General features: G+C 39.7%; 7 protein-coding genes, 1 long non-coding RNA gene and 1 pseudogene across 13 annotated transcripts; 3 read left to right on the top strand and 6 right to left on the bottom strand.

Moving 5' to 3' along the window:
* Positions 1–16,882: 16,882 nt before the first annotated feature.
* On the bottom strand, positions 16,883–18,602 carry LOC147478265 (uncharacterized). Its single transcript, XR_015208053.1, has 2 exons — positions 17,606–18,602; positions 16,883–17,176 (listed from the first exon to the last, which is right to left on the bottom strand). It is a non-coding gene; the product is annotated as an uncharacterized LOC147478265 (long non-coding RNA).
* Positions 18,603–20,801: 2,199 nt separating this feature from the next.
* LOC147478264 (uncharacterized) lies at positions 20,802–25,214 on the bottom strand. Of its 3 annotated transcripts, none has more exons than XR_015209074.1 (11): positions 24,872–25,162; positions 24,627–24,749; positions 24,396–24,465; positions 23,616–23,740; positions 23,064–23,279; positions 22,819–22,905; positions 22,105–22,536; positions 21,838–21,947; positions 21,643–21,748; positions 21,218–21,423; positions 20,802–21,122 (listed from the first exon to the last, which is right to left on the bottom strand). XR_015209074.1 is itself a non-coding variant. In XM_086584459.1 (11 exons), the coding sequence occupies exons 1-11, from the start codon at positions 25,019–25,021 to the stop codon at positions 20,997–20,999; spliced, it is 1,800 nt and encodes a 599-aa protein (XP_086440585.1). In that variant the 5' UTR covers positions 25,022–25,214; the 3' UTR covers positions 20,802–20,996. The 3 variants fall into 3 exon arrangements, 1 of the variants encoding a protein (XP_086440585.1); XM_086584459.1 differs by having other exon boundaries at positions 21,218–21,472; positions 24,872–25,214; XR_015209073.1 differs by having other exon boundaries at positions 20,853–21,122; positions 21,218–21,482.
* Positions 25,215–39,471: 14,257 nt separating this feature from the next.
* LOC147478263 (serine/threonine-protein kinase PEPKR2 pseudogene) lies at positions 39,472–40,739 on the top strand (annotated as a pseudogene).
* LOC147478262 (uncharacterized) lies at positions 40,651–43,125 on the bottom strand. The gene is made up of 5 exons (XM_086584463.1): positions 42,869–43,125; positions 42,619–42,741; positions 42,388–42,457; positions 41,589–41,713; positions 40,651–41,252 (listed from the first exon to the last, which is right to left on the bottom strand). The coding sequence occupies exons 1-5, from the start codon at positions 43,016–43,018 to the stop codon at positions 40,782–40,784; spliced, it is 939 nt and encodes a 312-aa protein (XP_086440589.1). The 5' UTR covers positions 43,019–43,125; the 3' UTR covers positions 40,651–40,781.
* Positions 43,126–44,589: 1,464 nt separating this feature from the next.
* Positions 44,590–46,528, bottom strand: LOC147478261 (protein GRAVITROPIC IN THE LIGHT 1-like). Its single transcript, XM_086584461.1, has 2 exons — positions 45,615–46,528; positions 44,590–45,524 (listed from the first exon to the last, which is right to left on the bottom strand). The coding sequence occupies exons 1-2, from the start codon at positions 46,379–46,381 to the stop codon at positions 45,344–45,346; spliced, it is 948 nt and encodes a 315-aa protein (XP_086440587.1). The 5' UTR covers positions 46,382–46,528; the 3' UTR covers positions 44,590–45,343.
* Positions 46,529–48,583: 2,055 nt separating this feature from the next.
* Positions 48,584–52,655, bottom strand: WIN1 (HOPW1-1-interacting 1). Its single transcript, XM_086584460.1, has 4 exons — positions 51,929–52,655; positions 50,898–51,332; positions 48,890–49,460; positions 48,584–48,789 (listed from the first exon to the last, which is right to left on the bottom strand). Exons 1-3 carry the CDS (start codon positions 52,337–52,339, stop codon positions 48,921–48,923), a joined length of 1,386 nt encoding a protein of 461 aa, XP_086440586.1. The 5' UTR covers positions 52,340–52,655; the 3' UTR covers positions 48,584–48,789; positions 48,890–48,920.
* A 2,361-nt stretch (positions 52,656–55,016) lies between these two features.
* Positions 55,017–59,150, bottom strand: SCI1 (splicing regulatory glutamine/lysine-rich-like protein). The gene is made up of 4 exons (XM_086583662.1): positions 58,900–59,150; positions 58,680–58,814; positions 58,455–58,510; positions 55,017–55,598 (listed from the first exon to the last, which is right to left on the bottom strand). Exons 1-4 carry the CDS (start codon positions 58,961–58,963, stop codon positions 55,368–55,370), a joined length of 486 nt encoding a protein of 161 aa, XP_086439788.1. The 5' UTR covers positions 58,964–59,150; the 3' UTR covers positions 55,017–55,367.
* Positions 59,151–59,405: 255 nt separating this feature from the next.
* Positions 59,406–64,950, top strand: LOC147478258 (putative E3 ubiquitin-protein ligase RING1a). Of its 4 annotated transcripts, none has more exons than XM_086583990.1 (5): positions 59,406–59,512; positions 63,036–63,117; positions 63,845–63,965; positions 64,076–64,109; positions 64,717–64,950. In XM_086583990.1, exons 1-5 carry the CDS (start codon positions 59,410–59,412, stop codon positions 64,725–64,727), a joined length of 351 nt encoding a protein of 116 aa, XP_086440116.1. In that variant the 5' UTR covers positions 59,406–59,409; the 3' UTR covers positions 64,728–64,950. The 4 variants fall into 4 exon arrangements, 3 of the variants coding, with proteins under 3 accessions (XP_086440116.1, XP_086440114.1, XP_086440115.1); XM_086583988.1 differs by having other exon boundaries at positions 64,076–64,117; XR_015208703.1 differs by lacking the exon at positions 59,406–59,512 and adding an exon at positions 62,458–62,560 and having other exon boundaries at positions 64,076–64,117.
* Positions 64,951–66,203: 1,253 nt separating this feature from the next.
* On the top strand, positions 66,204–67,460 carry LOC147478257 (uncharacterized). Its single transcript, XM_086583933.1, has one exon. It carries the CDS (start codon positions 66,360–66,362, stop codon positions 67,347–67,349), a length of 990 nt encoding a protein of 329 aa, XP_086440059.1. The 5' UTR covers positions 66,204–66,359; the 3' UTR covers positions 67,350–67,460.
* The last annotated feature ends 2,357 nt before the right edge of the window (positions 67,461–69,817 follow it).

Raw genomic sequence — 69,817 nt, 5'->3', positions numbered from 1 at the left:
GGTAGTCTTTTCTTGGTCATGAATATCGATAATAATTTGAAAATAGCACGAGTAGTCATCAAAAACAATAAAAGCATGACCGGCTAGGCGTTCGAGCATTTGATCTATAAAGGGTAAAGGAAAGTGATCCTTTTCGTGTCATAGCATTTAAGCGTCTGTAATCAATCTGAGATCCTCCATTTCATAGGACCTTGTGTAACAACATAGTCACCTTTTCCGTTCACGAACCATGGTAACTCGATTTCTTAGGAACTACATGAATGGGGCTAACCCATTCGCTATCGAGATTGGGTATATTATACCCCGCGTCGAGTGTCGTAAGACTTCTTCCCTAACCACCTCTTTCATGGCGGGGTTCAAAGGCCGAGGTTAGCGAGAAGTCTTGGCGTTATCCTCAAATGGATACGATGAGTGCAAACATTAGGGTAAATTCCCTTAATGTCGACTAGGGACCAACCAATCATGAGACCGATGTTCCCCTAATCACCGGATTAAGCGTGTCTCTTCATCCTTAGATATGAGAGAAGATATAAATACGGATGATTACCATCGGATCAAGTTGTATATATTTTAACTCACGGGGGGAGGGTTTAAGCCTTTGGGGTGGAAGGAAAATCAATAGATGTTTAAATTCGGGGTCCTCATTTTGCATAATGAATACTTGCTTAGGTAGCAAGTCTTCATACTCGATATAAGGAGCAATCGAAGGGTCTACAACTTGTGTGGACTCAAGGATGGTGTTGACTTCCTCTAAGTAGGAGTCATTTACAAAATCGACTTTCAAAGAAAGGAATTTGTACATATTGTTTTCGGGGAAGCGTGTTGTTAAAATAATCTTGAGCTAAGCTCTCGATCATGCTAACCTCCCCATCTATGAGGCGAATCGGTAATTGTTTCATCATTTTAAAACATTTACCTCAACTGAGATGAGATGGCCAAAAGATAAGGACATCTTACCATCAGCGGCAATTTATAAGTCGTTGGCGGTTGCTAAGAAAGAAGCCCTAAGATGATCGGTCTGAGTCATTAGCGATTTACGTATCGAGGATAACAAAATCAGCGGGATAGTAGAATTCACGAACTTTAACAAACCGTTTTCCACTACACCCTTAGGATACTTAATAGACGTCCACTAATTGCAGCGTTATTTTTGTAGGTTGCATTTCTGTAGACCTATTTGTTTATACAAGTATCACGGGGAGTAAGTTAACACTTCGCCCAGTCCTAATAAAGCGATTAAATCGTGTAGGAATCTCTAGGGTGCATTTTGATGGGGCGACTAGGGTCCTTGTACTTAACAATTCCATTATTTTAGGATAAAGTTGGGAATTGTTGGTTAAAAAGCGTCTTTTGGTATATTGGTCTTCGCCTAGTAGTACACAATTCCTTAAGAAACTTAGCATGGTGTGGTAGCTTTTTTATAGCTTCGAGGAAGGGAAGGTTTATAGTTAGATTCTTGAAAATGTTCCTGATCTCCTCGAAGTTGGTATCCCTGGTTAGCATGACTAATTTTTGAGGGAACGGTGGTTTCGCTCTATATTTAGTGTATGGCTCGACTTGATGTGTAACCTTGGCTTTATGTTTCTTAGGTTGTGGTTTAGCGGGTACCTCTACGGTGGTAGGTTCTTCAGTTTCTATTTCGATTATCTAGTTTGATATCGGTGTAGGGAATCTTGATGGAGTAACTATAGGCATAGTTACTTTGTTATCAACCACCTTTCGAGGCGGAGAGTGGTGATGGCATTCAGTCACCTACTATTATGGGTGTCCGTACTAGTATTACCGTTTACCTCAAATTTTGTGTTTGTTGTTTTAGGGTTTGGTATAAACTTTGTCACGGAAACACGCCTTTTGGTTGGGCTTTCTCTTGGGCTAAGCTTTGTTGTATGCCTGATTTATGGATTGTAATATCTGTTGGTTTGATTGAGTCATTGATTGGAAAAGTTGTTGGGTAACTTTGTATAAAAAGCGTCGATCACGGTCGGTTGTGTAGGTGTAGTAGTCGCGGGTGGTGCATTTGGAACTATCTCCGTTGATTATGTATGGGTGGGTTTTGATAGTTACTATTGTTTAGAGGACGATACCTCTATTGGTATTATAATTATTATAATTATTCTGACCTTATGCTACACCTTGTGGTGGTTTGCTTGGTTGTTATAATTATTATAATTTCCACGACCTTGTCCTGTCCTTGCCTAGGTTGAGCTTGATTATAATTGTTTGTTTGCCTAACATTTTGGTTATTAAAGCTGGGGTTGTAACTTGTTGATTGTTTAGCCAACTAAAGTTGGGATGTTGTCTCCATGGGGCATTAGGAATAGGATAGTTATTAATGGAGCAAACATTATCTTGCTCTAATTGTTGTTGTTCATGGCGAGAGGACAATATAGAATTCGAGGTGCTTTCGGGACTCAAACAGAAATTACATGGGTTGGAGTTGACATTCATGGCCGGGAATAGGCTTTTGTTGAATAGAAATAGCCTCTACCTTTTTAGTTAGAGATTGATTAAATTTTTAAGTTACGGATCGGGTTTCATCTCAAACATTAAGTGACCTTAAGCTGTTGAAAAGGAACTAGCGAGGCCGGGGGGGATATCATCCTCCCAATTGTTATTGCGTTTAGTTTGTTCTTCTAAAAAATTTGTAAGCCTCACGGGGCTCCTTTGCTTAGGAAACTACCCCATTCATTATGTCGATGACTTCTTTATGGTGATGTTGAAGTCCTTTGAAAAAGCCACGAACTAACGTGTCTTTTGCTAGGTTATGGTGTGGACACTCTATAAGCGGATCGGTGAAAGCGATTCCAAGCCTCAAAAAAATTATTCGTGAGGGTTACGTGGGAAGAAATGAATCTTGGAAAGCATCTCATCCGTCTTTAGGGGTGGGTAAAATGTTCCATAAATAGCTGAACAAGTTTAGCCCATGAGTCCCTGAGAGTTATAGGGGGGCAGGCGGAGGGTTAACCAAGCGCCTTATCGGCTAAGGTGAAGGGAAATACCACCGGTTTAATTTGTTCGCTGATCCAACCGTAGGATGATGGAATGTTTAAGGACTTGTTCAATCCTACACATGTGTTGGTAAAGGTTTTCATGGCTTAAACCATGGAAAATGGGTAACAAATTAAATATGTTTGGGGGATTGAAAATCCCTTTGGGTTCTATGCTAGAGCGATGCAAGATTTAGGGCTATCGCTCAAGGCTTTGTAGAAGTAGGAGAGAGGAGTCTCTCTTTCTTCACCCATTATGTCGGGGGTATGGTTGGTGGAATAGTAGTTAGAGGTGTTGTGATTGGTATACTTTCGATATGTTTGTTTGTTGCCCGGTTAATTACGTTCGATGTTTTTCTCGAGCCGGACCTTAATCTCATGCAAGTCTAAGTCTAAAACGAAAACAACCCAAACAATCTTGATAGACTAGTATGAACCTCTGGCGGAGATCACGAGGTATAGAAGAAAGGAATACGAAAGCGTCCTTGCCCGGCTTATGAATAAGCGTCTTGTTTATCGTGTTGATTGTAATTAACAAGTTAGAACACTGAAAAACTTTAAAAATTGAAGTTGAAACAAACTGTAGAAATCCGCCAAAATTTTTGCTTAGAGGGCGGCGCTCGGAGAGCGGGATCGCTCTCTTAGTTCAACAAGTGGCCTTGAGGTCAGCTTTGGGAAGAGGCGGGTCGTGCTTTCGAAGTCCGATGACGTGGTAGTGTATTTCGGGAAGAAGGCGGTTAAATATTTCGATTGTCGAGCTATAGAGAGTTGGGCTCCTTATAAAGCGATCGTATTTCCGTGTAATTTTTCGGAATTTTTTTCAGCTGAAATGAATAACCGCGGTATGAATCAAACAAGGGTGGGTGGGTTTAATGGGACTTAAAAATGACTAATTCTACTATGAAAATAATGCTAAAGTGCAACTAAGATGGCAGCGGCTCCATTTGATAAAACATAAAATGAATAGCTTACCTACGAAATGAACGATAAACTCAAAACGTAAGTAAACTAAACTATTTATGATGCTATTTGTTTATCAAAGTTTCCTACTCTCAAGTCTATCGAAATAGAGTGGAGTAACGAATTCGTTCCACTCCTAGTGCTCTAGCATGTAATTGTTTTATAATCTAATTAATCAGTCTTAAGTCAATGAGAGCTTTACGAAGGTGAATACTCACGATACTTCTTGAATTTGATTACTTGAATTTAAACTACGAATGCTATGGAAATATGATTGTTTTGAATCTAGATAAAGGATTAGATGGGAATTGAATCCACCTTGAATCCAACTCAATAGCCTAGCAAAGATTCTTGTATCTCGATTCTTACGTTCTTACGGCAAGAAATTCGAGTCCTAATCCCTAGTGTTCATGGCATTTCTCTGAAAGTACTAACTAGCATGTGAGGTCGTCCACCCATTCTCATGGCGAATCACGACCTTCTAGATTGGAATAGATTCTACAATGCTTCTACACTATACCACCAAGTTTTCATCAAGGCTTCATCAACCCCTCTAATGGAGGTTTTAGCCTTGAATCATTCCCATATGAATCTAAACTACACATATTATCAAGATTCGAAATTTACTAATCTAAACAAAACAATGATTAAATTCTGATTAACAACTAAGAGATGGTAACCAATCAACAATTAAAACTAGATCTAATAGATTGAAATAACACAATTCGAAATTGATAAAATAACTATTTTATTTATCTAATCAATCAAGAACAATGATTCAAAGACTTAATCTAAAACAAGAATTGAAAATGGAACTAAAACTTAATTTAATTAATGAAAACAGATCTAGAATTATCTATATTATTTTAGGTCTAACTAGCTACCATTAATAAATAGTGAAGCTTTGGTTTTTATACTCTCAGATCCAAAAATCGTGCATGGGCTTGGAGCCATGTTTTGGGCCAGAGTATCAGGCCCAAAACCCAATTCTTTCAGTCCAAAAAGGCATCTTCAGCTGCAGTTGGCTTCAACAGACTTTTCGTCCACTTCTGCTCCTCTGATTGGATCAAGGCTTAGACCATTGGAAAGCTCTTTCCGAGCCGGTCGTTTTGACATAAGGTAGGCCTCATTCGAGTCGAGTCCAAAGATATGGTGGTCTTGGAAGTTCTGTTGACTTTTGTGCCTTTGTTTCTGCACGCGTGGACTTTGACTTTTTTAGCTTTGACCGGGCTTTAGAGAGGCTTTGTCTTCTTGAATCTTGGCCTTTAATCACGGAACTCCTTAGTAACCGACCTTTGCTCCTTTATCTCACTAAAGTGGCACATTTATGCACATAATGGACTTTAAAGCAAATGCATAAAAACACGTGTCGGTGTTAACTCTTAATTATTACTCACATAATTGGTCTAAAAGTATGATTGTTAGAGCATTTGCAATGCAGGTGATAGAGAGGGGGTAGTGATAATTATCACCTACTTGGGTCCAAAAGCTGGCGTGCAATGCAGGGGTGATAATGAAGGTGATAATTATCCCGGTTCAAAGCGAGGTGAAACCAACCACCGAGTTTATCAACTGACTTGTTAACCGGACGGGATGTTGGATTCCGTGCGGATTATAAAACTCACGAGGCGGAATCAACATCCCGTCCAGAGTCCTACGGCTACCAGCGGTCAAAAAGTCGAGCGGTCAAAAAGCGGTCAAAATAAAAACTTTGGTATATATACAACATTTGTTTCATTTCAACTCACACTTCCAACAATCATATATCATATTTCTTCTTCTTTAAAATCAGTTCTTAAAAAACCAAATATCAAATGGCATCAACTCAAGCATCTCAAGCAAGTGGTAGCACTCAAGCAAAGCGAGAGCTCACTTTAGCATGTCCGATGATCAAGCTCTATGTCTTGCTTGGATAAAAATTAGTGAAGACTCTATTGTTGGTGCTTTCCAAAATGCAAAAGGATTTTGGAATCGTGTAACAAGCGAGTTCAATCAAGCGATGGGTGGGATAGGTCTCGATTCAATTAGCGGAAGGTGGAAATATATTTCAAAAAAATGATGAACAAATTTGTTGCAATTGTGAATCGCGGTGGAGGCTCGACATGCAAGTGGTACAACAATACAAAGCCGGGTAATTACAAGCGTTGTCAATTTGGAATTTATTGATTATCTTAGTCTTAGTCTAATTATTTCCGTCTTCGTCTAATTATCTTAGTGTATTTATTATTTCCATTTTAGTCTTAGTCTAATTATTATCTTAGTCTAATTATTATTGCAGTTTAATTATCTTAGTCCTAGTGATTATTTTAGTCTAATTACCACCATTTTTTTTTTTTTTTTTTTTTTTTTAGTTGTCGAGGCAAGGATGGCGTACCAACTACAAGAAAAATCGGCTTTTTCACTTGATCATTGTTACGTTATACTCAAGGATAATCCAAAGTGGAGATAGCGTTTTTGAGGCAAGGTCAAGCCGCCCCACAAAGGAAAAAGGTCATAAAATGATGGTGAAGATTCAACTTCTAATTCACCAAGTGTTGGTGGAGTTGAATTGGAGGGTTCTCAAGAAATAGAAGCGTCCAAAGAAATGGGCGTCCTCTTGGATCGAAGAAAGCCAAGTCAAAAGGAACCAAGAAAAATCATTTGGTATGTTGGAGGGTTACTTTACGTTTAGAGGATACATTTGCACAGGATGCAAATGAAACACAAAAATGCTTAGAACTTAGGAAAGGGAACTTGCATATGGTCAAAAGAAGCTGTGATGGCAAGAGAAGAAAAAATCGGTTCAAGCAGAAAAAAATCAGGTTCAATTGGAAAAAAATCGGCTTCAAAAGATGCAATATGAAGCTAAGATTTTAGCGACCGATACAAGTGTCCTCCATCCCGATGCAGCTTTTATAATCGAGCAACAACAAGCTGAAATCGTCTTTGAATGGGGAAGGGCTAGAGGTGGTTCTAGCTCTAACTAAGCTTATGTATTTTAATTATCTAGTATTTTATTTTAATTAAAGCACTATGTATTTTAATTTCACTGTCTTTTTAATTAATGCACTATGTATTTTAATTTCATTGTATTTTTAATTAATGAACTATGTATTTTTATCTAATTGTTTTTTTAATTAATGCACTATGTATGTTTTTATCCAATATAATTATTTTCATAGAAATACAATTACCAATCAAATTAAAATACATTGTAATATAGTTCATTAAAATACAACTGATTAAATACGTTGGAACTACATAGGAAATACATTAGGAAATACATTAGGAAATACGTTGGAACTTAATAGTTCATTAGGAAATACATAGGAAATACATAGGAAATCGTTGGAACTTAATAGTTCACGTTAGGAAATACATAGGAAATACATAGGAAATCGTTGGAACTTAATAGTTCCGTTAGGAAATACATAGGAAATACATAGGAAATCACGTTGGAACTTAATAGTTCCGTTAGGAAATACATAGGAAATACATTTTCATTTCCATTTTAATTTTAAGCCTCCTTCTCCCTCATCACGGATCCGACCAATTTGGATCATAAATTGGTACCGGATCTCTTTGTTTTCTTCAATGCGGTCCAATTAAAAACATGTTCAACTAAGTCCTTTTGAAGATTAGTATGTGTAACTTCATTTACGATCTTATTTCTTGCTTCAATCATCGATAGACAAAATGAAAACCATCATCTTCACGAAGAAGCGGGTATTGTTTCTTTCCTCGACCTTTCAATTCCAAACTCCACTTTCCGTTCATTCTCAACAATCATATTATGCATTATAATGCATGCCTTCATTATATCTCCAAGAACAACAACACTATGACAACGCGAAGCCTTAACAATATGCCATCGTGCACGCAAAACTCAAGCGTCCTTTCAACATCCTTTCTTGCGGCTTCTTGGCGTTGAGTAAAGATCTTTTCATGCTTATTTCTTGGATAGCGAATGGCGAACAAATGTGCCCCATTTTGGGTAAATACCATCAACAAGATAATATCCCATATCATAGTCATTACCATTCACATTAAATGCAACAGCGGGGAGCCTCACCTTGCTCTCACAATGATTCAAAAACATGAGAGCGATGAAGCGCGTTAATGTCATTATCACGAAACTGGTAGGCGAAGAAGCAATGCGGATCAACAATGTTTATGCGCAGCGGCTTCAAGTATCAAAGTTGGTTCCTTCTTGTACCCTACATGTGTTCCAGCCCATCCACTTGGGCAATTCTTCCACACCCGATGCATACGATCGATTGATCCAAGCATTCTGGAAAACCCCTTGCTGCATTTTCAGCTAATATCCTAGCGATTAATGCCGCCTCGGCTTGAGTCGTCTCAAGTACTCTTCCTCAAAGCGCCGTGATAATTGCCTTGCACCAGCGCTTCATAGATACATTTCTTTGTGGAATCTCCAATTTGTAAATACTCATCCGTTGAATCGGAAGAACAACCGGTTGCTAATTGTGCAAGCTGCGGCTAGTCCCTTTTGTAACCCGAAATTGCTTGCCGACCCAATCCATCCACCTTGTCTTTAAAGTAATGTCGTCGAATGATGCAGCGGTATGCAACATATACATAAAAGCTCTCTTGTCATCTGTGTACCCGTCTAAACTTATGGGGAGGCCACTACAAGGTGTTGTGAAGTAATCCTCATTATCTTTTGTTTCTTGAAATCACCACCATCTCTAAGCGTGTACTCTACGCCTGCCGCGGATCCAGCGTTTGTGCGTATCCACATCTTCAATTTCAATGGCTGCTTGAGTCATTAATGCCCCAGCGATGGATAATAAGCTGCAACCTCCTCCTCCTCCTTAGCCTCATCATATCATTATGCTCATCTCTTACTCTTTCCATGTAGTCATCTTATGAGAAGTACGGAAGGCGACCGGTGAAACCGGAAGGCGAACTATTACTACTAGATCCTCCCCATAACCTTTGGTTATATGTAATTCTTTCTTCTCTAGACATTTTTCCTATTTTTAGCTTGGTTGTGGGGAAGAAGATGGCTATGTTGTTTGTTTGATATAAAAGATAGAAGAGTAAAAGCGAAATATGAAAGGTAAGGTCACATATGATAAAGGTCACATGTGATACTTTGATTTTGGTCCACTTACCAATTGACAACACATTTTATTAGATTTTTGTTCACTCTCCAAGTGACAACACATTGTATCAAATGTCTATCCATGTACCCTCAATAATTCCAAATGGGCCACCATCCATAATTGCATTGTTTGGAATAGTAAAAAATGCAATGAGGAAGGAGGGCTTAAAAACCGGGCGGGATGTTACATTCCGTCTCGGTCCTAAAACGAGGCGGGATGTTACATTCCGTCTCGGTATCCCATACACTATTCTGTCGAAACTGTCGGAACCAAACCACGCAAAATGAGTGATATTCCAAACTAAAAATTTCTTTGTTTCAACAATGGCGAAAATTAGTGAAACAAATGTGAAGCGGCGAAGCGAATGTTCCATTTTGGAAACATACGAACTTATAAGTTTTTAATTTTTTTTGGCCATAACCTCATTTGTTTTATTGACATATTCATATAAAAAACCTGCTAATATACTTTGAAAATAATAAAGAAGACAAACAACAATCATGAACAACACCCAAGTCTAACACAGAAACTCGGTAAAAAAACTAACTTATAATTTCTTAAAAAAATTGGACATAACCTCCTTTGTTTAATGACATATTCATATCAAAACTCATCAAAGAAAAACACGCTAATCAAAATTCATTACAAACAACAATCCCAAGCGCCATAAGACAAGTAATGGCATACGGTTATTACAAACTACAAAAAATATCTCGAGACCTCCTCCCCTACGAGAAGGCCGATTGAAGAGCTCTCCCCTACGTCGTTTGTGCGCCTCTGGTTGAGCTTGAGCTTGAGGGTACTCCACTTCCGGCATTCTCAACTCTTGCACCGTCTCGAAGCTCCAAAGTTGATTCACGTTCTTCTTGTAAGTACTCAAAACTGCGGCGAGAGGACTCCATGAAGGACTCACGCATAGCATAAGTGAGAGAGCTGTAGTTAAGGAGCTCTGACCTTACTTCATCCTGTTTAACAAAACAAATGCAAGTTAGGGGTTATAGTGAATACTAATAATAACAAATCATAAATAAATTCAAATCATACTAACCTCGGCTAAGCTGCTTTCGGTATCATCGACAAATCTGCTACCTGCGGCTGCGGCATCTCGGTGGAATAGGTATTCTCATATCTTGCCCACGAGAAGTAATCATGCTCGATGCCAAAGGTCATCATCATCAAATATCGTGGAGTTCTTTGCGGCATCGAATATCATGAAACACCACGGGGCTGTGGATTTGTGGCAACTCCACTCCTCACGGGAAATGAATGTCGGGCCTCAATGCTCGAAGTAACCCGCTTCAAAATTGGTGCCCCGGTATACGCACCTAGCAAAGAGACCTCGACCAACCCTCTTCCAATATAAGTCATAGTAAGCCCGTAAAACTGAAGGCGATCGTCGGCCACTCATTTGGGTTTGCTCTATAGTGTGAAAGAACGGCGGGGAAGAATATCGAGGTTGTCATATCCATAGGTGGTGGGTAAGGTATAACAATCTCTCGGATACTTGCCGCCAACATCGTCCCAAAAGGTACCATCGTTGGTGACCCTATAAGTATCATTAGCGTGAGAAAGAAACCTTGCTCTATGACACATATATGATAGTCTACGATTTTCGGTGTTCTCTGGAACATCACGGAATATCCGCATAAAGGGTGCGAAAGATGAAGGACTTCGGCCCGGGGTTGCCACTCAATTCGACTAGCTCCTAAAAGCTCAATCTGGCGGCGAGTGTTATGAATATTATGTGATAGGTCCCCATACCCCTCTGCCTCTACGATGAAGCCCCCATGCTTGAATCGTGGAATCAGGTCATGAGTCTCATCCTCTTCCAACCTTCAACCACGGGATGCATCACACCGCGAAAATGCTCGTACCACCAATAGATAAATTTGTCATCAATAGATAAAATACAATATCAATATATATATAAACATGTCAACATTAATAATTAGATAAATAAATGAAATGAAACAATAACTTAATAAATAAGACTTACGGTATAATCCAAACAAAGCCGCATACAAATTGCCTTTAGCGGCTTTTCGTCTCAACTCTGCGAGGTCTAGCCCGGTAAAGGTATGCTAAGATGGATTGACCCGGTCATAATCCCACATCCTCTCGTCACGAGGGCGGCATGACCATCCACCCGATCGTAAATAACTATCGGCATATCCAAATAATACCGCACCAACAAAGTAGAAGAGGAAGGCACGCGTACATACTTCGTGGATCGACTCCTCACCAATATGATAGTCTTTCGGCTTCTCCTTGAGTCTATTCAAATATCTCTCGCCGTAAACCAACTCATATTTATAGCTCCTCCCTTAAAAGCTGCTTTCGGCCGATAATCTCAAAACTTCGTCTTGCTCATCATCTTCAACCAAATCAAAACATTCAAAGAAACTCATCGCCGTAGTAAAACCTCTAAAGTTTCATCAAAGGGCGGCATCTCCATAACCAATTGGGATACCCGTGAGCATTGTGAAATCAAGAGGGGTAATCCCAAGCTCACCCCATGGGAAATGAAATGTGTGGGTAGTTGGCCACCACCGCTCAACTATCCCAAAAACAACAACGCTGATCATTTTGTCCCAAATTACAATTAAAAAACTCCCAAATGGTGTGGCGGATATAATATCGATGCGTGACAAAATTAGGATCCGTTTTTTGATTTCATACAAGCGCCACCGCGACACAACATTTGAAAGTGCACAACGACTTTCCATAAGTGTACTTCCTACATTCAACAAACCTTAATACGATAAAATTCAAACTAAAATAAACTAATATAAACTAATACAAATTCAAACTAAAATAATAACGACAAATTCAAACTAAAATAAACTAATATAAACTAATACAAATTCAAACTAAAATAATCGACAAATTCAAACTAAAATAAACTAATATAAACTAATACAAATTCAAACTAAAATAATACGACAAATTCAAACTAAAAATAAACTAATATAAACTAATACAAATTCAAACTAAAATAATCGACAAATTCAAACTAAAATAAACTAATATAAACTAATACAAATTCAAACTAAAATAATACGACAAATTCAAACAACAACAAACTTGATATAAACTAACATAAATAATAATAATTAACTTAAAAAAAAAAAAACTTACTTGAGATTCCGCCACTTTCGATTTGCTACATTGTCGGACCGATGTTGACGCTTAATGGTGGGTGGTCCTCGATTTCCTAACGCGGTGGAAAATTAAACCCAAGTTCAATTTAGTCCTCCTGCGCCCACATTACGCGTTCTCGACGACGATCCCTTTTGCCCCTTTTTTTTTTGGAAATTTTGACATTTCCAAACCATCGGGAATGCTCTTGATGTGGTGAGCTTGGTGGGGATGGGTTGGGGGATGGAGAAGTCATTATGAATGGAAATTTGTGTTCAAAGGTTGTGAATGGAGGCTACAAAATCGAATTTTGGCTGGAAATGAAGTGAAAATGGAGCTCTTCGCGGCGTCTGTTGGTATTGAGCCATCAGACGGGATGTTACATCCCGTCTCGTTATAAAATATCAGACGGGATGTTACATTCCGTCTCGTTATAAAAACTCCAGACGGAATCTAACATCCCGTCCGAGATGTTTTTTATCACCTTTGCATTGCACAGCTTCACCTTGTTTATCACCGGGTTGGTGATAGAGGGGGTGAAAAGTGAGGAGGTGGCGGTGATAGAGGGGGTGATAGTTATGACTTGCATTGCAAATGCTCTATAGGGTTAAAACTACAGTTTTGGGCTCTTATCAAGAGTGTTCCTTGGACAACTTGAAGTGGACTGCCAAAGGTGTGCAAACTGGTTTCACACTACCCATGTTGAACCTCTTCAATACCTTCTCAATATACTCAACCTGAGACAATTCCAGAATACCTTTCTGCCTATCTCTTCTGATCCTCATCCCTAAAATCTGTTTCGCTGCACCCAAGTCCTTCATAGAGAACTCACTTGCTAGCTTCTCTTTCAATCTCCCAATTTCTGACATATCAGAACTCGCTACTAACATATCATCAACATATAGCAACAGGATGACGTAGCTGGAGTCGAACCTCTTGAAGTAGCAACAATGGTCAGCGTTGCACTTATAGTAGCCATTTCCTTGCATGAAGTTATCAAACTTCCTGTACCACTGCCTAGGGGATTGTTTCAAACCATACAAGCTCTTTCTGAGCCTGCATACCATATTCTCTTTACTCTTCTTGATGAAACCCTCTGGTTGCTGCATGTAAATTTTCTCAACTAGGTCACTATGGAGGAAGGCAGTTTTAACATCCAACTGCTCAAGATATAAATATTCCACTGCAACAATACTCAACACTGACCAAATGGTATTCAGTTTCACCACTGGGGAGAATATCTCTATGAAGTCAACTTTACCGCTTGCGAAAACCCTTGACTACTAGCCTCGCTTTGTATCTCTGGGAACCATCATGTTCCTCTTTGACTCTAAACACCCATTTGTTCTGTAGAGCCTTCTTACCCATGGATAATATGGCTAACTCCCACGTGCCATTAGAGATGAGGGACTTTATCTCATCTTGCATAGCAAGCTCCCACTTGTTTGCATCACTCGCCTCCAATGCTTCATCATAGCATTGAGGCTCGCCACTATCAGTAAGTAGCAAGTAATTCACATAGGTAGAGGGCGGATATCTCGTACTCGGTACATGTGGCCTGGATGTCTTCCTTGGGGCACGAGGTGGAGATGGACTCGGTGGTGTAGTATCCTCATTATTCTCTAAGTCACTACTACTGTCATCCTCTCACTGTGGGGCTCCCACTATACCACGACTTACATCGAAGTCTTCCAACTCAACATACTCTGTGCCGCTCTCTGTACCCGATTCCTTGGTTTGTGCTTCATCTCTGTCCTTGTACATCACCTTCTCATTAAACACAACATCTCTACTATGAATGATTTTCCGATTTTGATCATCCCAAAAGCGATACCCAAAATCATCACCGCCATAGCCGATAAAGGTGCACTTTAGTGACTTAGCATCAAGCTTGCTTCTAGCTTGGTCACTAATGTGGACATAGGACACACAACCAAACACCTTCAAATGGGAAAGGTTCACATCCTTCCAGCTCCACACTTCCTCTGGAATCTTAAAGTCCAAAGGTACTGATGGTCCTCTATTGATCGTAAGTCTGGCCGTGCTAACACTTTCTACTTTAAGGCTGCTTGGGCAAGCCTGCTAGTGTCTGCGCGATACACCAGCTCTCTCTGTCGTTGTTCTATTCATTCGGCTCTGCGAACCCCATTCTGGCGAGGTGTCCCCTCGCAAAGTCTTTTCCATCTTGATGCCATTGTCAACACAAGACTTTTAAAACCTGAATCCCTCATACTCTCCACCGTTGTCGGATCTCAGCTTCTTTACTTTCAAGCTTGTCTTATTCTCAACCATGGCCTTCCAAGTCTTGAACACTTCAAATACTTCTAACTTGTGTCTCAAGAAATAGACCCACACCTTCCTAGTATGGTTATCAATGAAAGTCATAAAATATAACTTTCCGCCAAGTGAAGAGACATTAGCTGGCCCCCAGACATCTGTATGAATCAACTCAAGCCTTCTAGCTTTTGGAGTCTGACTCATTCTCTGAAAACTCACCCGCTTCTGCTTTCCAAATACACAGTTCTCACGAGTAAGTCAATTTCGGTCATTTGTAACTTTGGGAGTTTACCGTAAGAGTGAAGGATTTTCATTCCTTTTCACTCATGTGACCAAGTCTGCGGTGCCAAACATTTGGATCCTCTTTGCCATGTGCCCAAAGAATCGACTCACAACCATGTGCAGTCATGTAGAGAGTACCATCTTTCTTACCATTTGCAACAACCATTGAACCCCGAGACCTTCCAAGTATCACGGGTGAAGATCGAACAAATCCTTCACTTGCCAATTGCCCCACAGAAATCAAATTCTTCCTCAAATCCGGAACGTGTTTGACGTCCCTTAATAACCAGGACGAGCCATTCATCTTGACATGCACGTCACCCTTGTCGACAATATCACAAGGTTGGTCATCACCGAGAAAGACCGTTCCAAGGTCACCTTCAGTGTCGTTCTCAAGGAACTCTCGATGTGAGGTAGCATGGAAAGATGCGTCGGAATCAAGTACCCAAGACTCTTTCTTGTGCTCCATCGAACATATCAAAGCATCATCTACCATCTCAACAACATTAGCTTCTTGATTCTTTTTCTTGTTCTTATTAATGTTGTTGTTGTTTCTTGGTGCCGGGCAATTGTTACTATAGTGGCCATGCTTACCACAATTGTAACATACAACTTCACTTATGTCTCGAGGATTGTGTTCAACGCTTTGCAATCGGGGAGGTTGAGATTTCGATCTCCCCCTCCACTTTTTCTTACTACGACTCCTGTTTGAATTTCTTCCCCTACTTTCAGTGCTCAATGCCGACCCTGAAGTTGACCCCAAAGATGAAGGACAATCATGTCTCCGGATTTCCTCGGTTAGTACCATACTAACAACGTGCTCAAACTTCAACTTGGTCATTCCCGCAGAGCCACTAATAGCCGCCATAGTCGCCTTCCAACTTGGAGGCAATTGTCCAAGTATCGCCAAAGCTAGCACCTCATCACTAAATGTAATCTCAACCGACTCCAATTGGTCCTTAGTTTGGTTGAATTCATTTAGGTGATCCTTGAAGGAGGTCCCCTCCGACATTTTCATACTAAATAGCTTGGTGATCAAATAGACTTTGTTCGCGGTCGAGGGTTGTTCATACATCATAGTAAGTGCCTCCATGAGAGACTTCGCCGTCTTCTCGGTTTTAATATTGAAGGCTACCGACTTCGAGAGACTCAATCGGATTGTGGCCAATGCCTTTCTATCTTGCAAATCCCATTTGTTTTGCGGAATCTCATCGGGCTTCTCACATATCAATGTTTCCATCAAATCCTTTTGATAGAGTACGTCCTCGATTTGCATCTTCCAATAGCCGAAATTTGTTCCGTCAAACTTCTCTATCTTGTAGCTTTCCTTTTCGGTTGTCATGACTTCCACTTGAACCAACACAACGGTGGAGACTCTCTCAGAGGAATTTCTTCAAACACCTAGCCTTCTCTGCTAAAGATGGAAACTTTCCTTACACACCTTGTTCCAATGATTCAACTGTAGCTCTGATACCACTTGTTGGGAGATTTCACTAGAAAGTCACACCTCAATCTAGTTACTTTCTATCCCAAATGATTTCAACTTAGAGCTCACACCAAGGAAATCACCCACCCAAGACTTTGGTAGTTATCACAACAAACTCAAACAACCAAAACCACTAATTTATCATCACCCATAGCAAGCAAACAATAAATAAGGAAGTAAATATGCAAAGAGACACAAAGATTTAGGTGGTTCGGTAAATGTTACCTACATCCACACAAGAGCCAAGTTTCCTTTATAGCAAAGATTGGAGAGTTTACAAGAGATATCAAGAATTAAGAATAAGATGCCTCATTCACCCTAGCTCAATAGAGCTCCCACAATACCCAAGAAATAAATCTCTTAAAAAGTTGTCTCAAAACCCTAATCTATTTCCTTTATATAGGTACACATAGAAAAAAGGTGAGAAATATGGGCTTGGGGATGAAATATCGACAAATCATCGAAATTCTAAAAAGTTTCAGAACTCTAAAGCTTGCTGGTGAGATATGCTGGTGAGATACCCGAACTTCATTCGCTCGACGGTTCCACAGCCCAACAGAGTTTACCCCTTGATGTTAGGACGTATGAGGTAATTATTGGTGGCTTTCTAATGCAGCTAGCGGGAAAAACAATGACACAACATTGACAATTAAAACTAAACTTTTATTAATTTATCCAAACGCCCATACAACAACCTTAACAACAATAAAATTTTGAAGGTATCGTCGTCACTTTTCAATTTCAGGTCTTACAAACAAATACAATAACTGTTTATATAACCTACATCGTCAGTATTGCAATACGGAATCAGGAACAACTGCAGCGTCCCTGAAGACAGTTTGGAGTACACCATTTGCAGTGGCCGGTTTCACATCCATGGTCGTTTTTGCAAGGTTTGTCAGGAACGCATTCGGCCTCGACTTTCACGGACGGAATACCTACAAATAATTTAAACTGTCAATACTTGCACCATAATCAAGACTTTGCCATTATTTGTAGGAATATATATAAAAAATAATAATACAAAAAATTTGTACAGAGTTGGAGTAGTTTAGCCTTACGTTTATAACCTTAAATAATTACAATCAACTTGAAGAAACCTTAACAAGGTCATTAAACTTACAATTCAATTAGTGTGTTGCAATTTTGACTATTAGAGTATAGAGATTCTAGCACATGCAAAATTAATCATGTGACATAAGTTGTGAACTTGGGTAGATATATAACATGATATGCTTATTACAAGCTTTGTTTGATGTTTAATCTCTATGATATCTATCACATACATCATCAAAATGGTGAACATGGTGATCAGTAACCCAAGTATCATTCCTACATTTAAAAAGACAAGAGAAAAGAAGAGAAACCTGAAGCAACAAGAAGAAGTGCAACAAATAAAATCAGCTTAACAGAAGCTTTCTCCATTATATCTTTCCTTTCCCGACTGATTATAAACTATTTCAAGTGTTGAATAGAAAATATGGTGAGCATTCCTATTTATAGCCTCATTGAGCAAAATGATTAATTATACCTTTCATTTTGTAGAAGATTTATTTGGATTTTTGTGGTAAGAGTATTACTGTATAAGATTTCTTTAGATTTCAGAGAGCTCTTAGGGTAAGAATGTTATACTTTCCCGTTAAACTTCAAAGGAATTAATATCATAATAATTTGAAATAATGGTTAATTGGTAGTCCATTTGATCCAATTGATTTTTTCCAAGAAAAGAATTTCATTGTACTGTCCCTTAATTTGTAACATTTTCAAATTCCTGAATAAATCTATGTCGTCCAAGATTGTTATCATGAAACAGGGATGTGGGCATCATTAGGGTAAAAATGTGATGAAAATGCTGCAAAATTGTGCAGTACAAACCGACCATTTGTGGAATTGGCACAGTATTTTACCATGTAGGTATAATTGGCCTGGTATCCGATAGATAGCTTTGTAGTGTAGGCATACCTATGTTATGCTGAGATTTGAAGGGCCTTCATCAAGAACTTGAACTATGCTACAAACTAGTTGGTACTTTGAAAGAATCTAATCCATCTTTATGGGGTTTTCGTACTTACGATCCTTTCCGCAAACGTATCACTGAAACCAATTTTTTCTAGATCCTGAGTCTTGCTTTAGGCCCAAAGCATCAAACTTATATAAGGTGCAAAATGTAAGCCAAAATCGGCCATTCTCAGCTCGTATATGTACAAGGTTTGGGTTTTGTATGCACTGAGAATACTATTTATTTGAATAAGCTTCAAACAATCTCATCAAGCCTCAATTTATTATGTTTGTAAGTGGCCTTAAGTCCAAAAGAATCAGTAACAATCTATGTAATACAAATATAACGCTAGTATCTGACATTAATGCCCTGCCTCAGGACTCGGTAAGGGCTTCATAAGAGTTGATTGTCTAAATTTCTGACCAACATCAGGGCTTGAACTTGTTACATGCTTTAACATAGGTGCATTGTGGCCCTTCCGGCTTGGACCTGATGGTGGGAAATGGCCTTTTGCAAGCAAATTTATGACTACACGGCGACTTTGCTCTGCCGTTAATGTATTTTCTTGACTAGCCGCTACTAGTTTCGTCATCGGGCCTGTTTGAGTTGCCTGAATCCCCGCTGTCATGAGCACAAGTAGAATTATTAGGTTGAAGAGGAATGTTGATGAAAATAATGACAGAGCAGCCATTGCTGTGAAGTTATTATAAGGTAGTTGGTACTTGCTAGTGTACCAAGATGGGATTATATACCAATCGAAGATATTGAAAAGCAGATGTGGGTATTAAGATAATAATTGTAAGTCCATGACACATTCCTTATATCTATCTTCTTGGATCTTGCCAAGAACATTATTTTTTTTATTAATTTATAACTTCTAACACACTTTTTCTTCCACACGCATGACAAAACTCACTATAATTTTGTCGTAATTCCTTCACAAATCTCCATTTGAGTTACATTACATGGGACTTTTTTGTAATAAAGTGTCATAGGACGTCATCGTCGTCATTAACTCCTTATCCCTAACGTCTAGGATTAAAAATGAACCGTGCAAATCTATCTAAATGGCCTAAATACAAAGAACCTTTTTTTCCCACCTTTTACCTTTTCTGATAAACTAGAGAATGATGGAATCATATGATTACCCACTAAATAAAAAGAGGCGTCAACACATGGAACATTGTTTAGAATTTTTAATCCTTTACCTCTGTTATAATAATCGATACTTTATTTGTAACAATAATATGATCTCATGTGTGTACAAAACGTGTTGCAATTGATATTTTGAATGTATTATGCCAAGTTAGCTAGATCTTCCACTAGTTCATGACTTCATGATGTCACACACACAAAAAAAAGTCAAAACCTGTAGGATAAGAGAGCAATTTAGCTACTCCTGGTTTGCATACATTTTGCAGCTAATACACATCGTTTAGATGATTTGATCAAGATCAAAAGCTTTATACACACACACCTTAAAGTTACCTGTTCAATTATATAATTTTAATTACTTGTCGTAATAAATATTTTTGAAGAACACATTTCACATATATTTCAAATTTGTTTAGTTTTGTCTATATATATATAGGCGGCGGCGTTCGAATCCAGTTCCATAGTATCTAGAATTGAAAAGGCAATATTCTCGATCCAACTAGTACATTAAACCAATTGTTAAGTACCACGCACTACATCTTCGATGTTCAGCATGTTTTAATCTTGCTTCAATTTGATTTGTTCAAGTTTAATATAAACTTATTATCAGAATCTGTAGTCAATTTTATAAATTTAGCTTCAGCTGTTATTCTTAGTTCACCAATTATCAGTTATAAACCCTTCTTATTTTACCAAGTTTAATATATACCATTTAGAGTAGCCAAAGCTAGCTAGTTGGTGTTGTTCTTGGCATTATTATTAAGTTATTCATGAAAACCTCATATGCAGATATAGTTCTTATTCTTAAATCTTAACTTTTCTCAAACAAATGCTTATATAGTTATTAGCATGACCCACTTGATAATGACTGAATTTTACAAAAATACAATAAGTCCAGATCTTAATATGACCTTTTTTGTGTAAATCTTGACAAAGTGAGGAATGGAGTGAAACTATAAACACGTTGTGGCGCATGCATGTATAATTAGTAGCCGGTCTGTGATACATATATATGGTGGGGATTTAGGAATGCTGCAAATAAAGAGTGAAGACTGAAGAGTCAACAATGTAATGAATCATAAGGAAGTTGCTGTACACTTTCGGTATCATTCCGCATAAGCGCCCACCAAACTCCGTATGCTATGGGCTTTAGGCAAGTTGCTGACAAAAGTAAACATTTACTTAGATACAAAGTTTGAGTCTCCAAAGTTTTAGTTGTGTAAATAACATTAGGGAAATAGTGTAGTACTTGAGATAAGTAGCCAACAAACACGAGAAAATAGACGCAAGTGTCTTATGATAGATGTGTTGAAAGAAAAAAGTGTCTTAAGATAGAGAAGTGATTTGAGGCATTGGATACAATGTGAGCCTGGTATGTAATTAAGATCTGCAAGTACATTGCGCATCAGTAATCTACTAATCTGGCATTTCTATTAAAGCTAACCAATCAATCAATGAGATTCTCACAACAGTTTGATTCTAAGACCAATTCAACAACCAAAGTAGTATAACGTCCTACGTATAAGCTGCATTCTGAGAAACACAAACAAATTAATGTAAAGTAAATTGAATGTTATATCCATATCGATGTGGAAAAGGAAAAATCAGGGGACTACGTAGGCAGGGGAGAATATTGTGAAGGAGTAGATTCCACAAGCAACCACACTGCAAAATACTATGGTAAACACCCATCCAAATAAGAATTTGATGAAGAGCTTCCAGTTCACGTTCTGCCAAAATAAAACCAGAGAATACTTAAGAAAATAATGTATTAGAGGTCTTTAAGAGCAGTCCTGTTCCTTGTAATTATATTTGTAAAACTCACCCAAGGATCGTCCGCAATGCCTATGCCTATCAAGGACCCAACGAAAACATGGCAACTTGACACTGGAAGTTTCAACCTAGTCATCATGATCATAGTTGCCACAGTACACAATTGTGAGGCCAATCCTCTAGAATTGCTCATATAAGTAAGCTTCCCGCCTAGGCACTGAGTCAGTTTCCATCCCCATACATAAAATCCTATCGAAGCTGCAAATCCGCCAATGCCTCTAATCAACCAAGTGACTTTGATAGGACCCTAAGAATATCTTAAACGTTGGCATAGTTAGTGAATGCAAAACCCAATTACATGCAAGTACAATGAATTTGGATCAGAGTTTTTGCTATTTCTGTGGCAGCATTGTAATGGAAGCTGAAATGTTGTATATCTAAGTGATCATGAGCCCTGAAAGAATAAATCAGACTCACCGCATCTTGTCCGCCTCCTGAAAATTTAGCCCTATGATAAAATATTTCGAAAATGGCTCCATAGGGGCTCGCAATAGCTGCAATCTCAATAGAGGATTGAATAAACCTGTAACTCGATTTAAATGAAGGTTTCAGCAAAAACAAAAAGGATAATAAAGAAGTAATGACCAATTTATCTATATAGGTAAAGCCTACGCAAGAAGGCATGACGCTAGGAGTTGTGGAAAACCAAAGAAGTTTTCAATCTCGTCAAATTTCTCAGCTAGAGCATGTCGAACTAGTGTATGTCTGTCGTACTCAATTACCTGTTTAAATATACAAAATGCAATTACTTGTAACATCAATGTATTATACGTCAAAATAACCTTAGCAAGAATATCTTGTTAAACCATGGAGATCATAATGCTACGTTCAGGCAACCATATATGTGGAGTATCTAAATAGTACAAATTAAGAACTTACAGGATAGAAAGCAGACTTTTTAAGCTCATTGAAGAAGTGAGAGAGTTTCTCCCTTGATGTTGTTTTCTGCATCTTCTTGAAAGTCCTTTTACGAACAAGCCTATTTGGTGTAGATTCAAGAAGATGTTTGAATGGAGTAGCTTTCCCTGAACCAACTGGAGAAGCTGATAAAATGGGATCAGGAACTTCGTTTGTGATTGGAGGAGATGCCCAGCTTCTCTCATCTTCTTCATAAACAGTCTCAAGTACTCTCATCTCCATGAAGTTTTTCAAAGCAGCTTCGAACTTCTCCTCATCGCTGTTGGATTTCACATTATTCTCTTCATCAATACTCTCTATCAAACCTAGCTTGGAAGAAGAACTGTTTTCTCCACTTGCATTGGAATTTCCATGACTTTTAATTCTTCTTCTAGCCAAGAGAAGCATCACTAACTATGACAAAAAAAAAATCAACAAAAGTTATAAATTTATTTGGATGAAAAAAATAATCAACATGAGTATTGAATGTCTACTTTAATTATTAGTAACTACGTCTTCCCTCATGAAATCTTTTAACACTCTTAACGAGCAATTCAGCCTTCTTTTGTATAACAAGTGAAGGGTCGTTGTGAACTTAAGAAAAAATGTATTTCAAGTAATTTACGAACGTAACACCTAAACTGGTCGACAGTAATGATCGACTGCAAAAGATTTAGTAATTATTGGAGGGATTACCAAAGAGAGTAGAACTCCGCTCAAGGTAGCTAATGCCACAGCAAGTCCTGTTTTCCACCTCTCAGTAGTTACAACAAGTGGAATGACCTGCAGTTCCAGTATGTTAAAACCATGGTTGTGTGGCAGAGGTAATGGGATGGAGTAACTGCTAATGAAGATTTCTTTTCCTTTTTTTTTTATCTAGTCCTAAATCCGGCCTATTTAACAAAAAAACATGACACAAAAACAACTTCACCAACAAGAACCTGGTACACGACAAAGAGACATAGGAGTCCTGTTGTTGCTCCATAGCAAATAGGAAGAAAAAGGAGGGCTCGTTTCTCAGCATTTTCATGGCGAAGCACAATGAGCTTTAACAGCTTAAAGAAACAGAATGCCCCTACACAAGCAATCAATGGAGCCATCGTCCATTCGAGGAAAATCCAAAGGAGACCTCCACCATTGAAATTGTGATTTGCATTCTGCATAAGACCAGTGTTTCACTATAACTGTGCATTTCATTCTCTAGTGAGCTTAACACATATAACACATGAATTCGTTGTATAATGTTAAAAAAAGTGTTCATAAACATTGATTAAAACTACACCTAACATTTCACCATATCATACTGATTACCAATCAAATATTCTATTTATTTTGAATATTAATAATTATGAAGCAAGGCAACTCTGGTTTAAGAAACATTGTCAAAGTGTTGAGCTAGAACCTAACCAACTAATTCCAGTGTTATTAATTCCTTGCACAATTGATGCTTAATTACAACTTAGAAACTTGAGAAATGTGTAAATAATTATTACCTTGTTCCATGTAGGTAAGTATCTAATGCCTTCAGTAACAAGCATGGTTCCTAACAATGCACCCTGGGTTGATTGTTGAGCTGATACTGGTAATTCCAAGTATGTTGCAATTGCAAGCCAAATTGCTGATACGAACAAACAAAAGAGTCACTAAAATAAAAAATGGGAGAAGAATGAAGTAGATTATTTAACACTAGCCTTTAGGTAATAAACATGGTGTCACTACTCATTAGCATGTATGTCAAACGAACGGGCACCCTAATCCAAATCTAGATAATGTGGTGGAGCTTGTATATGCCATTTCAAATTGAAAACGGCATAATGGCAGTGTCAACACCCTTTAACTGCATTTCCAAAATAAAATTTAGAATACTGAATCATTCTAAATAGTTATTTCGTTGCAGGCTTGCAGCAATCTTCGACACAGTTTCTGGAATCTAGTACAAGTTAGCCTTGTGAGGCACTACAATTCATGCCAATGCCCAACAATGTTTTGAGCAAAGCGGCACAGCCCTTTATCTGTTTGTATATTGGCAGGCCTAACTGTGTTGTGTACTTGCACATATCATGAGAACTGATCAAACACCTAGTTTGGATGTCAAAGGGATATAAACCAACCACCTGGTCTAGCGAATGGATTTGGTGTTCTGACTAGATAGTAGGATCCAGACGAAGTAGCAAGCTGGTGGCCTCAGCTTAATCAGGTTTAATCACATTTTTCAAATATAATTGAGATAAAAACAAAATATAAAGTTAAAACTTGATTAAATGATGGAGTACTTGCTGTGATGAGGACAGCTACCGAACTCCACATTAAGAATCCCTCATTAGGCTGTTTTTCTTTAAGAAACTGCAAGACAACATGAAGGTATATAATATATTAGCTTCTATACCGAAACTCAGCCTAACTATCTCATTTATAAATATCATTATGATACAAAGCAACAAAAACTAAGTACATGAAAACTATATTAGTTTCAGCCTCGAGAATTAATCTCAGAATTTTCATACATCAGACAGTAACGCATCGAGGCTGCTATTGCTCGCAAAGGCTGTCCCTGGAACATAAATCAGAAAAGCCGCTACTGAAGCTTGTATCAGGGTCAATGTACCTGACCCTACCACTGTTGAGAACTGTCCATGAACCACAAAATATCATCAGAACATAGGCCATCATTTTTTTATTATTCTAATTTAGAGTGCTAGTATCCTTTGATTAAAAAACAAGTTCATAATCAATAAGCAGGTGTACTAACTGGAACAGAGATATTGTTGGCACCAGCACAAAATGCCATTGCAAATGTAATGAAACCACCAAAGATCGGAATCCATCGATAAGTCTCTCTCCATTTCCCCACGACCCCAGCGATCACATGGACTGGAATTTTTCCTTCCTTCGAAGACATGCCTCTGGTGAGTCTATTTTGACTGAAAATGTAAAGAGGGCGATGCCATGATGGCTATAGTGTTTGTTACTATGAACATTGGATACATCTCCAGAGACTCACCGGCTGTGCTGTTTTTTCTTGTTTTTTCTGTTTTCCTTGTTTGAATACTTAAGACTTGCAAAAATATCTCATTTCCATAGTGACTCCAGTCTTCTTGCCTTGGGCATAACATGAGTTGGATTAGGGTGTGTACAAAAAAGCTTATTTGTCCATCTTGCACAAGTATCAGTTCCTACAACCTATGTGACTCGTATGGTTGATTATCTGATCCAGTACTGTACGTTTAACAAACTCAGTATGTGTAGGGGAGTGATATCCTCATAAAGTTATCATGCACGCGTGGAGCATAAGCGAACTCAGGACATCGACCTCCAAGACCGATCTGTGAGCAGCTCTCTTGTGAACACACATGTACGCAGCAAGCGAACTCGGGATATCGACCTCCAAGACCAATCTGTGAGCAGCTCCTTTCAGGTAGGTGGTACGAACAAAGATGTCTCGGTACGAACGCATGGCCAGAGACAGAACGCATCGAACAAGATCACCACCAGGGGTAATCATTACCAAAATCTTATTTGTACTTCCCACCACCGGGAAATAGGGGCGACCGCGCCAACTCCCAATCAGCACATGACTTATAATATAACCAGCCCAACACTCATTCACGATCTCCACCTTACACGTGTGCAAGAGATACACGTGCCCCCCGGTTTAACATTCCCTGAAGCCTATAAATACCACCTATTTGAACTACGTCGGACCTGATTCCTCTCTCCCCTAGAAAAGAGAAACCAAAAAGAGGATACGTAGGCAGCTCGCTCATAAGCGAACTCGGTACTTCCAGAAAATCTCAACCCTTTTCCCTCTCCTATCGCAAACATTAAGGAAAACCAAAACGCTCCTTTACATTGGCGCCGTCTATGGTTTCGATTCCTTGAGAAATCACGTTTCCCTCACTCCAAAATCTGCAATTCTCAAGCCCACGAAGCATGGTCAACCTCGAAGCTCAGGTTCAAGACCTTGCAGAACAACTGGGTGTCACAAACGAAAGCATTTCCTTGCTCCGGCAAGAAAATGCTACTTTACGGGCCCAAGTCGACGCTTATCAACAGCAACCAGTCGGCAATGTTGCTGAAAACGGCATCAACGAGGTTAATCAGCAGCTTAACGAATTGTCACATCGGATAGGCCAAAGTGCAGTCAGAAAGGACGCAACCCAAATTGTTCAAAAGATGCTCAAGACATACCGCGCGTCCCCGTTCTGTGCTGACGTTCTCAGTAAATCCTCTCCTCAAGATTTTATCCAGCCACGTTTCCCCATGTATGATGGCAGCACCTGTCCCGGTCAACATGTGGCTCGATACATTCAGAGTTTGGCCCTCTACAGTTCTTCTGAGTATGATCATCTTCATTGTAGATTATTTCCGACCAGTCTCAAGGATGGCGCACTTGATTGGTTCTTCTCTCTCGAACCTGATTCTATTAAAACTTTTGAGCACTTTTTATCGACTGTTTGCCGACCAATCGTGCATAACGAGGGCGTAAGAAGGCAGATCTTGATTCGCTGTTCCAGTTATCATTCAGAGAAGACGAGACCATTCGCTAATTCTTAGGGCGGTTCAAGGCTGAACTGTTGTGTATGGAAAGCGGACTGAAAGAATCTTTTGCCACACTGGCATTTTCTAACACCTGTCGAGTGCGTAATACCGACCTCTCCAGATCGCTGATGAAGGAACGCCCAGAAACGCTTTCCGAGTTGTACGCCCGGGTTGACAAGTATATCAAGTTGCAAGAAAGTTTGCAGTCCAGTGGTTTAGCCGAGACCCAAGAGGTCGCAGCGATCTCTGATTTTACCCCACGTGCCAAACAGCGATCCAGGTCGCTGGCACCAAAGACAGGAACCCGACAGAATAACAACAGACTTCCCTGTCTTGACACGCTCTCCTAGTTACATCCTCGACAAGATCCGGCGAGCCTCGTACTTCCGCCCCGATGTCAAGCAGCCAGTAGATCGACCTGACAAGCCATATTGCGCATTCCGCAAGGCCAAATGTCATGAAATGGATGCGTGCTGGGGGCTTAAGCACTATCTTCAAGATCTTGTCGAAGCTGGTCACATTAAACAGTACACCAACATTCCTGACGGTGATTTGCGTCATAAGCCCATGGCTCGCCGCGTGCACAACCGATCTCCACCTCGCCGAGTGCGCAGTCGATCTCCACCTCGCCGAGTGCGCAGTCGATCTCCACCTCGCCGTCATCATCCAGACTTTCACGCTCGCCCCCACCGTAGAGGGCGCCCCCCAAGAGCGTTTCGCCACGGCATAACACTCCTCAGATCGGGACAATGCTCGCACAATTCACATGATTACTTTCCCCGATGATTCAGTTACCTCATCCAGAGAGAAACGACATCGTGTTGGCGCTCTTCACGAAGTGTATCACTTTACTTCCCAAGCAGAACATGCTCCACGTCGCTCAGGCCGCCATTCCGGAGATATCATTTTCACAGAGGCCGACCTCAGCAAGGTCTGCCTTCCTCACAATGATGCACTAGTTGTCCACGTCAAGATCAGCGACTGGACAGTGAAGCGTGTCTTGATCGACCCGGGAAGTTCCTGCGACATTTTATTTTACCACACTCTCCAAGAAATGAGTTTACCCAAGTCAGTTCTGATAGATCCAATTGCCCCTCTTTATGGTTTCAATGGTTCCAGAACCGACCCAGTCGGTGATATCATCCTTCCAGTATCAGTGGGATCTAAAGAGGACAAAGTCAGCTGCAATACGCGCTTCAGCCTCCTGGACATCCAGTCGTCCTATAATGCCATATTAGGACGATGATAGATTCACCGAATGCAAGCTGTACCTTCGACATTGCATCAAGTTCTCCATTTCCCGGGCCCCAGAGGACTGATGGAGCTGAGAAGCAATCAACTGGAAGCATATCATTGTAACCAAATCTTGTCAGCAGGAAAGATCGACAGTAGACCACTCCACACAAGTAGCGAACCCACCAGTTACACCATGGCCAAAGACCTGGTTGCAGAGGTCTGAGTCAACGCATCAAAGCAGGACGCTGGGGGCTCCAATAAGAAGAGGAAGTCGTCCACTTACACTCCAGCAGTCAATCCAGTGGTTCCCGCCCCATCAGAACGGATTCCCAAAGACGCGTCAGTCGGTGTTCATACCGCAGTCACGCCCCCGGAAGACCTCTCTACTATTGTTATCCTACCAGTTGGCATCCCAATGGATTCACCGTCACGTGTCGCACAACAAGTTTCCATGCCGACAATCACGCCATCCCTTGCTCCCGTCCTCGTCACCACAAATACCGATCCAGTTCGGGTGCATCAAGGCATTCTCCCTCAAGTCGCTGCAATGCCACCACACGAAGAAGCGTCGCCACCCAGGCCAGCGCCCCAACAGGTCGACAGAGAGCGGGTGAACTTAGGAACTGATAATGACCCTAAGTTTGTATATGTCGGGGCTAACCTTGACCCTACACTCAAGGCCCAACTTGTAACCTTTCTGGCTATGAATAAAGATGTTTTCGCCTGGTCGTATATCGATGTGCCCGGTATAGACCCTAGTGTAGCATGTCATCGATTAAATGTAAATCCTAATGCTAAACCAGTTCGCCAGCGGCCTCGCCGGTTATCTCTGCGTTTTCAGAAAGCCATTAATGACGAAGTCGACAAACTCAAGCAAGTCGGTTTCATCCGAAAGGTGGACTACCCCGATTGGGTCGCTAACATTGTGGCGGTCCCCAAAAAGAATGGAACAGTTCGCCTATGCGTTGATTTCACGAATGTCAATAAAAAAACACCGAAAGATAGTTTTCCCCTACCGCGAATTGGCCGACTTGTCGACCAAACTTGCGGACATGAACTTCTTTCCTTTATGGATGCGTACAGCGGATACAATCAAATCCCACTCACTGAGGAAGATCAAGAGAAGACCTCGTTCATTACCGAACAAGGTATTTATTGTTATAACGTCCTCCCGTTCGGCCTTAAGAACGTCGGAGCAACGTATCAGCGGTTGGTCACTGACATGTTCCAGGACATGTTAGGAGAGACTATGGAGGTTTACATCGACGACATGGTCGTCAAGAGCAGAAAAGCAGTCGACCATATTGCTCACCTTGAGCAAGCGTTCTCCAGATTGCGCCGCGCTCAGATGAAGTTGAACCCAGAGAAATGCCTCTTTGGAGCGTCCTCTGGTAAATTTTTCGGCTATCAGGTGTCACAGCGCGGGATCGAAGCTAATCCGGACCAAATCCGAGCGTTCTTAGACATGCCTGATCCACAGACAAAGAAGCAGATACAGAAGTTGTCAAGCATGGTCGCGGCACTCAATCGATTCATATCCAAGGCGTTAGACAAATGTCGTCCGTTCCTACAACTCCTCAAGAAAGGCGAGCTGTTCTCATGGACCGATCAGTGCCACCAAGCATTCGCCACTCTCAAAGAATACCTCACCACACCTCCCGTCTTAGCCACCCCAGTCGATGGAGAGACACTGGGGCTATACCTGGCAATATCAGATTTCGCACTCAGCTCAGTTCTCTTCAGAGAGGAGAACAATTCCGAAAAGCCAATCTACTTCACAAGTAAGACGCTCACGCCAGCTGAGAAGAATTACTCTTTTCTTGAGCGAGCCGTACTTGCTTTGGTGTATTCGGCAAGAAAATTCAGGCCATACTTTCAAGCACATCCGATCAGCGTACTGACTAACCTCCCATTGAAGAAACTTCTCCACAAAGAAAATAAGACTACTCGCATGGCCGTCTGGGCCGAGGAACTCGGTGAACACCACATGGAGTTTGTACCTCGCACCTCTCAGAAAGGTCAAGTCGTCGCCGATTTTCTCGCCGATTTCCCTGTTAAGGACCCACACTGGGAACCAGAGCTGGAGATTGCTATTGACAACTAGCGCGTCAAATCACTCTGGTCTCTCTTTGTAGATGGCTCTAGCAATCCCAGAGGGAGTGGCATCGGCATCGTCTTAGTGTCTCCCGACGGACTTATGGTTGAAAAATCAGTTCGACTCGACTTTGCATCTTCCAATAACGAGACAGAATATGAAGCGCTGATCATGGGCCTTCGTATGGCGCTACAGCTCGGTGTGCAAGAGCTTCAAGTCTTTAGTGACTCGTAACTGGTCGTTCGCCAGATTGCTAAGGAGTACACTACTCAAGAAGGTAACCTTTCGAAGTATCTTCAGGTCGTTCATCATTTGTTGCCTTCTTTTAAGAAATCAACCATACACCATTTTTTGCGTGATGAGAACCATCACGCAGACAGCCTAGCTTATTTAGCCACTCAAACACCGAGTTGCGTTCCACGACAACTCCTTATTGAGGTGGTCGACCGACCTGCATTTCAGGTCGAGCATGCCCTAGTTATAGTCGATCTGATACCTCTCTCCGAAGATCAGTTGAGCCAGACCTGGATGCAGCCCATCATGGACTACATCCAACAGGGCACGCTCCCTGTAGAGCGTGCCAAAGCCAGAAAAATCCAATATCAAGCGCGTCGTTATTGCGTATTACATGATAAATTGTTTAGAAAATCTGCTGGTGTCCCGCACTTGCGATGTATTACTCCAGAGCAGGGACAATTGATATTTGCCGAAATCCATGAAGGAGAATGTGGCAACCATGCCGAGGTCGCTCTTTAGCCCACAAGGCAATTTCCCAAGGCTACTTCTGGACCCGTATGCAAACTGATGCCAAAGTGTACGTTCTCAAGTGCTTAAAATGTCAAACATTCGGCCACAACATCATTCAGCCCGCACGCGAGCTGATCAATATAGCAAGCCCATGGCCATTTCACATGTGGGGCATGGACATTATGGGACCATTCGTCCCCCAGAAAAGCACTGGTTTTCGGTTCGTCTTAGCGGCAACTGACTATTTCACCAAGTGGGTCGAGGCCATTCCTTTAGCACATGTCAAAGAATCGCATGTCCGCAATTTCAACTGGACTCATATCATTACCAGATTTGGGTTGCCACATACACTCGTCATGGACAATGGACCCCAATTTAAAGGCCGAACCATTAAAGAATTTCTAGCAAAGTGGAAGATAGTTCATGCCTTTTCTACTCCACAGTACGCTCAGAGTAATGGTCAAGTGGAAGCCAGCAACAAGGCCATCTTAGAAAATTTGAAGAAAAAGATTGAAAAGAACAAGAGTCAATGGCCGAACCAGTTGGAGAACATCTTGTGGGCTCATCGCACCACAGCTCGGTCCAGTACCGGCGAATCTCCATTCTCCTTGTGCTATGGCATCGAAGCTGTCATTCTCACCGAGTTGACAGTCACTACGACTCGGTCCGAGCTCGTTGAAACAGGACACAATGATTCTGTCTTAGCACGAGAGGTCGATTTGCTCGAAGAACGGCGTGACTTAGCCACCATCCGAGTCGCATCTTATCAACAAACCCTGAAGAACTCCTACAATAAACGAGTGCATCCTCGATCTTTCCAGCCTGGCGATCTAGTGCTAAAAAAGACGCAAGACGACTCCAAGCTAGCCCCTAATTGGGAAGGTCCGTACATCGTAGAACGTGTTGTGGGCAACGGAGCGTACTGGATAAAAACTCAAGAAGGGAAATTGTTACCTCGCCCATGGAATACTTATCTGCTGAAAAGATTTTATCAATAAAACCTTTGTTGTTGTAGATTTTTTAAGCATTGTCAGTGTAAGGTTAAATTTTTATGTTACCTAGTATAAGTTATTCCATTTATTGGCACCCAAACGTCCTACAGCTCGCATCCGATGCACGACCAGTATACTTCCCCGCTCTCACACGCTTAACGCGCCATACGCTCTCATCAACTTAACGCCTCTCCAGCGAAAGCGATGATTTCTCACGGAGCTTACAAGCTACATAGCCTCTCCAATTCTTGTCACGCCGAGGACCTATATTTCTAGGGACTACACGAACGCTCTACTGCGACGAGAACGGGCTACATAGCCTCTCCAATTCTTGTCGCGTCGAGGGACCTATATTTCTAGGATCGACTACTGCGAGAGCTCTCCGCTAGCAGACAGCTCTCTGGAGCTTACAGGCTACATAGCCTTTCCAAATCTTGTCACGTCGAAGACCTATATTTCTAGGATCGACTACACGAGAACGCTCTCCGCGAGCAGACAGCTCTCTGGAGCTTACAGGCTACATAGCCTTTCCAAATCTTGTCACGTCGAAGACCTATATTTCTAGGATCGACTACACGAGAACGCTCTCCGCGAGCAGACAGCTCTCTGGAGCTTACAGGCTACATAGCCTCTCCAATTCTTGTCACGTCGAGGACTTATATTTCTAGGATTGCCTAAACGAGAACGCTCTCTGGAGCTCACAGGCTACATAGCCTCTCCATTCCTGTCACGTCGAGGACCTATATTTCTAGGGTCGACTAAACGGCAGGATGCATATTTCTAGAATCATAAGCAGAACGTTAGTTACATATAAGTACACAACAACATGCATGCGGAACATAACCAATAACATTATATGACCACTCGTCCCAACAACTACATCCACCGATCTGCTGGGATTACCCAGAAAATCCAGATCGGTGTTCATTACAAGAATTAACACAGTATCAAACTGCCACTTTCGTGGAAACCAGTTCTCTGAATGAAAAAGGCGAACTGCTCAGGCAAGCCTGAAGACACAGCTATATTGTTAACTCTCATATAAGAGAGGAAAATGTAAACAGCACTTACAATTTCTGGCTGACAAAGACAAAAGTAGATCGCATCATCAAATCTCAGTGACGACATGCTTATCTTCTAGTGCCGAGCTAGTCGAAGCAGTATGCCGGGCAGATCTCAGCATCACACGCATTCCCTGCCCTTGTTCATCGCCTACAGTAGCTTTCTTCAAGGCGTCATACTTTCGTCCGGAGCAAGCGAGGGGGATTCGATTATGCGCCTTTCTTCGCTTTGCGCGCCACCTTCTGACATTTCTTAGCATAAGCAGTCACCACAGCTAATTCCCTCTCTAGCTCCGTCACGTCCGTCACTAACACAGCATTTTCCGCTGTAGCGTTCTGGTACTTGGTAGTCATCCCTTCTAGCTTTCTCTTGTCAGCCCCCCATGCAGCTCGCATACACCCTAGCTCGACGTGAGGGTTACCGTCAGTCTCGGTGTTTTGGACAACTTCTTTCAACTTATCATATCCTGCAAGAAACTGCACGAACGAAGTCAAAGAATCAGTTTGCCTGGGTAACCGACATAACAACCTAGTGTGTCTTGAACTTACCAAACAAGCGGTCATATCCATCGTCCCCAGCAACGTCTCCATGTCCTCATCTTTCACCCGCCTTTATCACCATCCAAGATCGATCCCTTCAGAACAATTGGTCGCTATGGGCGCCGAGTGGAAGCTACAGTCTGAGCGTTTCACCATACGCTTCTTCCCCGTCTTCCCCATGTAGTAGAATTCGCTCCCCACATCACCACTACGCGGGGATGAACTCTCACCAGCGCCTGGGCGACCTTGCCTCAGGTCGCTACACTCCGCAGCGTGACGATCAGTGTCGCCTCCCCGCTGCGGCGACCTAAACACAATGCCACCAGCTGGACGTCCAGCCCTCCTAGGACGTTTATGACCCTTCGCCTCTACAGCAGTAGCTTTCCTCTTCCCGCGATCAGCATGTACGTGCGGTTCAAACTCCATCCTCTCCATTATCAGAGGAGACGTTTCTCTCATGCTCTCTTCTCCCCTCATGAATCGCGACACCTTGCCATGATAAAACCTAACAAACAAAGGTACTGTCACATAAGCTACAGTTGTATTCTAAACTCTTCTCGACGAAATAACACTCTCAGAGGAGAATGAACGTACCTAAACGAGCAGCAACGACGCTGATGCACAACAAAAGAGCAAAGCGAGAAGACAGACTTAAGCTTAGGCAAGAAGACGAGCGAATACTTTTTTGGTATTCGGTGAGCAGTTTTATTCGATAGGAAACGTCTTTTCCTAAGCGCCTCATAATTACCTTGAGACGCCAAACGCCATCTGCCCGCCATCATTATGTTCCTTGAACCGCTCGTCTCCCTACATGTGTCACGCACGTGAGGGCACACTGCCGCTAGCGGCACTGAACACAACACGGTTCGACCTACTTCACGAACCAGAGTCCAACGAACTGGTGGCCTCATTACGAGCAACACCTCGCAGCTGAAAGCAATTTAATAACAAGCAGCTCATACAAGCTTACCAGTCATGTGCAAGGAAGTTGTCACTGCAATGCACCCGCCATGCTTTGTTACACGCAGTATAATCACAAACAACTATGATCAAGCAAGCGGCTCACACATTATAATGGAACAAACAACAAGCGTCGCATACCAACAAACAACGACCTGTCCTACCAAGCTTGACAAATAGTAAGTTAGCCGAGTTGCTGAGACTACTCAGGAAATCCAACCCGACTAAACAATATTCGTCCCCACATGAGTACCCCAAAACAGAACGGGGTACCAGATCACTCACAGTACTGGCACATACAAATAAGAAGGCGAACTGCCCAGGTTACCCCAGGAAACCAGCTCTATTGTATCACAGCTTATAAGCTGATAGCATAACACAACAAACTTACAAATCGCCATCTCTGGGCTCAACAATTAGTTCTCCAGGCACGAGTGATTCATCAATCTCAGCATCCCTCCCAGTCACCATCACCGATACTCCATCCAAGTCTAAACTCATAAGCACATCAGACACAGCAGCTTCAGTTCGCGGAATCGCAATCTCCGGCATGACCTCTGCAGCAGCAGGAACGCCACTAATTTCTCCCGGCACCTGTTCTACCCCGATGTGAGATGTACATCGTGCATGATCCGCCTTCAGAGCATTGTAGTCTGCCTCCAGTTCAACAAAGTCTGCATCCAGAACGTCATAGGCTTTAGTAGCGTCCTGCGCAACCTTCTTGCAGTGTAACGCATACTCGTTCAGCCTACCAATTTCCACGGTCGCTGCCATGACGTTCTCTTCAGCTCCCTGTAGTTTTTGCCTCAGATCTTCGCCCGGTGTCTTTCAAAGCCATTGGCGGATTCGCTTGATGAGCTTTCTTCAGACCTTCCAGTTCCTCGCGTTCCATCTTCGAGACTTCCTGGACATTTTTCAGCTCATCAGACAGCTTCACCACCGCTTCTCTATCTACCTCCGCGAACTGGGCAATCTCTTTCAATTTCTGAAACCCACTTACCAACTGCAAAAAAACACACGCAGTGTTTGTTAATAGCCACAAGATACCAGCGTGTATACGTGAACAGTTACATCGAACGACGATAAACACATGTACCAAGCATTGCACAATTTCCATTTGTTTCAGGTTATCAGCCAGTCCTTTCTCATCCAGCTCCTTGTGATTGCCATCCAGAGCTATCTGTTCTAATATGCAGCCCGATACCTTACTCGATCTGAAGCTACAATCACTTCGCTTCACAGTTCGTTGCGCCCCATGCTCGTCTAGATACACAAATTGTCCCTCTAGGTCGTCAGCGACCACAACAACCTTTCCACTCGCCTTACGCGGAGCCTTCGCTTTCGCCAGTGGACTGGGTTCACGCCCCCGTCGAGGCGCACTAGATCCCGCCCCAAAAGTGGCCAAGTCCATGACCTAATCAGGTCGCGCCCCACTCCGGCGAGAAACCATAGCCCCAGCCGGGCCACCATTAGAACCGCCCCCTCCGCTGGAACTTTCCCCAAGAGCGTGCCGCGCTACTTTCGTCACTCCGACCTGCTCCTTGCACGAGGGTTGAAAACCACTGTTTCCAACTCCACAGGAGCATCGATCGAACCCCCTTCTGGGCGAAAGCTCGATCCTCCAGCACCTGAGGCACCCCCTCTAACAGGTCGCCTCGCGCCACCCTGCGCTCGTTGCCTCTCTTCTCGCGTTACCAAGTCACTTGTTCGCACCTCCATCATTTTTTCCCTTGTCAGACCTCGAGCTCGATCTTTTTGCGCCTTCCTTTTTTCCCGGATCGCAGGCCCACCCTTTTCCACAAAGAAGTGTGCAACCTTAGGCAACTTCGCTTGTTTTTCTTCACGAGTCAGCCGTGCGAACCTCTCTATCTCCCCACGATCAATTCGCTTCTTCACAGAAAAATCTACAGCAAACACAAAACAAAGACCTGTTAGAACACCTGTCAATCGTTCAGAAAAGCAACAACAGAAAAATATTCCTACCCACCAGATATGTTACAAATCCTAGTTTGCAACCTACACCCGTTAGCACAGTAGTTGCCAACTAGCAGCAACGGCCTCTTCGTCCAGGCCTCGTTGCTCACACCGTCGATCACAGCAGAATGCGTCGTCATCGTTTGCAAGCTAAAGTTCAAATTACCAGATCGCCTTATAACATAATGTTCAACTATATCGGACACCCCTATGTCGTATTCCCCACTCGCATTCAACAGGTCAAACACCTTAAACAATCGCCAGGTGTTACCAACGAACTGACAAGGAGACTTCCAACAATGGGCCAAGAAGTCACATACCAGTTTCGAGAACGGTATTTGCATATGCGCTCTCAGCTGGCCCTCAAAGATGATTATTCCACCATTCGGCGGGTTGTACTCCTCACTCCGTACATTTTTGCTCAACCGTGGTTCGTATATCTCTAGGTCGGGGACGTTGATCCCATACGCTGCCCTCAGTTCGGGAAACGAGTTTGCAGCACGACGGTTTACACTTCTAAGGGGCACATCACTTGATGACGACATCTCCCCTCGACCTGACGTACTGACCACGCCACCTTCTGACCTAGATCGGGTATTACCCTCATCTACCCTAGTTTCCTCATCCAACTCAGCCTCAACGCCCGATTCTTATCGCGCTTTTCGTCCTCATACTCTCCGCAACTTAATGATATCTCCCGAACTTCCTCTGATCGAGTATCATCAGAATCAGACATTCTAACGAGTCTTTTTTATCAATTACTCAAACTTAAACTCTACAACCTTACAATGACCTACGTATTTAACAAATCGCACTTCAAAGAGAGGAATGCAAAGTGAAAATGGAAAGATAACAGCAGTAGAAGCAATCACCTGAGGAACCCTAGCTTGCGTTTTTGTGGAAGAAGCAAACACAACATACCTTTTTTGATTCTCCCAAATTTGATTTTGTATAAACCGCCTCTTCAGTTACCAAGAAGTTATGATTACAGCCTACGCTCTAGCCCGCACACGTGTTCCAAGATACTGTCTTTTCAGCAGTTCCGTATAACGCGCTGACACGTTTCTTCCTCAACTGCTACGATTCTGTCACGTGCACATCACACCACAACTTCCCTTTCCCGCCAAATTGTCAGGCCACATGATTTAAAAGTTGCGCCATCCCAGTCGGATCGTCCACTACAGGTCGCTCATGTTCCACACGTTCTCTTTTTCGCCAGAACGCTTCCCGTTTCCGTGACATAAACACTCTACCGAGAGGGGCCGTGGTAGGGGAGTGATATCCTCATAAAGTTATCATGCACGCGTGGAGCATAAGCGAACTCAGACATCGACCTCCAAGACCGATCTCAGGAGCGAGCTCTCTTGTGAATACACATGTACGCAGCGAAGTTTAACTTCGGGATATCGACCTCCAAGACCGATCGTGGCGGTTCCTTTCGTAGGTGGGTAGTACGAATAAAGATGTCTTGCATTTAACGCATGGCCGAGAGGCAACGATCGAACAAGATCACCACCAGGGGTAATTATTACCAAAATCTTATTTGTACTTCCCACCACCGGAAAATAGGGGCGACCGCGCCAACTCCCAATCAGCACATGACTTATAATATAACCAGCCCAACACTCATTCACAATCTCCACCTTACACGTGTGCAAGAGATACATGTGCCCCCCGGTTTGACATTCCCTGAAGCCTATAAATACCACCTATTTGAACTACGTCGGACCTGATTCCTCTCTCCCCTAGAAAAGAGAAACCAAAAAGAGGATACGTAGGCAGCTCGCTCATGTTTTTAACTTCGGTCCTTCCGAAAATCTCAACCCTTTTCCCTCTCCTATCGCAAAACATTAAGGAAAACCAAAACGCCTCCTTTACAAGAGATATGGGCGGTTCTTGATCAAGTTTGTCTATCTCCAAGGCATTGTTATATATTACTTTGATGTCCAACATTAGGTAACCCCTCAGTTGATTTAAACATACTACTTTCTTCTCCCGTCATTAAAATTTTCCATTCATGAGAGATGCGCTTTGCACGGCTTTTTCATTCTTTGGCGACTTTTCTTATGAATTTGACCGTCGATCCAAGCAAGCATGATCCTTCGAAAATGTGTTCATTTTTGGCATGATGACATGGTAGTGATGAACTTTATTTGGAATCTTAATAAAGAGATTTCGGATAATTATTGGGATTATTTTATTTTTTGTTTCTTTTATGACATGGCTATTAGGGTTTGTATGTGTGAATTCTCCGTCATATGGTTTTAAACAATGAACCTAGTGATGTTTGAGATAATTATATTTCAAATAACTTTGTTATTGTTTGTCAGTGAAAAATGCTGAATTTGCTTTTTGCTCTTTTGACTTGATGTCTTGATTAGCTCAGCGACTAGGTTCCTGTGACTTTGTGAGTAGATGGTATGAGGTTTCTTATGAAAACTATAGATTTCAAAGTATAGCCTCTTTGTTGATATAACAGTGAATATAAATCCCAACATTGTATAGTGAATACTTCCATTGAAAAGCTGAAAAAGTTCTCTTTGGTTTGGCAGAGGTAGGAGTATATTATCCCCTCCGGCTGTAAATACTAAACTTAGTTTTAAGTAAAGAAAAAATCCAAAATGATTTTTACTCTGCGCTCTTGCATTGAAATATTTTTGATATGGTTTGTTGGTTACAGGAGAGTGGCATAGGTTTCAAAAGATCAAGAAAGAAAACTACATCCAAGCAGACATCGAAAGGATGAAGGTTTTACTATATGCGTCTGTCTGTTGCCAATTCTTATAGCTATATGCCCATATTGTAATAAGTATGCATGAATAGCCTGTACAAGTTGTTTCTCACCCTTTGGCCCAGTAGGCGTCACTGTTGTCCGTTGGAGGCATCCAACTGAATCTCCTTGTTTGCATATTTCATAGCATCAGTTCAGATTTAGAAATGGAATATGTATGAGCAAGGGAGGAATCTCCAATTCCACAGAATCTGCTCATACCATTGAACATTGAACAGTAGATTTTGGCATAACTATAAGCACGATCTGCCGTGTTTGAAGCCAATTTTCGAGAGAGTTTGTATGTCAGTGGGCTTTCTGGCTATTATCTTGATGGGCTCAAATAAAGACCGTTTCTTCTCCTATTAGAAGTCGAACTCGTAAACGCGGTTACTTGCGTATGAATCAAGCTGAGTGTGCCTATAAATTAACAAGTGACATCCTCGTTTTTTTGTTTGAAACATCATAAACTCATCTCAGAAAACTTAAGGTACGTAGAGAAAAAATATTTCAAGGTAGAGGAGAAAGATCATTAGTTTGCAGTAGGAAGATGACGGTAGTTGAAGCTGGGTGTGCCGACCTTTTTTCTCATCTATTTGCCGGCTTTGTTGATGCATCTCGTGGAAGTCCTGGGGGTGGTCTCAAGAGAAAGATAGAGTGCGTTGATGATGGCCCTAAGATAGGAGTACAGAAGAAGATTGAAGAAGATTTTGTTTTGGGACGTGAAATCGGGAGGGGAGGGTATGGTTCAGTGAGGTTGTGCACAAGTAAGGTAAACGGAGTAGAGTTTGCCTGCAAAACCCTACGTAATGTGGATAAGAGAGTTCGTAGGGAGATAGAAATAATGCAGTACCTGTCTGGCCATCCTGGTATAGTCACTCTCAACGCAGTTTATGAGGACGCCGACTGTCTTCATCTTGTGATGGAGTTATGCTCTGGTGGAGATTTGTTTGAGAAGGTTGTCAAGAAGGGGTGGTGTTCAGAAAGCAAATCAGCTCTTATATTAAAAAGAGTTGATATCAGTAATTAAGCATTGCCACGAAAATGGCGTGGTTCACCGAGACATTAAGCCGGAGAACATCCTGCTCACTGCATCAGGAAAGTTGAAGCTTGCAGATTTTGGACTTGCGACGTGGTGGATTCCAACTGGCAATCACTTGTCTGGTCTTGTTGGTAGTCGATCTTATGTTGCCCCAGAAGTTCTTTTGGGAGATTATTCTGAGAAGGTGGATATCTGGAGTGCTGGTGTCCTCCTGCATTATCTCCTCGTTGGGGCCTTACCATTTGAGGCGAGTTCAATGGAAGAACTTCGTGAGGCACATAAGAAAAAGAAATTGAACTTAAACTCTGGTATGTGGGTCACCATATCGCGACCTGCTCGGGATCTCGTTAGGAGAATGCTTACTTGGGATGTCTCATCAAGGCTAACTGCGGATGAAGTACTAAGTCATCCATGGTTTATGTTTCATAAAGAGCAATCGTTGAAGCCAACATGGAACATGACTAAAAAGAGAAAAGTTTTGGAAGATCTCTCCAACCAACTTGCATCGCCGAAATTCCAAGTGATGATAAGATGATCACCAACAAGAACCTGGTACATGACAAAGAGACATAGGAGTCCTGTTGTTGCTCCATAGCAAATAGGAAGAAAAAGAAACTGACTCTGAGGCAGCAACGCGAGCTTTTGCAACTGGGGATGTTCCTTGGATGCTACAACCTAGATGGATAACATGCACAGAGGGACTTCAAAGGTGGAGGATTACAACCATTTGGAGGGAAGGCAACTTCACGGCGGACTTGCTGGCCAAACAGGGAGTATCTTTGACTGAGAATGAGGAGTGTATCACTGTTGGTAGGCCAACCTGGCTGCACAAGTGGGAAGCTCCATTCCAAATGTTTTTCCGATTTGTATGAGTTTGTAATAGGTTATGATATAGACATGACTTGTAGAGAATGAAATAGGGGGGCAGCATGTTGCCCACCCTATACACCATCCCCTTTTGTACTTCTGTTACAGTTTTAATGAATACAAACTTACCAAGCAAAAAAAAAGGAAGAAAAAGGAAGGCTCGTTTCTCAGCATTTTCATGGCGAAGCACAATGAGCTTTAACAGCTTAAAGAAACAGAATGCCCCTACACAAGCAATCAATGGAGCCATCGTCCATTCGAGGAAAATCCAAAGGAGACCTCCACCATTGAAATTGTGATTTGCATTCTGCATAAGACCAGTTTTTCACTATAACTGTGCATTTCATTCTCTAGTGAGCTTAACACATATAACACATGAATTCGTTGTATAATGTTAAAAAAAGTGTTCATAAACATTGATTAAAACTACACCTAACATTTCACCATATCATACTGATTACCAATCAAATATTCTATTTATTTTGAATATTAATAATTATGAAGCAAGGCAACTCTGCTTTAAGAAACATTGTCAAAGTGTTGAGCTAGAACCTAACCAACTAATTCCAGTGTTATTAATTCCTTGCACAATTGATGCTTAATTACAACTTCGAAACTTGAGAAATGTGTAAATAATTATTACCTTGTTCCATGTAGGTAAGTATCTAATGCCTTCAGTAACAAGCATGGTTCCTAACAATGCACCCTGGGTTGATTGTTGAGCTGATACTGGTAATTCCAAGTATGTTGCAATTGCAAGCCAAATTGCTGATACGAACAAACAAATGAGTCACTAAAATAAAAAATGGGAGAAGAATGAAGTAGATTATTTAACACTAGCCTTTAGATAATACGTAATAAACATGGTGTCACTACTCATTAGCATGTATGTCAAAAAAACGGGCACCCTAAGCCAAATCTAGATAATGTGGTGGAGCTTGTATATGCCATTTCAAATTAAAAACGGCATAATGGCAGTGTCAACACCCTTTAACTGCATTTCCAAAATAAAATTTAGAATACTGAATCATTCTAAGTAGTTATTGCGTTGCAGGCTTGCAGCAATCTTCGACACAGTTTCTGGAATCTAGTACAAGTTAAGGGGTGAAGCCTTGTGAGGCACCACAATTCATGCCAATGCCCAACGATGTTTTGAGCAAAGCGACACAGCCCTTTATCTGTTTGTATATTGGCAGTCCTAACTGTGTTGTGTACTCGCACATATCATGAGAACCGATCAAACACCTAGTTTGGATGTCAAAGGGATATAAACCAACCACCTGGTCTAGCGAATGGATTTGGTGTTCTGACTAGATAGTAGGATCCAGACGAAGTAGCAAGCTGGTGGCCTCAGCTTAATCAGGTTTAATCACATTTTCAAATATAATTGAGATAATTAAAAACAAAATATAAAGTTAAAACTTGATTAAATGATGGAGTACTTGCTGTGATGAGGACAGCTACCAAACTCCACATTAAGAATCCCTCATTAGGCTGTTTTTCTTTAAGAAACTGCAAGACAACATGAAGGTATATAATATATTAGCTTCTATACCGAAACTCAGCCTAACTCTCTCATTTATAAATATCATTATGATACAAAGCAACAAAAACTAGTTACATGAAAACTATATTAGTTTCAGCCTCCAGAATTAATCTCAGAATTTTCATACATCAGACAGTAACACATCGAGGCTGCTATTGCTCGCAAAGGCTGTCCCTGGAACATAAATCAGAAAAGCCGCTACTGAAGCTTGTATCAGGGTCAATGTACCTGACCCTACCACTGTTGAGAACTGTCCATGAACCACAAAATATCATCAGAACGTAGGCCATCATTTTTTTATGATTCTAATTTAGAGTGCTAGTATCCTTTGATTAAAAAAAAAAACAAGTTCATAATCAATAAGCAGGTGTGCTAACTGGAACAGAGATATTGTTGGCACCAGCACAAAATGCCATTGCAAATGCAATGAAACCACCAAAGATCGGAATCCATCGATAAGTCTCTCTCCATTTCCCCACGACCCCAGCGATCACATGGACTGGAATTTTTCCTTCCTTCGAAGGCATGCCTCTGGTGAGTCTATTTTGACTGAAAATGTAAAGAGGGCGATGCCATGATGGCTATAGTGTTTGTTACTATGAACATTGGATACATCTCCAGAGACTAACCGGCTGTGCTGTTTTTTCTTGTTCTTTCTGTTTCTCGTGTTTGAATAGTTAAGACTTGCAAAATATCTCATTTCCATAGTGACTCCAGTCTTCTTGCCTTGGGCATAACATGAGTTGGATTAGGGTGTGTACACAAAAGCTTATTTGTCCATCTTGCAAAAGTATCAGTTCCTACAACCTATGTGACTCGTATGGTTAATTATCTGATCCAGTACTGTACGTTTAACAAACTCAGTATGGTTGTATGGGGCTGGTTCTTGATCAAGTTTGTCTATCTCCAAGGCATATTTGAACCACCTAACTCTGATGGGCTAATCGGGATGACAGGGAAAAACGTTTAAAGAACATAATCACTCTGGAATTTTACAGGAATATGGGGTTTTATAGGATGATGGAGGCATGGAGCATTTCATATTGACTTTTTCGCGTCCTGTAACCGGCTAAGCGCATTGCGGGAGATAAGAGTAGGCCAGTAGAGTAACTTGTAACAAACTTTTTAGGACTTCACCATTGAAATTGCTTTCAAAAAAATATTCTATGCTTAGAAAATTATTAAGTTATAGCAATATTTTCTTTCTGCCCCAACTGTCAGGTAAGGCTTCACATTAAGATAATGATAACTTCAGGTATTTTATGGTGATCAGGCCTTGCGTAACTGTGCTTTTTTTTATCAACAAATACCCTAACTGAGTAACTGTCGAAGAAGATATAAAAGTTGCAAACGAACAAGTTAATAAGGGTAAATTAAAAAATTGTTCAAGACACCATACAAGTTGCCCCACGAACATGTCCATTAAGAGAAAGCCTGTGAATGCATGTGTCATGACTTACTATTACTACATGGTTTGCTCTGCATTCTCCACGCCAAATCAGTGAGAAAACCACTGACTAATACCGCATCCATAGCTTATAGTTGTTGCATTGGGGAGGTAACAAGTCCAATTAATTATTAATACAATAAACTCTCTCAAGTCTCAACCATCTTCTAGGTTTCTTATGACAACATACAAGACATAAAAGGGGAGCCTATGAAGCACAAGATTCTGTCTGTCTCTGTAACTGCTGTTCTATATTGGTCCTTCACTCTTTCTAGTTGGCAGGAGACAATCAGACATGATTAGCACTTGAAGTACATAAAAAATCTTATTACTGTTTCTAAGTTTAGACAGTTGCTTTGGTATGCTTTATAAATTAGAGTAACACATTTTTTTTTATATTCTTCACCAATGATATCACACAGCCAAAGGAACAACTTTTCCCTTCTGGCTAGTAGACAATTTAAGTCTTAAACTTATATTTTGTCATTGTCTTCATCATATATCTGCTTTATTGAGATAATTATACATAGCCTGACCTGATTCTTCTCCTTTAATCAGCTCTACGTGGTACCTAACAAGTAACACCTTATTCTATTTGCCGGAAACAAATTAGCAAGTAGCAACCAGATAAGCCTAAAATGCTAATAGAAATACTACAAAAACTTTTTTGCTTCATATAATCTACAATATTACATAATTTTATGTACAAAAGCATGTTCCTCACATGAACCAAAGATACATAAGGTACTCTGCTACTGATTCTTACCAGATTCTGCTGACACCTAAAGGTTACTAAAGAACAAAATTCTCATAAGTATGAGAAAACAACAAGTCATACACTATTTCTTAATTCTTCCCATTTTCTGTGATTCTGGCACCACCAAACAAGTATGCCACCCATCAACTTGTTTGGTCCCCACCATTTCACTCTATAAAATCCAAAGCCCAGATCATCACGAGTACTAGATTCCTTTTTATGTAGGCCTACATAATGGGCCTAGATGACATGGATTCTGATGCTTGGTCAGATTTTCTACCAAGAAAAGGGTAAAAGACATCACATCAGAACTTTGATGATGGACATCAAAATTATTCTCCACATTTCACGCTTCAAGAAGACAGATACACTTTACACTGTACGACAATTTTACCAATATTGAATCCGGGTATAACCGTAAACCCAACCCGGGGTTCAGAACCCGGTAACTCATCGGTATCGTGTTCTACAACATTTTCCATTAAAACCTCGGAAAATCGACAGCCCTTTGTAACTTGAAAAATAGACACTTGGGGATCAAATGAAAAGGCTAAGTAATGCAAGAGCCATACATTTTTGCCATTTCAATAAACGAACTGAAGAAACCGGTTTCCGGGTGCCCACCCAGATTCACTACATTTCTTTGGTTCAGATTACCAAAAATGATACCTCCATCTTGGGGTGAACTAGACCCAAATATTTGACCCGGCAAAACTTCCCAAAACTAGAACCAGGTTTCACCTTCAACATTTCCATTGCATTTATTGATTTCAACTCCATGAACTTGTCAAAAAAACGTCGTTGGCTTCTACATTCTTGCTCATTCAAACTAGAAAAATTTGAATAATGAAAACCATCAAACATTTCTCGACAAACAAACGATTCAAACGCAAAACGTCTTTCATTTAATTTCCCATACCTCATACCTGGTTCAATTGCATTTGCTGCAGCACCAATATCCCACCCAGAAGAGCACATTTTCTCTATAACCAACTTAACAAAACTACAAATCGACTCAACAACACGTTGATGAACGACAGCAAAATGCTTATAACTCAATTCTGATAACTCCACATTATCAAGAACTGAAAAAGAATCAAAATGGTCTAGTTGTTGTTCAAGTAACTCATTCTGCTTACCACATTCTTCCAACTTTTCTTTCAGAAACAAAATTTCTGAATCTTTTAACTTGAACTGAGAATCAAGCTTCTTCCTCATTATTTCATAACTCTTTAAAACACTCTTTTGTTCCTTAAGCTCAGCTAACAAAACCGTAATATGAGGAGAACTATCATTCTGTTTCTTCAAATAACTCTGTTTCAACTCAGACAGAAGTTTCAACTCAGTAACTACTAACTCATCAGCTACTTGTATCTCTTCTGGATCATAAGGAGATTGAGCTATTTGTAACTGAGCATAAGCAGCTTTAATAGTTGAAATACTCGCAAACAACTTGGCGAAAACAGCTTCCATGACCATTTTTTTCTCATTCTCTTCGTTAAAAGAACGATTCGGTAAATAGCCAAAGCTTGAATTTGACTTTAAAGAATGGTTTTTTATTCTGTCTTGGTACTTTAGCTTGTGAAGTCTTTCTTTGGGTGCTTTTCGAAAACGAAAAACAGCAGATAATGTTCTAAGGAGTAGTTTGTTGAGACTTGGGGTTGAAGATTTGTTTATTTGTTCCATTTCTCAAGTAGAAGAAGAGCAAGAAGTAGAAGAAAAGTGGGAATGTGTTATGGGATTAGTGAAACTAGAAAAGCAACAAAGAAATGGTTGAAAGAGGGAAAGAAAAAAATATAAAGTGTTTTGTTTGCTTTAACACTTTGATCGAGGTTTGAATGGATGGTAGTGGGTTTTGGCTTGTCAAAGCCAGTAAGTACACCAGAGTTTCCAATGCTCAACAGTTTCCTTATTTTTTTACCTTTGTTCTTGTTTTTTTGCATATTTTTAAGCATGGAAAAGAATAATTTTAGGTGTGAGAAATAATTTTTTTCTTTTTAACGCGGGAAATCAAAGTAGATAAACAGAGAAGGACTATAATCACGCGTTTCTCATCATGTTGCTACGTGTTGCTTTTCTATTGGAACATTGGCTCAAGGAATGCTTTATTTTATTTTTTTACGCGGGAAAGCTGACTAGACTTTCATCAAAGACTCAAAAAAAGGACCGTTCTACTTTGATACATAGATCGAGAGTGATAGACCTGGCGGGGAAAGTGGAAACAATGACCGAAAGTATATCCAGTTTTTACCACCTATGTTTCCAATATTTTACTTTGAAATGAAAATATCTACGGTGGTTGAACATCAAGGGTCTCTAACACAAGCCCAAAATATCGCCTATATATCCGATATATTACCGATATATATTGTTTTTTGGTACACTGATATAGATATATTCGATATATCTCAACCGAATATTAAATATTTTTTTTTATATATATTGTAATTTCCGATATAACAATATATATCGACTGATATTGTTAATTTTGACTAAATATTGTTGATTTTGACCGATATATTGATGATATTTCTGATATAATCGATAATATTTCTAATATATCAACATACAAAACAAAATTTTGACTAGTGAATAAAAAAAATATATCTCTGATATTTCTGATATTTTTGATATATATCGGTTTTTAAGTAAATTGAAATATTTACCGAATTCGATATTTTGGGCCTTGCTCTAACATATGGAAAATACATGTAGTGTGGATGTTAGTGGATGACAAAAGATTCGTGACTCATAATTAGGGGTGGGCAATAGGTCGGGTCGGGCTAGCCCGGCCCTTAACATTTAAAGCCTTTTAGTTATTAGGGTCGGGTAGGGTCATAAGTCTAAATTTATACGACCCTACCCTAAGCCCTCTTTTAACAGGTTTAGGGCCGGGGCCTATATATTTTCTTCTTTTACTACATCAGTTTTAAAACTCATTTATATTACAAAAAAAACAAAAAAAAATTCAAAAATTTCAAAACTCAAAGTCCCACCACTTTGAAATTTGAATAACAACCAATCTAGTAATAATTTTCGATAAGTCCAACAATTTAAAAATATCCACAATCTAATAAACGGAAATACATAGAGACTCATATTTATATTTCAAAATTACGTTAAAATACACAAGACACATTTTGGAATGAGCTTTTTCGACATAAATCTGTTATTTCTTGTACTCAAATCTCACCAAAATTACATTTAACATTGAAGAACACAAAGACAAATAAGAGTATGGAATGAGTTTTCCGACGTCAACCTATTTTTCATTAGGCTAATGCCCGGTGCTCATTATTGTTCTTGGCGACTAGGTTAGGCGGGGAGTTGTGAGAGGTATCGTGAGTTGTGAGATAAAAACAATTAGGTTTACAAGTTTTTATGATATAAGACAAGTTATTAGAAATCCATACGGTGAAGTGATAAATTACAAAAAACGGTGTTATTTTAATAAAAATATATAATGCAAGGAGTTGGATAGTTTTAGTTGTGTATTTTATAGTGAAAATTATAACTAGGGCTTGGTTTGGGGCTTAGTTGGGGTCGGGCCTATGTTTTGAACCTTTACCACCCGCCTTAGTGGCCCTAAACTCTGTGGAGGGCTTTAGTTGTAAGGGCTTTATAGGGCTTAGGGTCGGGTCGGTCAGGGCCGGGTTAGGGTCGTTAGGGCCAAATTCCCACCCCTACTCATAATGGCATATGTAAATTGATCACATAACTTGTACCCCAGCCAGTTATGCAAGCTCAAATGCTCAATCTCCCTTAGTTATATATTTATATTAAGACGTAATAATGTAACTAACATTACACCATCGATAGTCAGATAGACATACTGAGTTCATGCATGCAATTTGCACTTGTAGAAAAGGTGATTAGAAATGGCTGAAATAAAACTGAAATTCAAGCATCTCTATTTGCCATATTACTTCAGAAAATCAGAAGAGTCAAGAACAAACCCCAAGGAAGTTTACTTCCTGTTGCAAATAACTGTCAGGTCTACACAATATTTCTTGTTGTTGACAAACTGAAACATCCATGACGAATCAAGATAGCTCTGGTTCTACGCTAAAATACAGCTATGCCACAAGCCACGCCTGCAAAGAATTATGATCAATATGGAGTAATCTAAGGTTGAGAGAAGCACCTTAAATTAAACAATTTTATTATACTTGAAGTGATGTCAAGGTTACAAACCTTATAAGTTATACTTAAAACACCACTCTTCCTACTTTGGTTCCTCGATGTCAAGTACAGGCATGCACTCTGATAATATGTCCACCGCAAACTTTAGTTCTTGCTCCGAGATGACCAGCGGAGGTACAAGCCTAACAACATTTCCTTTCCCGGCAGTCAGTACAAGAAGGCCAGACTTACGACAAGCATCCACAAGTGGTGATGCTGGTACATCCAGCTCAATTCCCACAATTAGCCCAAGCCCACGTACTTCTTTCACATGCTTGTTACCTTCTAGTTTCTGTAATAATAATTCCTTCAGGTACTTGCCTTTCTTGGAAACGCTGGCCAAGAACTCAGGTTTCATGATTTTCTCCAAAACTACAAGAGCTGGTTTACAGATGCCAGGTGAACCTGCAAATGTGCTTCCGTGATCACCGGGGGCTATGGCAGAAGCAACTCTCTCAGTCACCAACACCGCACCAATTGGTAGACCTCCAGCAAGTGGTTTGGCTAGTGTCATTATATCTGGAAAAACTCCATACGACTCATGGGCCCAGAGGTATCCAGTACGCCCTAACCCGCATTGAACCTAAGAGATAAGGTAACAATTATATTTGAAGGTTAGGTAAAGTACGAAAAAATATCACAGAACTTTATGGCAGATAACCTATACCAGAAAGAAATATATACAAATCTATGAGATAGGTATTGAATTATTCATCCATAGTAAACACGGATTAGAATTACGCATCAAGTTAAGAATCTGTTAAAGCAGTGTTGACCTTCAGCCACTAAATTGCAAGAACTATGTCGCGTGCAGCCATAAGATGTTCAGCTCTACATACAGTATAATAACATGGAGATGCTCCAAGTCAAACTCTAATAAAGATTAACAAACTTGTAAAAACTTCTGTTTAAAGATATTGACACATCCAAAGAGTTGACACATAGGAAAGAAGGATTAAAATTTTGAATATTTTGACTCGGCATTAAACAAAGAAACAGAGTCACAGCTGGAATGGTATGCTGAATTTTAAATCTCATGGTAAATTAAATAGCTTCAAACCGCGGTAAACTTAGCAGTAAGATTCCAAACACACAGCCTGCCTTGTTATTCCCTCCAAGCATGCTAGTCAAAGTCGCAGAACAGACATTCATTACACCTCTTTGCTAAAATAGGCATACCAACATGCTATCTAACAATAACAACAAAATTTTCAGAATAGTTCCTACACACATTGTCATACATCATGGGCACTCACTGAAACATTTTAATGGTGTTTACTTGTCACTATGTCAGTTAAGCAGGTGATCAGCATATGTGAAAGCTTTGAGCTGAGCTCAAATAGACACGTGTCTACGTCTTTCTTACATAACCCACATGTCATCACATACAATTTTTGACTGGACTCGCAAATCTCTGGAAGTGGAAATGTACAATTTCCTTAGGAACTTGGTGAACTTTCAAAACAAAAAAAATAAGTTTACAAGACACATGCTCAATATCTGACAGTAGATGGCTGTTAAGATTTGAGATAATTCATTGATATAAAGGATGTCAAAACCGATCAGTGCAGCTTAGTATTAGAACACGGAAATTACGTCAGATGTTGGCAAGAAACAATTACGTAACGAGACTAGTTTTTCCAATTCACATACCTAGACTCACATTTTAAGTGCCTTCACAAATAACAGTCACATTCGTGCGACCAGTTAAAATGTTCTGTGACACTGAATATATGGTTGAGATTCGTTGTGCTAAGTAGATGACTGTGTGATTAAGAAATCGTTAAGGGAAAACAATATAGAAAGATAGTCTAAGGTGGATGGGCTCAGTGACAATATCTACAATCAGTTGACTATATTGCCATTTTGGTAACAATCCAAAAAATGAAATAGATCACAAGCTAAGGATACTAAGATCAGCTTGGCCTTGGTCCCATGAGATCATTAACCGTGTCAGTGTAACATAGGCTGTTTTACGTAAATATAACAAGTATAATATGAAAACTAAACGCCTGCCTACCTCGTCGAAGACCAGAAGTGCTCCAGCATCATCACAAGCACTACGCAAGGACTGCAAAAATTCTTGTGTAGCACTATATATGCCCCCTTCACCTTGGATTGGTTCCACAAAAACTGCGGCCGTTTTTCCACGTTTAATAACTTCTGTTGCTGCTTCAATATTGCCATATTCCAAGAAAGTGGCTCCAGGCATAACAGGTTGAAATGGTGACCTGTAATTCTCCTTACTTGTCAAGGCAAGAGCACCCATTGTCCTCCCATGAAAGCTGTTGGTAAAAGTAACAAACTCTGCAGGTGGATCTTCCTCATTGGGATGTAAATGTCTTTGGAATTTCCTTGAAAATTTTATAGCCGCTTCATTTGCTTCAGTTCCAGAATTCGAGAAGAAGACACGATCACCAAAGGAACACTCCACAAGACGTTTTGCAAGATCCACCTGAAATATCATAGCAAATGTTTTATAACCCTGATGAGATAATAGAATGTTTTCTGTAACTTATAAAGTTATAAGTAATAACCAGGAGAGCAAAAAAATCAGGATAAATCCATCATTCTGTTACAGGAGGAGCCGTTCTTTGGTGTCTAGAACATGCGCCAATCATGTTTAATCTAAATTGCCCAAAAAAGATTTCTGCTAGTAGGTCCACACTTTAAAAGCTTAAAACAAATAATAGAAAATCTAAATATGAACACACCAGTGCACAAAAGATATGTAGACATTATGAATTGAAAGGGAGGAAAAAAACCGAATGCACATTCGATGATACTTTTACATGTTGAGTTACAGAAAAATCAATATACAAGTAACTTTTAAAGCATGTTTTATATTACGAATACATCACATACTAACTAACAACGCCCCTGTCCTAGTATCCTAATAGCAGGAGAAATCCATTTACAAGCAACTTGTCTACAAATTCAAACACAACAATTTTTCGCAAATGAACACAATACAAGAACATTCCACAAATTCAAAAACCACAAATGAAAACAACAACTACATGCAAAACCAATTCGAGTTGCGAAATATACCTGTGGCTGTGTATAATACACATTGCTAGTATGAATAACAGTATCAGCTTGCTCTTTAATAGCATTAACATACTCAGGGTCACAATGACCAAGTGCATTCACAGCAATACCAGAAGTCATATCAAGATACTCTTTCCCTTCAACATCAAACAATTTACAACCTTTACCCCTCTCAATAACAACTGGTGCTCTAGCATATGTTCCAACTAAATATTTAGCTTCCGCTGCCATTATCTCCTCACTTTTTGACACACCCAGTTTCACTTTAGTACTTGGGTAAGTCTTGGTATCTAAATTAAGACTTGCAAACACATTGCATGCATTAAACCTTCCATTTTTTAGCTTAAAAATGGTTGAAGTGTCGATTTTTGACGAAATGGAACTGTTTAGACGAAGATTTAATGAAGCCATCTTCCCCAAAATCTCTCCTTTAGCACTTTTTTAATCAAACTAGACGAGAAACAGAAGACCAATGTCTTCTTTAGCTTCAAAAACCTCTTTAAAACACCTTTTTTTTTAAGTGTTTTTTTCAGTGGAAATAATTGAGATTTGTTTGGGAAAGTTTATAGTTGTGAACACAATTTTGTTTGGTAAAGATTTAGCTGAGAATGAGAGAATCAATGTATACTTTCCAAATTCTCCAGTGAGGAAGAAAAGTAGGAAACGGAAAGGAAATTACATCAGAACCTTGTTTTTGACTTTTCGTAATTTCGGAATTGGCCCACTTAAAAATAAATCCAATGCGTTTTTCCAACGGTCCAACTAAGTCCAACCACCAGTTTACTAATAGTTTAAGACCCAACAAAATAAACATATGTTCTTTCTCAAATTTTCTTCTCTCCTATATATGACCATGGACTCGTAACTCTAATAGTACACACATCCTTATTTCAAAGTTTAAATTTTACTATAATTATGGTTATAGTGATTTATCCTCACTTCTTATTATGTTAACTTGGGTATTTCAATTGGGAGTTTTGGACGAAATGTTAGGACTAAGAATTCCCAAAGAAAATAAATTGCTAAATCTTCAAATGGATTTAGTTACATCCTTTAGCCAAATGTTGGATCAGGTAAAGCTCAACACACATTGATATCATACATATTCAATGCCCAGTATTAACTATTAAGAACTTATAATAGACAACAATGACAGAGTGGCTGCTTGTGTATTCTAGAGCAAGGCCCAAAATTTCGATATCGTTTAATATATCGGTGTACCCAAAAACCGAGATATATCGGATATATCGGATATCTCGGTTTTTTTGGTGACCAGTCCAAAGTTTCTAAAATATCGGATATCTCACCGATATATCTCGGATATCTCGGATATCTCGCCGATATATCTCGGATATATCGGATATGTCGGAAATTTCAATATTAAATTATTAAAAATTGGTCAAAAAGTCAACCGATATATATCGATTATATCGGAAATATCGATTATATCGGCGATATAAACTTTCATATCGGAAATTCCGATATATCTCGGAAAAAAAGGGGTTTAATATTCGGTGGATATATCTCGGAAATATCGATCTCGGTGTACCAATTTACCGAGATATATCGGCGAGATATCGGATTTCTCGGCGATATTTTGGGCCATGTTCTAGAGTGAGCACGATCCTCTACCAAGAAATGAAGTTCATTCATATCAGAATGAATATCATTCATTTTGGTTTTCGGGCCTATGCAAAACAAAAAAAATCACCATGGATTGTTGGAACTTAAAAGTAGTTATTACTGAATTTGTTAGTATGATATATTTTATGGAATTTGGCCATGTACATAGTAAATATAATAAAGATGCTTATCTTTTTTTTGATAAACTGCCCTGATTGTATTAATTTGTACATAACTTCTTACAATCAAAACAATTAACATTAACCTGAAAACAAGAAAAGAAAACTCGAAATTAAAACAGTTGAAACCAACAGAAGTCAGTAAATATATGGTAGTCTCGACATAGACTCCACCGACTCCAAGCAAACCACCAGAAGACACCTCGACCACATTGGAAACCCCATCCTTTTCTCTTGGTGGTTTTATAGTTGCTCCTTCTTCCACCGTGTTGGATCTCCCATGGTGACGACTCAATGACGAGTCATCGTCGCACAAAGATAAAACTCCACAACAACAAAGTCGATTAGCAATTCCAAACCTGGAATGCCCCACCAAAGGCCCAACTAGTGAGCTGACTGACGAAGAAACCCAAACCAAAGAATCGGAGAGGGGGTAGAAAATGGGAGAGAGCCATGGCTTTGAACAAACAAATCATAATGCCAAACCAAATCCCGGACATAACGGGTCTGAACCCATGGCCTTGACGCCGATAGAGAGATGTTGGACCAAGTAAATCCAAAGTGAAACTACCACTACCAGCTGCATACCAAAAACCAACTAAACCCAACTTATTTAAGGTCTTGAGATAGTGTAAGATCTGCAAAATGTGGGAAGGTGGCTGCACCAAAGGAGACAACCACAAAACCCACCTCCAGATCCACTGAAGATAGAGACCAATGTTGGTTGATATAAACTCTCCTACATACCAACAGAAAGGAGGAAGCTTTTCTTCTTCTTTTTCTTCTTCATCACTTCCAATTAGTAGATCTACTGGAATCAAAGAGTTTTGGGTTGTGGAGGCTGTGAATGGTAGGGTTTAGATTGTGGTAACCTAATTAAATTGGGTAGCTCTAGGTGGAGAAGAGAGTTTAAAGGAGAAGAAGGGGAAAGGGGAAAAGGGAAGTAGAGAGATCTGCTATTCCCCGCAGGAAGGGTAGCTGCTTTAAGCCGCAGGAGAGCTGTCCGCCATTTTCAAAGAGGAAGCTTTTTTCCTAACAGTTTAACACCATAAAGATGCTTATCAACTTTGCAGTTCTAGAGGTTAATGATGGTTGTACCTAATTTGTTCTCTCGCAATGCTCACTTGCAAAACATTGTGAAGGAAAAATGGAGGAGGGGTCTGTAACCTCAAGACTTGCTGACGGTAGAAAATATTTGTAGTGCTAATTCTTCAAAATGAGAAAAATGTGATAATAAAAGAGAACAATAACAAATCAGTTTAGCTAGCGTAGAGAACAGCTTGGAATCTTCAAATTGATAAATTTTATCAGGAAGACAGGCATGGCTAGCCTATAAGGACTGTTATACCATATTCCAATAAGCATAGTAGACTACATTGATCAACAACATACATATTCCTACAATTAAAATCAGTTCACTGATGCCACCAGTTCACCTATATCTACCGTAGGTAACCACCAAAAATCCAGTGAATGAATCAGAATGGACAAAGGACATCTCAAGGGCGAAGAACTTGTTTGCAAAAACTGCATATCATGGAGAAGAAGAAAAGAAGACGCAAAATGATATCAAATTCTTTAGAAACTACAGGATATATTGTTTTTTGATTGATAGAAACTAAAAGTACTACATCATACTACTTCGCTTTGATTTTCCAGTTGTGGGCAGTCCGAGGTCCAGTTGTGATGCCTTCATAATATCGTGGTTCAAGTCTTCCATTGTTCCATTTCTTGATAAAGCTAGAGAAGTAGCTGCGTGCATCTTCAGATGAAAGATCTGAGAAAAATATTCTTTTCTTTTCCTTCAACCAGGTTGCAAACTCATTGTTTTTAGAGAAGTAATCGTCACTTGATAACTCTGGGAAGCCCTGTTCAAGGAGAAAACCAAGCATGAACTAAATGTATGACTTTCATTCTGACTATCAAGAAGACTAATGAACACTAAAAAAAAGAACAAAGAAATCTCAATGTGAGGATACAAAGTTAAGCTCAACAGATTCAAAATCACATGTATTAGATTATTAGTTTCTTTGTGCTTAATGTACATAAAAAGGAGGGATACACGATATGTCCAGATTATCAGATAAACAATAAATTAGTGTGGGGTCGGGGTGGGTTGGGGTAAGGGATTGTACACACAAAAGTCCCGGACTCGAGGAGAGCATGTGGGCAAATAAAATTATCAAACTATGGTAGTGACCACATTCTTAACAAAGATAGAAGAGTGGAGAGGAGTGATTTGCGTGTTGGTAGTAACTACAAGTTTTTAAGGTATTTTAACGACTACGTTCTTCGCCAAGGCTCAAAACATCGATATCGATAAATATATTGGTGTACTCAAAACTGATATATATCGGATATATCTATTTTTTTGGTAACCAGTCCAAACTATTTAAAATATCGGAAATATCAGATATATTGGAAATATAATATCGGAAATATCGGAAATATATTGGAAATATCGAATTTATATTAAAAAATAGTCAAAAAGTCAACCGATATATATCGGATATATTGATTATATCGGCGATATAAAATTTTATATCGGAAATTCCGATATATATCGGAAAAAAAATTCTATATTCGGTGGATATATATCAGAAATATCAATGTCGGTGTACCAAAATACCGATAGTAGGCCTACATTACAAGAGAACAACCGAAAAATAAATATTTACAAGCGATAAAACAAAACCTAAGAAGAAAAAAAACAAAAAACCCCATACATGCATTGTCACCCCATGTCTAAAAACATAAGACGGTCCCATCTAAGGGTGGAATTTGAGCCGAGGGCTAGGAGCTCGGCTTGGGCTTGGCTCGTTTAAGCTCGGCTCAAGCTCGCTCGTTTACTATATGAGCCGAGCTCGAGCTCAAATAAAAGCTCGTGTAACAAATAAGCTTGATGAAGCTTGGCTTGTTTAGTTCAAATAGCATATTTATAGTGTAAAATAACCGAGGGCTCGGAGCTCGGCTTGAGCTTGGCTCGTTTAAGCTCGGCTCGACCTCACTCGTTTAACTATATGAGCCGAGCTCGAGCTCAATTTAAAGCTCGTGTAATTAGCGAGCCGAGCTTGAGCATGGTAAAGCTCGGTTTGTTTAGCTCGAATTCCACCCTTAGACTCCCATCTAGCAACAAAAGACTCAAAGAAGCATCCTCTAAGAAGACTTTAGACCACTGAAATAACAAAGCTTTTATCGAGAGAATTGTCTTCTTACACAAAATAAAAATGCCATCAAAGTGACGACGGTTTCGCTCTAGCCAAATGCCCCACATGATCGCAAAAGGTAATAAGCTCCACATGCGATTTCCAGAAGAAGAGAAAGGACCGTGACTCCAACCTTTAAGCAAATCCAATACCCAGCCCGGGCATACCCAAGACATTCCAGACTCTAAAAGAAAAGCAGACTCTAAAAGAACGCACGTCGGCCCCAAAAGGAAGACCCAAATACGTACAAGGAAACGAATCCGCTTGACAATCTAACACCGATGCAAGACGGCTCAAAAAGGGAACACTCCCCACATACATCTTACTCTTGGCAAGATTAACACGAAGCCCAGAAACTGCCTCAAAACAACAAAGAATGCCCCTCCACCACCTAACGACCCACCTCCCGGCCAAGAAAAATTAAAGTATCATCGACAAATTGGAGGTGAGAAATGCGGACCATGTCACTACCCACTCTAAAACCTTCTAAGATACCGCTCGAGTTGGCTCGCGAAATCATTCTACCGAAAACTTCCACTACCAAAATAAATAGGAGAGGGAAGAGTGGATCACTTGCCTAATACCTCTCGAACTCTTAAAGAAACCTGCTGGAGATCCATTTACTATAACGGAAAAGGATATCGATGATATACACTTCCACATCCATCTTCTCCATTTCACCCCAAACCCCATCTTCCCTAAGACATAGTCGAGGAACCTCCAACTAACATGATCATAAGCCTTCGTTAAATCAACTTTACAAACAATACCCAGCTCACCACTCCTCTGCTTATCACCAATAGTCTCATTAGCTATGAGGATTCTATCAAGAACCTGTCTATCGCTAATGAAAGCCCCTTGCTCTTGAGAAATAATTTTACACAAAACTTTTTTCATCTTCAAAGACAAAACCTTAGATAAAATCTTGTAAGCACTCCCGATCAAACTAATCGGTCTCAAGTCACTAATATCATCCGCGTCACAAATTTTAGGAATAAGAGCAATGAACGTGTTATTCAAATGATGTGCAAGGAACCCCGTATCAAATAAGTCTTTCACCATGCTCATAAAATCCACACGAACAGTCTCCCAACACTTTTTGTAAAACTCAATCGGAAACCCATCAATACTAGTAAGTTGATGCACGAAAAGTACACAGGACCGCATATTTGATGATATGGATCAGGTGAAGACCATTTTCCTAATGTCTTCATCTCAACCTTTGATGAAATTTGTCCGTATCTTGGTGCAGATCCTTTTCCGAGGAAATGCTATTTCACAGTTATTTGACTTATCTCTGACAAACAAGTTGCATAAGTAGACGCTTCTGTCTTCATTGTAATTTAGACTTGGCGAATACAAGCAGCAGTTAATCTAGTTTTTTTATGATCCCTACATGTACACTGCTACTCTATACCTATGAAGGTGATATTTTTGGTAACAATGAACTAATTTAGTTAATACTCTCATTGCTACTTCAATCATTAAACAAAAAAATAAAATAAACTTAAGACTCACAAGGCGACTATTTTGTTCGCGAAGCTTGTCATCATGCTTTTCCTTTGAGTTTTTCCCTGAAATGCAAATTCAGTACGTTTAGAATAACGTCCTATCGAATCAGGGCAACCAAAAACAAGAAGCTAATATTAACTGAACTGAATAGAAGATGCAAATAGAGTATATATATGAAAGTTCTATTGATTTGAAGAAATGATCGATCTTGTTATAATTATTTAACTATACCTTTGTGATGGGTGTGTTTAGAATGCTTATTTGATTTGTTATCCTTTGTTTTATCATCTCTCTTACTACTACTACTACTTCTTCTTTCCTTGTCGTCGTCTCTTGTTCTATGATGCTTCTTGCTTCTGCTCTCACCTGGAAATAAACAAATTTAAGAAAACAGAATATAGATGATGATGATGATGATGATGATAATTTAGGAAGTGGGTATTATTATTACCTTCTTCTGTAGGTGGTGATTCTGAAGAACGTCTTTTCCTCGATTTCTTCTCACTGCTCCCCATTCTATTCTCAGACCATGGGAATAATAATAATACTAGTCCGTCCTCGTCTTACCATATAGCAAAATCTCGATAGCCGGTTTCTATTTTCTTCTAATAAAATAATAATAATAATCTAAAACTTCTATGATGAAATGCCCAATATGTCCTCAATAGGCATCAAATACATCAATTAAAACTTTAAACACCCATTGATTGCGTTCATCGGTTTTTGAGCTAAATGTATACTAATGTTATGGTTGTCCTATTTAAAAATGTGCATGCTGCCTAATCTTGATCCATGCTTAGATGGGAAACTTTTTAATGGCATTTCCTTTCTTTCTTTAGAAAGACCTTATTTGAAAAAATGTTGGACATCTTCTCACAAAGTAGAGTCATTCTTTTTCCGGTTAAATTTCTATGAATGCAATGAAAAAACATCACCTTGAAACTGTGTATGTCATACTAATATGTCTTCAAAATTGTGTTTTTTTCGTTTTCTATCTGTTTGCAGATATGTTGAAGTGAATCTAGTAGCTGTTCGCAAGCCTTTTGAATGTCCAATATGCTTAGGTGCGTACTTCGGTTAATGATGATGATGGTTAACTATTAGAACTAGTAGTTATTGGTTTTGAGGTCATTTATTAGTGTTGTTCCACTGCTCTGATACTCTTGAGAAACTATATATGCAACGATCACCTAATCTTGAATATTTTAGGATCATGAAGTAGAGAATGTGCACATGATTGGTAATAGTATGAAGGATCTACTTAGTATGGAAGTCATACTTATTACAGTGATGCAATTCCCTCTGTATACATTTTTCTCCCTTTTTTAATTCTCATACTTATTACCCCCTGTACCTTGTATTTCTCCTTTTTCCTTTTTGGGTTTTTTAGACCTGCCCCCCCCCCCCATTTCAAAGATGAATTAGACTTGCCCCCCCCCCAAATTCAGGGAAATTAGACTTGCCCCTCCAAACTCAGACTCCGTCTAAGTCAATGCAGTTTGACCGTCATCTCCTTGTGAAATGTCCTAACTACCCTTTGACTAAGCCCGAAGTTTGGGGGCAAGTCTAATTCATCTTGAAAAATGGGGGCAGTCTCTAAAACCCTAATTTTTTTTTACTTAATGTTTGTCTTTTGCTAATGAGTTCAGAGTTCAGAGTGAAACATAAGGAGAGTAACAGAGTGAAACATAAGGAGAGTAACACTTATAATATACTTAATTATCAATCTGGGAAACTAATTGTTAGTATCATCTGAAAAGTGCCAGTAATTGGTAACACAACAGTTTACTTGAAGGGATCCTTTACTTGAAACACACCTAGGAAAAGATGGTACTAACAACAATAGCCTCGCAACCGTGCCATCCAACTTTCTCTTGCTTTCTCAACCCCTCAAAAATATTGAAGTATATTCCTAAGAACCTTACCCATTCCAATATCATCACTAGAAGAATAGCAACAATAGCAGTTGTGAACACAATTTTGCTAGCAAGAGAAACCATGTTCAACATGGATGTAGCATCTAGATTCGACTTTAGAATGGCGGTTCAGGATCGGACACGAAGAAGCAGAGGGTACAATCGAAGACCATGCATGAGAACTCTTAGAAGTGAAAGATTTAATCGAATTAGAGCAATGGCGTGACGCACAAAAGGAGCTTCGCAGGAGCTCATCCTACCTTAAACAAGACATTTACACACTAATACAAGCAAAACCAGGAAGTGAGAAGCCTCCGCTTAGGTTGCTCTACTCCAAGCTTTTCAACAACGTTACTAGAGTAAGTAGCCAAATGTCATACTTCGGGTCTAGAGTTTTGGATTAAGATTTTAACAGGTCACTTTCGAGGAGGGCAAACAAGCGATGGTTTTACCCATCTGAAAATATGTTAGCCGCGCCGTGTCAAGTGACCTATCTTTCATGTTACTCTGATTGCGCCAGTTAAAGACCAAAAAACAGACCCAAAGTCGCGATGCCATTGGCCTCCAATCTTAAAACAATTGATAAATGCACCTCTATTTTTTTTCCATCTTTTTGTGGTTCTAACATAACTGGAATTTTTGCAACTAGATTATGCAGCAAGGAGTAAGGATGTCGTTGGCTGTAAGGAGTCTTTTCAAAACATAGTTCCTTGATGACATTTTATCAAAATTATAAATTCATTCTTTCAAATAAGGGATCCCTTCAAGTAAATTGTTGTGTTACCAATTACTGGCTCTTTTTAGATGATACTAACAATTAGTCTCCCAGATTGATAATTAAGTATATTATAAGTGTTACTCTCCTTATGTTTCACTCTGTTACTCTCCTTATGTTTCACTCTGAACTCTGAACTCTGAACTCATTAGCAAAAGACAGACATCAAGTAAAAAAAAATTAGGGTTTTTAGACTTGCCCCCCCATTTCAAAGATGAATTAGACTTGCCCCCAAATTGGGGAACTTAGACTTGCCCCCAAACCTCGGACTCCGGTCAAAGGGTAGTTAGGACATTTCACAAGGAGATGAGTCAAAAAACTGCATTGACTTAGGCGGAGTCCGAGTTTGGGGGCAAGTCTAATTTCCAATTTGGGGCAAGTCTAATTCATCTTTGAAATGAGGGGGCAGGTCTAAAAACCCTTCCTTTTTTATTAGTATAATTTTAAGCTCACTTGGCAAAATAAAATAAAATATATACAGAAGTAGTGTACAGAGATTGCTTGCTTGTTTCTACCTATGGAGCTAGGTTTACACATAAGCACCATACACACAAATAGCCCACAAGCATTGCAAAGAAAACCTAAATTACATGTATGCTATTCTAGGTGTATGTATAGTGGACACCAATACGCCACCTCCAGCTAATTACATGCTCAAGATAGTGGATTAAAAAAGTTTGTGTATATACTTTTGAATTCTGAACGACTAAGGGACCCAAGGGCCATCTTGAAAGACTTTTGTAAAAATTCTCTTACGAAAGTGGTAATGGTGGTTTAGACCATAGTACAAAATATCCCGATATATCGTGATATTTGGGGATATCTATTCATATTTCAGAAAAAGATATTTAAATATCCGCTATATTTTTAGATATATATCATTTGCAAATATCGGGTTATATTTCGATAATATTTGCGATATTTGTGATATTTAGAGATATTTGGCGATATTTTGTATATATAACAATTTTATTTAATATTTACCATTATATTTCAAATAAATATAAATAATGTATCATGATATATCAAGAAATATCAACGATATTTGTCGATATTTTGGATATATCCACTATATTTGCATGTGAAACAATGTCAAATATCCCCAAAAAGAGAGATATATCCACGATACATATCCAGAAATTGAATATCGATAAATACCCATATCCTGATATTTTGTACTATAGTTTAGACCTCCACCATTACTTTCCTGTCCAAACTTGGAACCAAAGATTGAGATAGTTGACACTTTTATTAACTAGAGCACTAAAGATTACTTTAGTTAGCCGGGTGTTGTACTTGCCTTTAGCAAGAAGTAATGGAATTTCTTCCCCTTCCCCTTCCCCTTCCTCTCCAACCTGCCGGGTGAGGGCGATGGAATGGAATATCCACTTGTACATCTCGCACACGGCCATTACTACATGGTACACACAGGAAACAGAGAAGTTAATCTAAATAGTACAGTTCCTCCTTCGACTCTGTCCCAATAAGCTACTCTAGTTCTGTAATGTACCTTTATAAGTTATTCTGTGTAATCTGTTTCGATCTACCCCCAGTCAATGTCATAACTACTAATTCTGTCGTTTTAACTGCTTTTTATTTTATCTTATATATATATAATTTGTAAAACTATCCCAATGCTATTAGTAAGATACAAACCAAACCCTGAAATGTATATCTCATAATTTTTTAAATGTTTTGGTGTATGAGTTCAATTTTCTCTTTCACTTAGTAATATGACCGAATTCAGCAGCAATCTTTAGTTTTATATTTCAATTGCACGTTGGTGGTTTGTTAGATTTTTAAATGGAATGAGACTCATTTCTTTGAGTGTACTATTCTTGCCATTGATGTCATTGTGTACAGACTAACATATAACCTGTTCTTGGATGTTTCAAGGTATAATGAAGGAAACGAGGACTTTACAGGATTGCATGCATCGCTTCTGTAGGGATTGCATCAAGAAAGAAATGGGACTAGGGTATTTACAACACAATTCCCACTCCTAAATTTTATCAGAGTTCTTGGAGTTACGATTTTTCATATAACGGAAGCGATACGTAGACATGTCACTGACAGATAATTCACCACTGAACCTACAGGGAATTAAGTGCTAATTTTGTGAAGATTATCTTCCCACCATGAAAATAATCTTCAGAAAAAAGCTACTCAGTCGTACATTTCTAGTCTTTGCAAATAAGCGAGTAGTCGTGGATCAGTCACTTTAAGAGTAGAAATCTTGACAAATTGTTGTTATCCGAATATGTCGACCTTTCTTGAGATGATCTCTTGATATACAAATCATATTGACAATATTTATTCCCTAAGTGATAGTGTAGGTGTAATAGTGGCCCCCAAGGATGGGATGCCTGAGTATGTCTCAGTAACTTGAATATAGCACGAATTTATACCCAAGGACTCTTTTACATGAACTACAGAACTACTGTAGATTTCAAAATGAATTTTAGCACTAATCTCTGAAGTTCGGGGAAGCATTAGAATACACTTGACCGTTGGTTTGAAACCTAACACCCTGAAGCAGGCCACCGCCTAGATTCATCTTATATTGGAACGGTGTCCATCTCAAATGCCAACATTCTGTCATGTCTGGCACCTTTGTTTTTCCTTTGGAAAAGTATCTGGGTAGGAATTTGTTTAGCTGTTTGACGAAATATTCCTTATCCTAACAAACGACATATTTTTCTCAGAAACAATGAGTGTCCTGTGTGCCATGTGCGCATAGAAAGCAGGAGCTCATTGAGGGAGGACATAAGATACAATAAAATGATTTTAGCTTTATTTGGAGAGGTTGAGAAGAATGAAGAACAGGTACTAACTCAATTTACATGCGTATATTGTAGTTACTTTATTTCCTATTGGCTATTAGGTTGTTTTTATTGTATTTCTAGCTAACATTTCCCCTGTTTATACTATAACAGGCTCCGGTGCCTGATAAAGACACATCAGTTCGTGGTAAGCAGGTAACTTTCACATTTATAGAATCCAACTGCGTGAAAAGATTGGTATAATGGTTAAAGTGTACTCACTACAAGAAAATCGGCCTTTCTCCATGAACTAAAGCAGCAGTAAAGAACATAGGACATAGGGGTAATAAATTAAGGACAACTGCAGTCAAGTCCTTCTGTATCTTTGAGGACTAGATATTTGAAAATTTCACTTCCTTAGGTATATGTCAGTGTTAGGAAATAATTTTTCCATGGAGTTGCTCAATATTAGACAGATATGCTATACGCTTTTGCAAATGCCATCACCGATACACAGTATTAATAATACGTACAGCTGTCTGAATTGTGTGTCCTTGGTCAGATATAATCATATAAGCAATCATTTGACACTATATAATTTCCCCTCGATAGTACAATCAAGTACAAGTCACTTGTCTTCTGTTTAATTTATGTCAAAGCAGAATATACTCCCTTTTTTTTTTTTTTAAGGTGAAGTAACAAGAAGTAGACAAATTTCGTCTCCTTCTATTTCTCTTTGTTGGTTGTTATAATTTGAAGTTGTATTGCTGACATTGTGATTGAGACTCAACTATATTTGAATTTGAACTGTACAGGTGCAAAATGAAGGTTGTCAAAGCAATCAAGGGTCAAACGAATGAGAATGTGGGTGGAACGATTTGAAGCAGAACATCTTAGAGAATAAAACATGAGAGCCTTCATTATTTGAAAGCTTGACTTTATGGTTTGATTTATCTTATCATTGGCTTTTTCATTTGTTCCTTCCCTTCATCTTCCCAACAAAACTAGTTTTCAGAAAATATAAATTCCCTGCCGGAGCTTATTAAATATATTAGTCATTTGGTCTATTACATTATTAAGTTTGTTTGTGAGTTGAGACTAGTATAACGTCTGAATGAACTTATTGCTAAGTATAATATCGTTAAGCTTATATGTCAAAGCTAGTAGCCAGCTAATCGGTTAAATGGTCACAAAACTTGAAGCAGACACCGGTCACTCCCACTGATAAAATTCTGAGGGACACAAGGGAAAATGTAGGTCATCCTCCTCCCCCAGTCACTTTGAGGAGTGAATGGAACATATGAAGAAGCTAGAAAACGTATGTTCCATAAAGACGAGCCGGAATCTAGAGCCTAGAAGCCAAGGGACTGGACACTTACATTTCTTCACCCTGATCAAATGGAACTCTGGCTAATTCAAATTAGCCCAGAGTGGATCCACATTGAAAGTTCCACTCTGGCTATTCAGATTGATAGCCGAGAGAAAAACTTACCAGCTTAACTGAGAAACTTATTATCTTTGTCAATGGCCGATCCTACAATAAAATTTATGGACGTTGCAACACTTCTTCATCAAGATAATGTTAGCTACCTTAACGTTCCCTTCTACTCTGTCTTTTTCATGGAGATAATAGTAGCTACCGTAACTTTCCATTCTATTCTATGTTCACGGAGATAATATTGGCTACCTTGACATCACCTTCTATAGTTCTATTCTATGTACTGTTAATCTAGAAGTACATGGTGGTAAATGGTGTGGTAGAGACTGATAAATCTCTACAGTTGTTTTGAGCCAGGTCTCTTAAAATGATTTGATTTTAGTACTGATAGCGATCTACGGTGGTGGGGAATAGTATTATGAGTAATTTTTAGTACCAAAAAGACGAAAGACACTTTAATAGACTACATACCCTATGTACAATTTGATTAATTTCTGGTCGCATGATAATCAAATATTACGAAGGTTTTAATAGTCTATAGAGATATTCAGCCGGAAGGGGGGCCTAGTAGTTTTCAATCCTAAGATCCTCCTGCAAACAGTTTCAAATTTATTGAGGAGCATCGGAACTTGCAAGATCAAGAAATTAAATGCCAACAGGATCAAGAATGAGACAGCTAGACCTGAGATATATATTTCAAGACAAGAATTTGTGCCTAAAATATTTCCATTTCACAGGACATTTCCTATAGTTAGGGCTTTATGGGGATGGCCCATAGCAAACAAAATAAAATGGACTTTTTAACAAATCGTGACTACCGTATCATGTGCTCATTTCAGAATTTCACTCGGTTTCCTACTCCGTTTCTAACAAGGAATCATAAGTGGGATCAAACTCTTTACAAACGCTATAAATAATCCTCCAACCTTCGTCTTTGAAGGTTCAAAAACTAGCTCCCACTTCTACCTTTTTTCAAAATCACAACCCTAGAAATAGAAAAAAGAAAACCAAATAGTCGTCATGGTTACAGATTCAAGCTCTAAAAACCCTGTTAATACCATCAAGTTTATAATCAGCTATGGTGGCAAAATACTTCCCCGTCACACTGATGGTAAACTCCGATATCATGGTGGTGAAACTCGTGTCATTACAATCAATCGTTCAATCACGGTTACGGATTTATTGATCAAATTAGGAGAAGTGAATGGTTCGTCTGTAAGCTTGCGTTGTCAATTACCCGGTGAAGACATAGATACATTGATATCGGTTGTTAGCGACGAAGACCTATCATGTGTTATTGAGGAATACGATATAGCCAGTCAAGCTAATGGATCACCGAAGATTAGAGGTTTTTTATATCCACCAAAAATCGTCAATAAAATCTCTTCACCTCCATCAGCTACTTCCTCAAAAGCCAATTCCGCTGCTAAAACTTATTTCTACTACCCACATATTTACGCCCCACACCACAGGGCCATGCCTATGCCCAGGTTTGCTACTCCAGCTCCAGCTGCTGCTGCTGCTACTACCCCACACCCCAGGGCCATGCCTATGCCCAGGTTTGCTACTCCGGCTCCAGTTGCTGCTGCTGCTACTACCCCACACCCCAGGGCCATGCCTATGCCCAGGTTTGCTACTCCGGCTCCAGTTGCTGCTGCTGCTACTACCCCACACCCCAGGGCCATGCCTATGCCCAGGTTTGCTACTCCAGCTCCAGCTGCTGCTGCTGCTACTACCCCACACCCCAGGGCCATGCCTATGCCCAGGTTTGCTACTCCGGCTCCAGTTGCTGCTGCTGCTGCTACTACCCCACACCCCAGGGCCATGCCTATGCCCAGGTTTGCTACTCCAGCTCCAGTTGCTGCTACTGCTACTACTACTGCAATTGGATATCCGGTTTCGAAGAGAGAGACAACCAAGGCGTGTTATCATCAGTATCCAGGAAACGCTATGAGGGTTTCTTCACGTCTTGTAGCCAATGGCAATAACAGTAACTTTTATTCTGGTTGAAGAAAAGTATATAGAAAGGATGTAATTTTGGAACTTTGTAAATTGTTTCTGAGGAATGGATTCCAATTTTAAGTGAATCCACTGCCATTAATGAAATATTTTTTACCTTCACTTCTTCTCCGTGTTCTTGTGTTTTTTACGGTTCGGTTATGTTTGAGAGAATATTTACTTGACTTTGAGAGTAGTATCAGCATGCAGATTTATTTATTTTTTATTTATTATTATTTATTTTTTATAAATTAAGCTAGGGGGTTGATAAGGCCCTCACCTGATTTTATTAAGATAATCTTATGTACAGCCTATTAGCTACCTCCTCTTTAACAATGGTATCACTTTCAAGGTCGAGAGGAGGCACAAAATACACAATGTTCTCATCCAAGCATCCACCTAAAGAAGCTAGGTGATCGGCTAGACGATTAGTTTCCCTAAATACATGAATAAAAGAGATGCTCTCAAATTCAGTACATAGCTTCTAGATGTTTAGAACCAGATTTAGGCAATACCAAGGAGGGGGTGCAATCTTGTTAATACTCTGTGCAACATGCACGGAGTATGACGCCACTATCACCTTCTTGAAGTTGGCCTGTAAACAGCCTTCCATGCCCTTTTTGATTGCCATAAGTTCTAATGTAGTGATACATTTAGTTGAGTTGCTACCGTTAAAAGTCAGTAGAACATTGCCCTCATGGTTGTGTATTACTCCACCTATTCTAGTTGAGGAGGCAATCAAGGAACAAACCATCTGCATTCAATTTAACTGTATCAGAATTAGGTTTAATCCATGCCAATTAGCATCCACCTTGTTGCTGAAAGAAATGTTCAAACCCAATCTCTCGAGTAAGCAATTTGCGAGTATGATTACAGTCGGCAACTATAGTAAGTTGTGCTTGCAAATAGCTAGAGTTTTAATTATCTAATATGCTTGTCCTTCACTACTTTGGCTTGGCATCTTGAGTTTTGAAACCATCGATTATTTCTCTCACCAAATGTAGTTTATCCTTTGCACGGACATAGACTTTATTTGAGTACGGTATCTTAGTCTGTATTATTTCTCTTGCCACACAACTTAAGAATACTTGTCCATTCTTGGTTCAAGCTTCAATCATCAAGAACAATATCAATAGCTTATTTGACCCCTTCCACACTTCCCGAGAATATGGACATTCAAAGTATAAGTGCTTAGAGTTCTCCCTCTCTTGGTGACACATTGACAACATAAAGATTGCCTCAAAACCTTCTTCTTAATCAATCGATCCTAAGTAGGAGACTTTTTGAAAACAATTGCCAACATGAGAAGGAATGTTTTGGTATCACCCATTTATCCCAAGCAAGCTTACCCAATATACTTTAAGCGTCGTCCTTTTTTCATAACCTAGTAAGTTGAACTAGGGAAGTGAACTTACCAAACCGTGAAGGTGTCCGGATAATGATGTCATGAATGATATGATCATTTATAAGAGTACTAAGAATATTGTTGGAAATAAAGGTTGGATAGGCTTCACCAAGATAAGGATAAACCATCGAAAGTATAGGACTCTATCCTATCTCGATATTAGATGAGTATAGGACTCTATCCTATCGAGATATTAGATGAGTATAGGATTCTATCCTATCGGATATTAGATGAGTATATGACTCTATCCTATCGGATATTAAATGAGTATAGGACTCTATCTATCATCGATATTAGATGAGTATAGGACTCTATCCTATCGGATATTAGATGAGTATATAACTCTATCCTATCGATATTAGATGAGTATAGGACTCTATCCTATCCAATATTGAGGAGGTGGGAACCTCTATAAATAGACCCCCCACCTCTCACATATTAATCATCTGAACAACAAGAAAAGCTCTCTCTCCTTTAATGGCGACCTCCAACATTTTCTAAAGTAGAAGCCAAGAATTTGTGGAGATTCCATAGGTGGTATCCTCCCTAGCCATTGTCAGTTCTTGGTTCTTGGTTCGTGAAAAAAAAGGTTGCTTCCCGTTCGTGGTTGGAACTTGACTCAAGCAAAGTTAAGAAGAAGAAGATCTTGAGTGTGTCAAGAACATCTTCTCCTGTAGATCAAAGCTTGGAACTTCAAATTGAAAGCTGTGACCAAGGTACGATCTTTATTTCCATTTCACAAGGCTATTTTATGCATGTGGTATAACGTAATTGTATATATCATAGGAATCATGCATGAGATATCGATAAAATTAAACATTGGCATCGAGCCGGTTTTCCATGGTTTGCATGCTTTTTTGTTTTGGGTTTTGATCTTGTGATCTACAAATTTTGAAAAAAATGCGTTTTTTTTCAAAATATTTTAATTAATTTTTAAATAATTAGGTTGTTTAAAATTAATTAGATATTGCTTAATTTTTTTTGTAAAATAAATTATTTATGGGAAATAATTAGTGGAAATTTTTTTTTTTTCTAGGAAATTTTTCTTAGAAATTTTTACATGGAAATTTATTTC

Source organism: Coptis chinensis, chromosome 9 (genome assembly GCF_015680905.1).
Source record: "Coptis chinensis isolate HL-2020 chromosome 9, ASM1568090v1, whole genome shotgun sequence".
In the NCBI taxonomy this organism is placed as follows: Eukaryota; Viridiplantae; Streptophyta; class Magnoliopsida; order Ranunculales; family Ranunculaceae; genus Coptis; species Coptis chinensis.
The sequence above is the reverse complement of the archived record's forward strand: the minus strand, read 5'-3'. Positions and strand labels throughout refer to the sequence as shown.

What these genes read in the sequence shown, in the direction of transcription:
- LOC147478264 (XM_086584459.1), bottom strand. Translation starts at nt 25,021, where the DNA reads ATGTCTTCGAAGGAAGGAAAAATTCCAGTCCATGTGATCGCTGGGGTC. An exon ending in AGCTGTCCTCATCACAGCAA is followed by an intron (nt 23,741 to 24,395) that starts GTACTCCATCAT and finishes TGTTCGTATCAG; the next exon opens with CAATTTGGCTTGCAATTGCA. An exon ending in CTAGCGTCATGCCTTCTTGC is followed by an intron (nt 21,749 to 21,837) that starts GTAGGCTTTACC and finishes ATCGAGTTACAG; the next exon opens with GTTTATTCAATCCTCTATTG.
- LOC147478262 (XM_086584463.1), bottom strand. Translation starts at nt 43,018, where the DNA reads ATGCCTTCGAAGGAAGGAAAAATTCCAGTCCATGTGATCGCTGGGGTC. An exon ending in CCAACAATATCTCTGTTCCA is followed by an intron (nt 42,742 to 42,868) that starts GTTAGCACACCT and finishes GTTCATGGACAG; the next exon opens with TTCTCAACAGTGGTAGGGTC. An exon ending in AGCTGTCCTCATCACAGCAA is followed by an intron (nt 41,714 to 42,387) that starts GTACTCCATCAT and finishes TGTTCGTATCAG; the next exon opens with CAATTTGGCTTGCAATTGCA.
- LOC147478261 (XM_086584461.1), bottom strand. Translation starts at nt 46,381, where the DNA reads ATGGAACAAATAAACAAATCTTCAACCCCAAGTCTCAACAAACTACTC. An exon ending in GCAATTGAACCAGGTATGAG is followed by an intron (nt 45,525 to 45,614) that starts GTATGGGAAATT and finishes AAATTTTTCTAG; the next exon opens with TTTGAATGAGCAAGAATGTA.
- LOC147478258 (XM_086583988.1), top strand. Translation starts at nt 59,410, where the DNA reads ATGTCTTCAAAATTGTGTTTTTTTCGTTTTCTATCTGTTTGCAGATAT. An exon ending in AAGAAAGAAATGGGACTAGG is followed by an intron (nt 63,118 to 63,844) that starts GTATTTACAACA and finishes TATTTTTCTCAG; the next exon opens with AAACAATGAGTGTCCTGTGT. An exon ending in CATCAGTTCGTGGTAAGCAG is followed by an intron (nt 64,118 to 64,716) that starts GTAACTTTCACA and finishes TGAACTGTACAG; the next exon opens with GTGCAAAATGAAGGTTGTCA.
- WIN1 (XM_086584460.1), bottom strand. Translation starts at nt 52,339, where the DNA reads ATGGCTTCATTAAATCTTCGTCTAAACAGTTCCATTTCGTCAAAAATC. An exon ending in TGTATTATACACAGCCACAG is followed by an intron (nt 51,333 to 51,928) that starts GTATATTTCGCA and finishes ATGATATTTCAG; the next exon opens with GTGGATCTTGCAAAACGTCT. An exon ending in CACTTCTGGTCTTCGACGAG is followed by an intron (nt 49,461 to 50,897) that starts GTAGGCAGGCGT and finishes CTTATCTCTTAG; the next exon opens with GTTCAATGCGGGTTAGGGCG.
- LOC147478257 (XM_086583933.1), top strand. Translation starts at nt 66,360, where the DNA reads ATGGTTACAGATTCAAGCTCTAAAAACCCTGTTAATACCATCAAGTTT.
- SCI1 (XM_086583662.1), bottom strand. Translation starts at nt 58,963, where the DNA reads ATGGGGAGCAGTGAGAAGAAATCGAGGAAAAGACGTTCTTCAGAATCA. An exon ending in TAAACACACCCATCACAAAG is followed by an intron (nt 58,511 to 58,679) that starts GTATAGTTAAAT and finishes TTTGCATTTCAG; the next exon opens with GGAAAAACTCAAAGGAAAAG. An exon ending in GCGAACAAAATAGTCGCCTT is followed by an intron (nt 55,599 to 58,454) that starts GTGAGTCTTAAG and finishes CTCCTTGAACAG; the next exon opens with GGCTTCCCAGAGTTATCAAG.